Here is a 70,220-nt window from a genome sequence, read left to right as displayed (position 1 = left end):
GCCCCTTCCTTCGTTTTTGTTTTGTTTGTTTGTTTAGGTTTGTTTTTTGTGTTTTGGGACAAGCTTCCTCTAATAACCCTGGCTCACTCAATAGACCAGACTGTTCTTGAACTCAGATGAAGGTGTGTGCCACCACTGCCTGACTACCCATCCCCCACCTTCATCATTTTAAAAACAAATACGTGCTACGTCCGAAAGAAACCCAAGAACTACTGCGAACCGAGGTACTATTAACATATCAAAGCAGATGCTAGCCAGTACATACCTGTGGCTCCTCCCAGCGCTCCTTGCCCCTCCCCTCCCCTAAACCTCTGCCGCCCAGATACCCGGCTTCCCTTCCCCCAGCTTACATTGCTATAAAATCCAGCCATTTTGGCTTCTAGCCCTCTTAGCTTATTAGTCTATAGCCACCTCCGCCTTTTCACTTTCTCTTTCACTCCCTCCACCTCCCTTGACCCGGTGTATTCTGCTGACCACGTTTAGTCTGAACTCTTCCAGATGCCTCTGGCTGTTCTTTCCCTCATAGCTACAATTAAACCTTCCTAATTACACCTAGGAGTGGCCATGTCTTCATTTTTATTCAGTAAAGTAATTTAAAAGTTGAAGGAAGAAAATTTTTTTAATTAATAGCTGCATCCCCGACCCCCACGCCCCGCAACTCTCCATCACCATTATCATTCATGAAAGCAAAGTACAGGGAGGAGAACTTGGAAGAGGAAAATCTGGAACGGGAAGTCACTGAAAACCATATTCAAGGTTATCTATTGTTGACTTCTGGATGCAATAACTTACAGATTTTTAAATATACAGGTAAATATTTTTGATATATAAATAGTCTTTGTGGTAGTTTGAATTGGTCAAATGTGTTAGCTGGTGCTGCTATGTATTCAAATGCTAAATACTCCCACCCCCAAGATCTGGTAGCTGCCACCCCCACTTGTAGATCTTCACATACACCAAGTGATGCTATGTAAACCTTGCTCCCCAGTTTTAAACTATTGGCTAAATAAAGGTGGCTACAGCCAATTACTGGGGACAACAGAGGTAGGCTGATTTTCAGTTACCTGGCTGTGGGTCGCAGGTAGAGACCATGAAAAAGAAAGAGAGGAATAGGGGAAGGAAGACAGAGAAGACAGAAGGTCTCCGTTAGACATGATGGCCCAGGAGCATGTGCCGGAGTGAAATGCCCCCCACTCCACCCCCCAGCGCAGTTTGCTGCAACAGAAGTAACCCAGGCAAGGTTCAAACAGCAAATATGTGGGGAGCACAGCTGGGAATTAACAGTCTAGTTAATAGAAATAGAGATTAGGGGTAATCCCCCAGTAATTGTGCAAGAGCTGGTTTAAAAATCCAAAGGATTCTGCCTTGGTTATTGGGGGAGAGGGGTTTGACTGAGTCATATCACTAACTCATAGAGTTTAATAAAAATCCATTTACAGATATAGCCACCATAGACTCATGTGTTTGAATGCTTGGCCCATAGGGAGTGCCACTATTAGGAAGTATGGCCTTGTTGGAGTAGGTATGGCCTTGTTGGGAAAGTGTGTCACTGTGGAGGTAGGCTTTGAGGTCTCCTATGCTCAAGCCATGCCCAGTGTAGTGGTACCTGCTACCTGCAGATCAAGAAGGAGTTCTCAGCTCCTTCTCCAGTACCCTGTCTGTCTGTACACCACCATGTATGTGTCTTGCTTTGATGATAATGGTCTAAACTCCTGAATCTGTAAGCCAGCCCCAATTAAATGTTTTCCTTGTAAGAGTGAAATGAAACATTAACGAAGACAGTATCTTGTTTTACTTTAGTAATTAACATCTTTCCGCATCAATAACAACCACCTGCTTCCTCTTTTTTTGTTTTGTTTTGTTTTGTTTTTCGAGACAGGGTTTCTCTGTATAGCCCTGGCTGTCCTGGAGCTCACTTTGTAGACCAGGCTGGCCTCGAACTCAGAAATCTGCCTGCCTCTGACTCCCGAGTGCTGGGATTAAAGGCGTGCGCCACCATGCCCGGCCCACCTGCTTCCTCTTAAAGGTTGCATAATATTCTATTTGTTTTATCACACTAACAACTGACAATAGTTGAACATTAAGGCACTTTATAAGTATTCACATGATAACTATTGATTTTGTGAAGCTAAATCTCTGTGCTTATCTTCCAGATAAAAGTTTCAGGAAACTATTTCCTAAAAATTGGGTGCCAGCCAGCAGCTGAGGAGGCTATTGAACTCATGATCTTCCTGCCTCCACTTCCTCAGAGCTGGGATTATAAGCATACACCAACCTTGTGCTGACGACTGAACCCACCTGTGTGTACACAATCAGGTGAGTTAAGCTCCCCAGTAGCAACTTCTTTTTTGGTTTTGTTGTTTTGAAGCCTAGGTTTCCTGTCAACCAGACTACAGTCCTAGCCATCCTGGGCCTTGAACCCAGAGATCTGCCTGCCTCTGCCTACTGACTAGGAACAAGTTCTTAAGAAAGTCTTTGCCCTCATGGGGTCTTGTAGGACTAGACACCCATAGCTTAGTCAGCAAGAGTTTGAGTTTGGTAAAGCAATAAAAACAGTGAGGGGCTGGTGAGATGGTTCAGATGTCTGCTCTCCAGGCTGATGGTTTTCGCCAGGAGCCACATGATAGAATGGTAGGAGAGAACTGACTCCCACAAGTTGTAAACACACACACACAGACATACACACACGGGTGGGGGGGGACACAATATAATTTAAAATAATTTAAAATAGTGAGTTAGGCCCTGTTTTGGGGACTCTGAAGGGAGTATCCCACTGGCACCTGCGATCCTGGAAAGGTGAGGGAGCAGAGGTTTTTAGAAGCTGTGTGGCTTGCTCAGGGGCGTTCACCTCTCCACTTCATCATACTGGAGGGGCAGAGCCAGGAGCCAGGAAAACCGAGAGAGCACATCCTTCCACATCCAGGGCCCCGATGGCCTTTCCTGGGTATCTAGAAGCCAGAGAAGTGATGGTGGGTAACAGCTTCGGTGAAACAGAGGCTCCTGGGAATCCCCCACCAGGATCTGGGCCTCCTGATGCCTCCCCAACACTCAACCTCAAGGCTGCTGACAGAGGAATTTCTCCAAACCCAAGTCTGAGCATGTCTTGAAAGTGCAGTTTCCTATCCCAGACAATGGGCATTCCACACGGGTGCTGTGCCTACCTTCGGAGGCACCAAGACAGCAAGGATTTAGGAAGCTGTCAAAGTTTCAGAATGGCTGGGAAGAGGAGACTGTGCCTACAGGACCTTTTTCTTCTCTCTCTCTCTCTCTCTCTCTCTCTCTCTCTCTCTCTCTCTCGACAGGGTTTCTCTGTGTAGCCCTGGCTGTCCTGGAACTCACTCTGTAGACCAGGCTGGCCACAAACTCAGAAATCCGCCTGCCTCTGCCTCCCGAGTGCTGGGATTAAAGGCGTGCGCCATCACTGCCTGGCTTTTTTTTTTTTTTTTTTTTCACACACACTTGTATGTGTGTGTATGGTGCATGTCTATTTTTACATAGGTGTGTGCATATGCACAGAAGAGTATGTATGTATGATGAGAATGTTCCTACACGTGGAGGCCAGAGGTGGTTGGTGTCCTGTCTTTTCCTTGAACGTTCTCTACTGTATTTCCTTTGGTGCATGTGTGTGTGTATGTATGTGTGTGTACCAGACAGACACTGTACACAGATGGAGCTCAGAAGACAATTTGTTGGAGACAATTCTGCCTCCTTGCCCCATGTGGGTACCATAGTGTGACTCTGAAAGTCAGGGTTGGCAGTGAACGCCTTTACCACTGAGCTCCCACATCAGTCTTAATTCTTTTGTGTTTTTGAGTCAGGGTCTCACTATGAAAGCCTGGCTGGCCTGAAACTCACAAAGCTCTGCCTGCCTCTGCTTCTCAAATGCTAGGGTTAAAGGCCTGCACCATGGCTAGGCCCACATTTTTCTCAAACAACTTTAAAAATTTCCATTATTCCTGTAGTCATTTCTGTGTGGGTATGTGCACATCACAGCGAGCAGGTAGAGGTCAGAGGGCAACCTCATGGAGCCAATTATCTCCTTCTGCCTTTACATGGGTGGGCTCTGGGGTCAAACTCAGGTTGTCACTGCAAGCACTCTAAACTCGAGGGTCTCAACATATGGGTCATGACCCTTTCAGGGGGGTGGTGGTGTCAAAGGACCCTTCCAGAGAAGCCACCTAAGACCACTGGAAAATAAGGTATCTATATTATAATTTATAACAGTAGTAAAGTTACATTTATGAAGTAACAGTGAAGATAATTTTACGGTTGGGGGTCACCACAGCATGAGGAACTGTATTAGAGGGTTGCAGTGTTAGGAAGGTTGAGAAACACTGCTCTAAGCCATCTCCTCAGCCCTCTACTGTACATTCTAAGACAGGCTCTTTCCCTGAACCTGATTGACCTGTCAGGATTGGCTGGTGACTAAGCTCCGAGGTTCGGCTTGGCTCTGCCTCCCAGGGCTACAGTTACAGACACGTGCTGCCACACCTGGTTTATGTGGGCACTAGAAATGTGAACTCAGCAAGCCCATTAGCCATTAGCCATCCTCTCAGGCTCTGTGCAACCTCACTTTACCCCCTGTACAGCTGGGGTAGCTGAGGTTTCAGGCAATGACAAACCTCAGGCTACCTGGCTGGGGAGGGACTGAGGCCGCCCGGACTGACACGCAAGTGCACCTTCTCTTTTTGATGTTTCTAGCACTCTGTTCTGTGCTATCCCATCATGTCTTGTCCTAGTCCTCAGACGACTGCCAGATTTTACCACTTCCTATCTGCAGGGAGCCAGCCTTGGTCCCTCCTCCAGGCCAGTTTGCAGCGGTCTTGACCCAGGCTTTCTCAGCCTTTTGGCTACAGATGTAGGGAAGTCCTGTGTCCTCTGCCAGATGCCAAGTGCTACTCAGTCCCTCCTCAAGTCGTGACTACAGAAACATGTCTTCAGACATTGCCCACCTCCCCGAGGAGGTGAAACCACGCGGAGAGCACATCCTAAGCAGCCTGCTCATCTCACAGACACCCCAAGTCAGATGCCAGTGGCCAGGCAGGTAGGCAACCTTGGCATAGAGGTGACAGACTAACCTTCAGATGATGACCTGCGCCAGTCCCACTCAGCCAACAGAGGGGTCCGTGTAGCCGTGTGTCTTTCTGCATGTGTGTGTCCGTGTGTCACCTTGGGTTTTTTGTTGTTTTGTTTTGGACAAGTTCTCTCTCATTGGCCAGGTGCTCTCCAAGCAGGCCCTGCTGGCTGGGTTGTGTGTTGGCAGGTGCCTGCCTAGGCCAGAGGCATCAGGTCCCCCTGGAGATCCAAGCACTAGGATCTGATCTCAGGTCTACAGTAAATGCCAGCAAATGCCCTTACCTGCCGAGGCATCTCACCAACAGGAGGCAACATTAAGCAGTGCCATGATCTAAAGAGATTACTGGGGCCGGGCGTGGTGGCGCACGCCTTTAATCCCAGCACTCGGGAGGTAGAGGCAGGCAGATTTCTGAGTTCGAGGCCAGCCTAGTCTACAAAGTGAGTTCCAGGACAGCCAGGGCTACACAGAGAAACCCTGTCTCAGGACAAAAAAAAAAAGTGCCCCAGGTTCAGTGTCGCTGTCCAGCATTGCTAGCCTGAGCCTGAGAAGAGATTAAAAATAATGAAAATAAAACTTAAAAAAACTAAACTGTTGGCAATGGTTTTAAACCAAGTTTAAGTGTAAAGCCAGGGTTCCTGAAGGTCTGCTGCTCACTTGAGCCTGTGAGCTTTTCTGGTTGTAAGGTTTATATGTTAATGGATGGCCCCAGGGCCTCTGTGTGAAATGCTTTTCCAACCTCAGAGTCACTCAGAAGATGCATGGAGGGTGTGTCTCTCCTCCGCTGGGCACTGTTGCCTGGCAATCCACACCTCCTGGCACAAAGCCCTTTGGAAGGGGGCTTTCAGGGAGGTCAAAGATGATCAGGAAGGAATGATGGCCTTGGCCTCATCGCGCCCATTTACCTGCTCCTAGGCATAGCAGGCTGTGTGTGTGTGTGTGTGTGTGTGTGTGTGTGTGCGTGCACATGCGTGTGTGCATGTACGTGATTGCTCATGACTGAAGGAACTGCCAGAAGAAAGAGATTTATTCTAGAAGGTTCTCCGCACCGTCCATTCAAAGCACCACACTAAGTTCACTGTGCGCTCAGGTCCTCAAGACAACCATGGGAAGTAGGTCCATTTCAGAAAGGAGGAAAGTGAGGCTGAAACAGGTGAGGTAGCCTGCCTGAGACTTGCAGCTAGCCAGAGGCTGGCACTATGCTCACCTGATGTCTTTCAGCCTGTAGGTCAAGGGTGAGATGGCTAACAGAAGGCCACCCAACTGACACCAACTCTAACACAGGGCCTCCCATCCTCAACAGGGAAGGGTTTCCTGGGAAGGGTTTTGTTTTATATAGTTATTTTAATGAATAAAACATGTCTTGGCTGTTAGTTTACATAAGGCCTCAGGTATGTGTGGGGGCTGTGCGTGCACAGATGTTTGCCACCTATTCTGAGATGCTGCATGGAATGCTATGGGTCAGGAAGTGGAATGAGGAAGGACTGGCAAAGCTGATGGGAGACGGGGGTGTCGGCTGGCTGTCCTTTATGTAAGGTGGGTATAGGGCTGCTCCCAGCTCAATTCTTTGAATAATACAGTCTTAGTCAGTCAGGGTGATCTGCCCTGTAATCCTAGTTCTAGGCGCAAATAGAAAGATCATTGCTTCAAGCCAACCTGGGCCATATGAGACTTGCCTAACCAATAACAGACTCCATGGAAGCTGTGGGTGCTGGCTCACTCCCGTGATCCATATGAGGCTAAACAGGAAGATTGCTTCCAGTTTGAGATCAACCTGGACTATTTAAAGAATTCCAGGCTAGCCTGAACTGCAGAGTAAGACCCTGTGTCAAAGAATGAAGGAGAAAACAAAAACAAAACAAAACCGGAACAATAGCAGGAAAATTGTACAGACACAGTAGTCCACGGCACAGCTGGAGACACCCACAAGTTCTTCCAGAGTCAAAGAAATAACTCATTCATCCACAGCACTAGAAGGGAACACTGGGGGTTGGGGTTGGGGAAGGCACAGAGACCTGGACAAACTCAGGTACTCACCGGGCTCAAAGGTTGTAGGCTACGGGATTCCACTTATTTGATATCTGGGAAGAATGAAAACTGTAAGAAAAAGAAAGGTAGAGAGGGCAGGACTACTAAGGGGCGGGGAGGGAAGGGAAGGGAAGGTGCTGGAATTACTCAGTAAACTGGCTGCAGCGGTGGCCACACGAGTCTCAGCTGTGTAGTAATGCCTAGTACTGGTCTATTGAGATGCTCTGCAGTGCTGGTCTATTGAGATGCTCTGCAGATGAAGGTGCTCTGCTGGGAAAGCCTATCAGCCTGAGTTCCCTCCCCAGAGCATGTGTAAAGTGAAGAAAAGAGAAGGAGTAGAAAGAAAATTAACTGCATATAGTTATCCTCTGACCTCCAGGCATATGCTGTGACCTCTATGCATATGCTCTGACCTCCATGCATATGCTGTGACATAAGCATCACAGCCCCACATAGACAGTGATAAATAAATAAAAAGTTTTTGGTTTTATGTTTTTAAATTCACAGAACTCAACCAGAGGTAATGCCTCATACCTGATCCCAGCACTTGAGACATGAAAGTAGTACGGTTAGCTCAAGGCTGGTCTGGGCTACACAGTGAGTTGGAGACCAGCCTGGACTGCATGAGTCAGACCTAGCCTCAAAACAAAAATAAGTAGAACTACACACACACACACACGCACACACACACACACACACACACACACACACACACATACACACACACAGAGGCATGCTAGTACACACTCAGACTGCTCAGCTGTTAAAGGCAATGGGAGTTCAATTCCCAGCACCCAGATCAGGCAGCTCCCAACCATCTGTAACTGCAGCTCCAAGAAGCCAGTGCTTCTGGCCTCCTCAGGTACCCACACTGTAAATACCCATAGCAACACATGATTAAATATAACAAGGATAAATATTTTTAAAAATAAGGAAAATAAGGTGGAGAGTGGTAGAGAAAACACAGATATTGGACTCCGACACTCATATATGTGTATGTGCACACACATGCAAAGAGGTGCATCCACATCCACACATAAATAACAATAGCAATAAAATTTCAAGCTAAAAAAAAAAAAATATCACGCCGGGCGTGGTGGCGCATGCCTTTAATCCCAGCACTTGGGAGGCAGAGGCAGGCGGATTTCTGAGTTCGAGGCCAGCCTGGTCTACAAAGTGAGTTCCAGGACAGCCAGGACTATACAGAGAAACCCTGTCTCGAAAAACCAAAAAAAAAAAAAAAAAAAAAAATATCATGCATGGATAACTTAGTGCTAAGTCCACCTTACCGAGAGAACCCAGGCCTCACAGATTAAGAAACTGCCGAGGGCCATAGGGTCACCTGGGGTCACCCATCTCCAATACTTAGGGTCACCTGGGGTCACCCACCTCCAATACTTAGGGTCACCTGGGGTCACCCACCTCCGATACTTAGGGTCACCTGGGGTCACCCACCTCCGATACTTAGGGTCACCTGGGGTCACCCACCTCCGATACTTAGGGTCACCTGGGGTCACCACCTCCGATACTTAGGGTTACCTGGGGTCACCCACCTCCGATACTTAGGGTCACCTGGGTCACCTACCTCCGATACTTAGGTTCTTGCTCCCAGAATGTCTATAAACATAATCCCAAACTGGCCAGGTCTTAGACCATCTGCAGCAGGTTCTCTGTCACATGTCAGGACAGTGTAGGCTTGACTTCCAACAACACACTGTCCACCCCAAAAAGGAGTCTGGTATGGGACTCCTTGTCCCCTGGGCCGCTGATATGATCTTTGCGTGTGAAAATTCCCTTGAGGAATAAACAAGAACCTGGGGCCAATGTATTAAAACTGTAATACCTTTTCTGGTAATAACTCCGATTCTGGGAAAGTGAAACTGTCCCAAATAAATGAGAGTGATGTCATCTGTCCATGTTCAAAGAAAGAAGACACCCTGTGTGACCAGACTTTTGCCTATTTACTGGATTCTTTTCCTAAACCCCCAACACCAGGTAGGAGAGAAAAAAGGTTAGAGGGGAAAGGTGGCAGAGATGCCTTTAGACTACTTCCTGCTGATAAGGAATGTCAGGTTCCTTGGGGCAAGTCCAACCTTCACTGTCAGGATATCTCCAACCAGCAATCTAGCAAACAGCAAGCCAGCAGTTCAGCAAAAGCAGCCAAACAGCACACGCAGGGCCAGCACGGCCATCAGGGGCAGCAGCAGCAGTGGGAATAGCAGCCACTGCCTCTCTTGCAGCTTTTATCTTTTTATATCTCTCGAGAGTCCCCAGAACTCCAATGTAAACCAGCCTCAGCTGGCAGAATCACACCTCTGCCAGAGCATGAGGCAAATTGTAGTAGTTAGCTGCTGTGGACAATCTGAAGCAGCCCCATATTGCACACTTGGGATTAAAACAAAAATATATTCACATAACATAATTGGGCTTTAAAAAAAAAAAAAGAAGGAGAAGGAGGAAGAGGAGGAAGAGGAGGAGGAGGAGGAGGAGGAGAAGAAGAAGAAGAAGAAGAAGAAGAAGAAGAAGAAGAAGAAGAAGAAGAAGAGAAGAAGAGAAGAAAAGAAGAAGAAGAAAAGAAGAAAAGAAGAAGAAGAAAAGAAGAAAAAAAGAAGAAAAGAAGAAAAAAAGAAAAGAAGAAGAAAAGAAGAAGAAGAAAAGAAGGAGAAGAAGAAAAGAAGAAGAAGAAGAAAAGAAGAAGAAGAAGAAGCGGCCGCCGCCAGCCCTTGTGTGCTGTTCTAAAGCCCGCCTGTAGTCCCAGCACTCGGGAGGCAGGGGCAGAGGCAGGTGGATCTCTGAGTTTGAGGCCAGCTTGGTCTACAGAACAAGTTTCAGGACAGCCAGGGTTACATAGAGAAACCCTGTCTCAAAAACAAAACAAAACAAAACAAAAAGATGCCTCGAGAAGGCCAGATCAGGCTAGTCTCCTGTCCCATGGAAGAAAGAAGGGGGGATGGGAAAGGACTGCGTTGGGCGAGGACCTGAGTTTGAATCTCTGTACTCATGTAGAAGAGCCATTTGCAGTTGTATGTCTGTCATCCCAGTGCTAGGAAGACTCGAGCCAAATAATCTCCAGGCTCTGAGAAACCTGCCTCAAAAACGAATGGGCCATTGGTCAAGAGAGCTGGCTCAGCAGTTAAGAGCACTGGCTACTCCTCCAGAGGTCTTGAGTTCAATTCCTGGCAACCACATGGTGGTTTACAACCATGTGTAATGGGATCCAATGCCCTCTTCTGTCTGATGCTCTCTTCTGTCATGCAGGCATACAGACAAATACAGTATTCATATACATAAATAAATAAATCTTTAAAAAAATAAGGCAGCAAGCAATTGAGAAATATAACCAGTTTTGACCTCTGATGTCTGCATGCAGGTGCACAAATCCCAAAACACACATAATACACATAAACCAACAAAATAAAAGAGCTTCCTATGGCAGCAGGGGATTTTTGTGACCGGTGTTAGGGTGGAGTAAGCCAGAGTCAGAGTAAACAAATAACCGTTTGAGGCTGGAAGTCCCAAAGTGGTTTCTCCAGACCAATTGAGTAGTTTTCTTCTCCTGATCTGAGGCTTTCATGGGAGAGGGAAAAGGACCGCCCAGCACAGGATTAGAGAGGGATTTGCTATCTCAGCCTGGGAACTTGTAGAAGGGGCTCGGCCATAATCTTTAGACCCAGCTGGGAATAAGGCAAGTGTGAGTTGCTGGAGACATTCTTTTTAAAAGGCCGAACCCTAAGGCTGCAGTTGTGTGTGTGTGTGTGTGGGGGGGGGTGAGAATTTGCATGAACCTGAGGCTTGGCTAACAGGCCAGCCTTCCCCAGGGACCTGTGAGCAGAGACCTAGCTGCAATGGGGCCCAGCGTCCAGGATATCAGCTACCAAGACAGGGAGCCAGAGAGGGCTGGGGCTCAATGGGGTCCAGTTGAGATCTGGAGAAGGAACTGGCGACCTGGTGAGGGGAGCAGCTCCAGGAGGAAACAGCCAATACAAGGGCCTGAGGCAGAGGCTCCAGGAGCAGAAAGAAAGGAGCCAGTTCTGGAGGTGGGCTGCTCCAGCTTGGGTGAACTTAAGGGCCACGGAAGGAAACTGGATTTTGTGCCTCATACAACCTGAACTGGGGGTGGGGTGAGGTATGTTGGGTTTTTCCTTCTTGGCACATGACCCTGGCTGTTGTGTGAAGAAGAGATGTAGATGGAAAGGCAGAATAGCGGGGCCTGGGATGGGTGTGAAGCAGGCTTAGAGCAGTGTGGTACAGGGCCTGAAAAGAGGCCCACCTCCTGGTCCAGTGGGGGTGGAGGGTGGGGCGCTAGAAATGAATGCAAGATAATGCCAAGGTAGGATACTTGGTGCATTCAGATGCTCTTGACTGAATGGAGGACAGCTCAGAGAGGGTACCCTACCAGGATTCTCCATCCTCTCCCTAGTTCCCCGCTCAGTTTCCCTCCCGACCTGGCATCATGCTGTTCCCCGGACCCCAGCACCACTCCCACTCTCCCCAACCTGTGGAGACCTTGGTGCCTTTGAGTGTGTGGTCCCTCAGGATCTATGCTCCTCCAACAAGCAGGGGGGCCTCAGAAGGGTTGTGCCTAGCTTCAGAGCTGCTCTAAAGCCAGTGCAGATGTGTTGGGCTCCCAGCTAGGACCCTGAATGTCTGTATGGGAATCAGTCTCTCCCTCTACAGAACGGCTTGCTATAGGAGTGGCTATATGCATGCAACTGGCCCTGCTCCCTTTAGAGATCTGCAATACCTCTGTCACTGAGGAAGACCTGAGGCCCAGGCCCACACATAGCCTTGGAGCAGGTTCCTACTTGAACCCTCCTGGCCAGCTGGCCTTGGAATTTTGGAGGGTTTGGGGAGAGGCTAGGGTCTTATTCAAAATACAACAGAAGCCAGGTGTGGTGGCAGATACTTGAAGCCTGGAAGCAACTTGAGAGGCCGAGGTGGGAAGATATTAAATTCCAAGCCAGTCTGGGCTACACAGCAAGGCCTTATCTTAAAATGATATTGAAAGGGCTAGGAACACAGCTCTGTTAGAGTGCTTGCCTAGAGTTCCCAAAGCTAGAGGTTCCAGCCCCAGCACTGGAAATTAAAATAAGCAAGACCTTCTCCTCCCAGGAGCCCCACATTCTTCAGGCATCCCTGCCTTTGCAGGCTCCGATAGTGTGTGACCTCCCTTGGGTTCCTGAGGCCAGCTTCATGCCACAGGTGCTAAGGCCAGTTGTCCTGTCATCACGTGCATCCCTCTGCATGCTGTGGTCACAGTCAGAGCAGCCTGACTGTGTCAAGGGGCCCTGACCACCGTGGTGCAGGCTCTGCTGGGAACAAGGGCAGGGTGACTTATAGGAATTGGAACCTCGGCACCATACCGAAATGAAAGGGATGCCTTCAGTTGCATGTGCACACTTGTATGTATACAATATACACTCGCACCGACACAGCAATTCTGCATGCATATATACATATATTGTGCAATGTAAAGGCACACACTGACACACAGGCCTACCTATGCATGAGCATGCACCAACACACAGACATACACAGGTAGACCTGCACATATCAGCATGTACACACTTGCATATATATACATGTACACACTGACATACTGGCACATACTGTGAGCATGCATGGGCATGAACATGCACCAACACATGGACACATACACAGGTCAACCGATATGTGATTATGATTACACGTGCATGCATTGTACATATCAACATGCATACATACATGCATGCAGCTACACAGGGGCACACCAACACGTAGGCACATACCCAGTCCCAAAGGCTCTTCTATGTGGCTTGCTGTCCCTGACCTCAGGCCTGCAGACTCCCAGCTTCTGCTATGCAAGTTGTATCTCTATGCAGCCAGTGTGAACACACACTAGCAAGCATGTAAGAGCTAGCCAGACCAGTGGCCCCCATGCACGTCACCAGGCTCCCTGAGCCTCATGATCACACATACACTTGGAGATCTGTCTACATGAGAGTTACTTGCTCTACTGAGTACTAGCTGCCTCCCAGGATGGCATTCTGGTCCTTCAGTACCTATGCCCTCACCAGCTCAGGCCCACACAGCTAGACTTACACAGATGTGCCCCTAGCCTAGAAAGCCCTCTGCCTGTGTCCCATCCCACCCTAAACCACCTGCCTCTAGACAGCCACTTGCACCCACCCGACCCATCAAAAAACTTGTAGCAAAACAGATATTCTGAAGAGGGCTTGGCAGGGGCAAGGGAATTATAGGTTAGCCTGGTGTCCAGCCATAGAGGTCTTAACCTCTGTGGATCTCAGTTTCATGTCACTAAAATCACCCATCATGTTACTCACAATACCCCTCTTCCCCTAAGAGGCTGGGCAACCAGCCAGGCACATAGTAGATGCTCAGGAAAAAAGATAAAGGAGTTTTAAAAAAGAAAAGGACTTAATATAAAACCTCAGGCAGGAGCTGCCTAGAGTCTAGAAAATGATCAGTAACTGTTCCATAAACGCATATCAGGCTTGGTTCAGTTATGGCGGCTTACATCGGCAATCCCAAGCCAAGGCAAGAGTTGCTGGTGTTCAAGGCCTGAGCTATGTAGCAGGTTAAAGGGCAGGCTGGGCTGCAGAATGAGAACCTGTCTCACTCCTCACCGACAGAAAAAAAAAATGTAGCTTGCACAACTTAAACACTGTGAATGCTATTATAAAGGAAGTGAGTAATACCCCAAGAATCCCTCTGCGGTGGCCCCCTGGACACTCTCTCTTTGGTGTTCCAGAGATAGGGGAGGTCAGAGATGGGACACATTCAAACCCTGGTCCCTCATCAATATCCCATGTGGGGCTCCTACACTGCCTCTTGACAACAGCTTTAGAGGAGAAAGCACTCAACCAAAGGCCAGGGCAGGAGCCAAGAACAGTCTCTAGAAGTCTTTCCTGGAACCTGCCAGGAACACACTGAGAGCTCTAGGTAGTGTCCACATGACACTGATGGAGGCCTGGGAACCATGGGCCTCAGATACAAAACATAGGTGAGGGAGCCATCCCTGGCTTCAGTTTTGCATCTGCCATGGAAGTTCCATGACCTTTGGCACCCATTTCGGTGCATTTGCAGTGTAGAAAGCCTGACTGTTGGAATTATTATTATTCCATTATACTCTTCTCTTTATGTGACAGGGTATCTCTGTGTAGCCTGGGCTGGCTTGGAACTCAACATGTAACTGACAGAGACCTTGAATTGTTGATCCTCTTGCCTTGCCCAGTTTGTGCAATAGGATGGCTCTTAAGGACCTCCTAACCGAGCCACACCCAGCTCTCTATTGGCTTTTTACAGACTCAAGAAGGAGCCAATCAGACCTCACACACGAGGGGCACACTGTGTGTTGAGAGGCTGAAGTGGGAGGATGGCTAGGTTGAGAGCCAGACCAGGCTAAGCTACCCAGAGTTGCTGACCTGCAGCTACAGGGTCTTTTAGGACCAGGGTCAGAGAGTAAGTGGGGGAAAAACCCAATCAATGGCTACTAGCAAGGCAGAGAAGAGCAGGAGACAGGCAGGACAGTGGGACTTTCTGAACTTCACCAGATCAAGGAGCAGATGGGCTATGTCAGGGCAAAGGCTACCCTGGAGGTGCCAGGGTCATTCACAGCACAGGAAGAAGAGAGGGGCAGAGGGGCTGTGCTGTGTGAGCCAGAGGTGTCCCCTTTGTTGTGATACAACTGTGGAGATCTACCCTACTCTGTCCCCTTGGAAGCCTAATCTCCCATCTGGGGACCTCTCTGCAGTAGTTCTATCCCCTCCCCCAAAGCACTAAGCAACAAAGCAGGTGGCTTTGTTTCCAGGCTACTGTGGGGACCTAGTTGTCTGGGAGGCAGGTCTGCAGGGGTGCAGGGACTTCCAGTCCCATCATCTCAGCTGGATGCTAGAGGAGACAGAAGGGAAGAGGAGCGCTGTGGTGAGCATGCCTGAATGCTGGGTAAAAGGTTGACTTCATCTCCAGGCGGTCTGGAACTTGGTTTTCACGTCTGTTTTATGCTGTTCAGTTGACTGTTCCAATAACTGGCGATTTGGCCAGTGAGCCTGCTTCTGCCTCCCCAGTGCTGGGTTTTGGCAGTAAGTTATTGTGCTGGGCTTTTCCCATGGGTACTAGGAGTCCAAACTCAGAGCCTCGTGTTTGTACAACAAACACTTACCAAATGAGCCATCTCCCAGCCTCTTGTTTTGTTTTGAGGCACAGTTTTTGTTAGGTTTCTTTTTTGAGACAGGGTTTCTCTGTGTAGCCCTGGCTGTCCTGGAACTCACTCTGTAGACCAGGCTGACCTCACACTCAGAGATATGCCAGCCTCTGCCTCCAGAGTGTTGGGATTAAAGGTGTGTGCCACCACCACTCGGCAAGGCAAGTTTTTTTGTTTGTTTGTTTGTTTGGTTGGTTGGTTGGTTGGTTGTTTGGTTGTTTTTTTCAAAACAGGGTTTCTCTGTATAGCCCTGGCTGTCCTGGAACTCACTCTGTAGACCAGGCTGGCCTCGAACTCAGAAATCCACCTGCCTCTGCCTCCCGAGTGCTGGGATTAAAGGCATTCACCACCACCACCCGGCAAGGCAAGGTTTTATAACCCAGGCTGGCCTCAGATTGGCTACACAGCTACGTCACCTGACTGATTCTTCCAGCCCATAGGCACCACAGGCCACAAGTCAAGCAAACTAACCAAAGATCAAAGCCACTGTTTTCCTTAGTTTTCTGGAACCAATAATGGGGACTGGTGTTGTGGCTCAGTTGATAAAGTACTTGCTAGCACAAAGCCCTGGGTTTAGTCCCAGCACCATGTAAGCCTGGTGTGATAATAATGCATGCTTGTGGGCCTATGCTCTGGGAGGTGGAGGCAGGAGGACTAGAAACTCAAGGTCATCCTTGATTTCGTGATGACTTTCAGACCATCATTACAGACAACAAACAAAAACCATTCAACCATAGGCAACTCCTTCCACCTGCCTCAGGTTGCAGGGCTCCTGAAGTCAGCCCTGCTCAGTGTCAGAGGCTGTTCCGACAGAGTGCAGTGTACCTGCTGGTACAGGATGGCATGTCCCACTGAAGGGAAGAATGGGAGAATCGGCGATACCAGACTGGAGCTTGCTGTCTTCAGTGAAGCCTGCCTGCACTACACGCAGACTTGTGGGTTGTGGGCTGTGGTGTGGCTGCACTGATGTTCAGTTTTACCCTACCACACCAGGACACAGATGTTGTCAATTGTGTACCACCACACTGGGCATATAGATGTTTCCAGCTGTTCACTGCCACAGCACAGCTATGCTGTGTCATTTGAGACTTGGCTGCCTCCCACCAGTCTGTGTGTCTGCAATTTTGACCTTGACACCTACAAGGGACCTTTCTTATCTGATTGCCTGGGATGGGGCGCCAGACGCTGTAGGTGCTGGTGTGGCGGGGACCCTGGGCGGGGCCTGATATAGGGAAGAGTAGGCCTTTCCAGGAAACAGAAAGTGAAATTCAAGAAAGGACTGGCAGCATTGCAGTCCTGGGAAGAGACCTAGTGCCACTGGCTGATTTCCTTGCAAATCTAGTCCCAGGATTAACTCTTGTCCAGCCAGACTTGAGCTTTTACATCAGACCAGGACCCACAGGCCACATGAGAGTAAAGGGAACAACTTGAAAGTAGCCAATTTGTGGCCACCATATGGGTTCGGCATCCCCTGGGGACCCGGTGGAAATACTCTGTACTAGGCCCTGTTCTGGAAGGGCAAGTTGCCCCTCCCCCCAAGTAGGTACAAAGTAGCATTGGAGTTTCCAGATTTCTTCCAAGTTCCAGGCTGTCATGTAAGGTAAGAGTCTGTATTTGAAGAACTGCCACTACATGGTGTCTAGAACATTCTAAAGAAGCTGACCGGGAAGGGCTCGCTTCACTCTGTGAGGATCCTTATGGCTAATTTGTGACTTGTGAGCAGGGATCTAGCATGGCACCATTGGCAGACCCACTCCCTGGCCTGTGGCCAGAGCTTCATTGTTGACCCTGCCCTTGGCTGCCACTGTGCTATGGGGAGAGAACTGGAGGGTAATATGAAGCAGACCTGGGTGACTTGCAGTCTCAGCTGCTGGGGAGGCTGAGGCCAAGTGCTTGAGTCCACACATCCGAGACCAGAATGGACAACATGGTGAGACTCTAGTTCAAAACACAAAGACTGAATAAACATGCGCTGGGGCTATCCTTCAGTAGGGAGAGTGCTTATCTAGTATGGAAAAAGCCCTCGTTTCGATCCCCAGCACCACTCCCCAGAAGCTGAAGGCAGAAAGATCATAAGGATCAGAAGTTTAATGCCACCCGTTGCTGCACAGTGAGTTCTTGGTCACCTTGGGCTACAAGAGACCCCTTTCAACAAACATTTACATGGTGACGGAGGGGGCAGGCAGCATTTCCTGCTGGGGTGGGGCACTTGAGAGAATATGGGGAAGTCACAGTGATAGATAGACGAGTGGGCCCCAGCCCTTAGTCCCCTTTCTAAGGTATCTAAGAAAGCTGATCTTGGTTGCCAACCTGACACACTTGAAAGAAGAAACCACCGTTGAAGAATTACCTCCATCTGATTGGCCTGTGGGTGTGTCTGTGAGGGCATTTTCTTGATTGCTAATTGATAGGGGGGGGCAACCCACTGTGGGCAGTGCCATCTCTTTTTTTTTTTTTTTTTTTTGGTTTTTCGAGACAGGGTTTCTCTGTATAGCCCTGGCTGTCCTGGAACTCACTTTGTAGACCAGGCTGGCCTCGAACTCAGAAATCCACCTGCCTCTGCCTCCCAAGTGCTGGGATTAAAGGCGTGCGCCACCACCGCCCGGCAGCAGTGCCATCTCTAAGCAGGTGGCTGATCATGAGCCAATAAACATGGCTTCATGGTCCTGCTTCAGTTCCTATCTTGGCTTCCCTTCAACCTGTAAATTGAGGTGAACTCTTTCCTTCCCACGTTGCTTTTGGTCATGGTGTATACCATACCAACAGAAACGTATACTGTAGATGTACTGGATAGTGGCATTACCCAGTGTACTGGTGCTGGGATCAAACCCAGGGTTGGTTGGTTTGTTTGATCTAGGGTCTCACCATGTTGTCCAGTCTGGTCTCAATCCACTTGCCTCAGCTTCCCAGTAGCTGGGACGGCCATCCACCTGGACCTGCACTTGATACAGTCCTTCCGTTTTGCTTCTGGTAGCACAGTGGTGAGTAGAAATACACAAGTTAACCTTGTAGGTGCTATTCCCAAAAGCTCCAATCTGGGAGCAGCCCCCAGTAGGAAGGACAAACCAACAGTGACCTTACATCACACAGGGATCTGCAGTGGTGGGAAGGTAGGGATGTAACCGCTGCCATAACAGGAAGAAGCCCTCAGCTTCAGAGGAACCAGGCACGGAACCACTCACCACACAGCTCTATCTCTATCGTGTGTGAGAAGCAGGCAAGGACTCTCTCTGGTAGGGAGTCTGACCTAGAAGGTCACAAGAGTGTGCACATGTGTGAGTCCTTGCAAGGGCTGGAACTTACTACTGTATTATGTCACAGTTGAGTTTATTGAGAGCCTCTTTCCTTTCTGTCTCTCTTTCTCCTCCTTCTCCTTCTTCCTTCTTTCTCCCCCCCCTCCTTCTTCTTCTCTTTCCTCCCCCCTCCACCTCTTTTGGATTTTCAAGACAGTTTCTCTCTATAGTTCTGGTTTTCCTGCAACTCGCTCTGTAGACCAAGCTGGCCTACTCAGAGGTCTGCCTACCTTTGCCTCCCAAGTGCTGGGATGAAAGGAGTGCTCTACCACCACCTGGCTTTTGAGAGACTCTCCCCCCTCCCCCAATTTCAATCAGGCATTTTTAGACCTTTATTGAAGTAGTAAAAACAATAACCATAAAAGAAAATTGGCAATTAAAGGAAACGACATTATCTTTTGCAGTTTGGAAGTAATCAGATGGCAAATACTGAACAAGAAGAGCATTCTCCCACACAAACAACTTAATAGCTGTAGTACGGGGGAAAGATTTTTAAATTATTACATATGTATCTCCTGATTGAGAGACACTCAAATGCAGTGGGACGTGTCTGAAGATCAGAGGTCTATGGTGGAAGTTGGTTATTTGAGAGACTCGTAATGACAGTGAAATACACGACATTTCTCAGGAGCCATTCTCAGCAGACTAAGGGTGCTTGTGTTGCTTGAAGACAGAATGCTCCGTCTGTTGAAAAGGAAACACTAAGTCCACCCTGCTCCCTGCCCTCACCTCAGGCAAACCCAGTTCACTTTCTCTTTCTGCAGTTGGTTTTTACAAAGTACACAGAACATTTAAGTTGAGTAATACAGCAATCATCCTTTTATCTATGGCTTATTTCACTTAGCACAATGTCCTCAAGGGTCTCACCCATGAAGCCTGTATCACATTCCTTTTTCTTTTTTCCCCAGGGCTGAATTATATTTTGTTATATGCTTTGTTCAGCCACTATAACAGAATGCCACAGCAAGGTTGTTTCTAGACAATAGAGGCTCGGATCCTCCTGCTTCTGCCTCCACGTGCTGGGATCCCATGTATACACCACAGCTCTGACCTTTGGAGCCTTGTTCTTAGGGGCACTAGTCACATTGGGACCACTGAGTATTTATGTAGCACCGTGTTTGTGCATGCACTGCTGTTATGCACTGCCAACACAACTACCTCTTCTTTTATTTTAGCTGTTCTCCATAGCACAGTTACAAACACCACCTTTCTAATCCATTATGTCACCTATGAATGTGACAAGGAACAGAGCAAGCAGAACAATGGCCTGAGGCTGAGTTCTAGGGCCAAACAGGATTAGCTGTGTAACCTTGGGCTGGGTAGGCACCTCCTTCTGTGAGTGCAGGGCCCTCTAAGGGGCCGGTGAGAGAATATCTGGGCACACTGGGCACACAGCAGGGACTTGACACACAGAAATCCAGTGGCTATTGTCACTATCACAGCCTCCCTCAAAAGCACTCAATGCCTGAGTTCCCAGGCAGAGGATGGCAGTAGGTCCCCGGGCTCTCCCCAGACAGTCCCAGAAAACATGAAGTTGTATAAGCTTCCTGTTTCCCCTCTGCCATATGGCATGGGTTCCGGGGTCCAAGCAGGGCAAGGGTCTCTCACCAAGAGGACGAGGACATCCTGAGAGCCAGGCACTTCACCTGAGTCTTTCCCTCTGCTTTGCTCCCCCAACACATTACATGGAGCTGGTTTCCAACAGGATGTCATGGCATTATAAGCAGCTCACTAGGTTTAACCCACGTCGTGTTGTGTATGTGTCTGATTGCCTCCTCAATCCCACATCTCAACTTCCCATTCCAGGGGTCTGTGACTCCAAGGGCCCAGGGTAAGGTGGAGGATTTGCAGAGCTCCATAGCTCAGAAGGAACAGTGGGGAGCCCCCAAGGCATCACCAGGCCAGCTGCTCTAGCAGGGGACCTTACAATTCAGTACTCTGCAGTCCCTCGGGCTTTTGGCCCCAAAGAGCTGTGTTTCACCAAGGGCATGGAAGGGGCCAGTGGCCATCTATGAAGTTTACTAGCCTGAACCATCATATAGTCAACTCTAGAGCATTCTATAATCTCTAAAATCTCTAGAATCTAAAATCTCTAAATCGCTTCCTTTCCCAGATGCTTCCCTGGAGACTGGCCTCTTCCTACAAACAGGAGCATGCGCCCTACAGGCTTTGGTGGAATGGTCTTCAGATTAACTAGCATGACATCCACACAGAGCTGGGCTCCATGCCTTATTGTTGAATGACATGCCATCATGTGTCTTGGGAGCCAGGGAAGGGTGCCAGCTCCATGCCAACTTACAGGTGACACTCCTTGCCTGAGATTTCCCAATGCTGTCCCTCCTCCAGAGTCCAGGGTGACAAACACTATACCTCTTTCCTCCCTCCCTTCTTTCTTCTTCCTTCCTTCCTTCCTTCCTCTCCCTCCCTCCCTCCTTCCTTCCTTCTTTCCTCCTTTCTTTCTTTTTGTTTTGTTTTATTTTTCAAGACAGAGTTTCTCTGCATAGCCTTGGCTGTCATGGAACTTACTCTGTAGACCAGGCTGGCCTCGAGCTCAGAGCCCGAGTGATGGGACTAAAGTCCTACACCCACACTCCCAGCTGACACTGTACCTCTTAAATCTAGAGACTCAGGGCAGACAGACAGACAGCTGAGGTGGGATCTGACTTTCTAGAGGCATTAATGGAATCTCAGCTGGATACTTGGCACCATGGGAGCAACTTCATGCCCTTGTGTTTTGCTTAGTGTCCCTAGATATTCAATGACTAGGGGATGTGGGGGGAAGAGAAGGGCCATTTTCATTGCAAAGTTTCATAAAGCCCAGGCTAGCCTTCGACTTCTGTGTGTACCACTATACTTGGCTCCTGTTGCGTTTTTAAACACAGAGATGTCTCTAGATCCTACAGCAATGTCAGCATCACTGAGACTTTGCAAACCACACGGGACCCTGGTCATAGGAAAATGCTTCTGCAGGGACTGAGGTCGCTTCCAACTCTGGATTCTCTGAAAGCTGCCACTGAGGGGTGAACCTGGGGATAGGGAAGGATAGCAGACAATGAGAATCATATGGCTGGCATACTCCTCTCATCCCTGCACTGGGCTTAAGTGAGCTATGTCAAGATGGCATGCAGAAGTGGCAGCAGAGACACAGTTGAGGGGGGAGGGCCAGGAACCAATCAGTCCCTGACCTACTGGTAAGGCAATGTCTAACCTTGTCCCCTTTCTTTTTCCACACTTTCCCTTTCTCCCTCTTGCTCCGGCCCCTTAGCTCCAGCCCATAGGTTCTTTGTTTCTCATTAAGGATGGTTGTGAGCCACCATGTGGTTGCTGGAATTTGAATTCATGACCTCTGGAAGAGCAGTCGATGCTCTTACACACTGAGCCATCTCACCAGCCCCAACCTTGTCCCCTTCCACTAAGATCTCAGTGGGTAGCAAGAGACCTTCACTAAGGCAAGGAAGAACATTCCAGAAAGAAGGACAAGCCTGAGGCAGCAACAGGATTTTGACTCCAGGGACTGAAAGGGTGCACACAGCATCCTTTATTTACAAAATACTGTCTAGAGGTGCAAGGGTAGAGTGGAGGAGACACTGCAGGCCAAAGAAGGCAGGAAAGAGGCCCGAAGTCACCTGATCACAGCTTTGGTTACTTGTCGAACACAGGAAACTCCAGGAGCCACAGCAGAGTCCTCAGAGATAGGACCCACGGTTCTAGCCTTGCTGGGGTTTACTGAGATACTCCAGTATCTCCCCAAACCTGAGGATTTTATAGATGGAATACTTGTGGATCTGTGGTCACATGCTACAGTTGTGGTACTGTTAATACCCGCTGCCTTGCTGGAAGCTTCCTCTGAATCCTTTGAGAATTTATCTGCATCCCACATGTAGTAACTCCAAAGATTCATCAGTACTCTCATGGTAATCTTAATTGGAGGGAGACAGGATGTGCTCAGATTTTTTTTTTCCAAGACAGGGTCTCACTTTGTATCTCTGGCTGTCCTGAAAATCACTACAAAGACCAGGTTACTCTCAAACTCTTAGAGATCTGTCTGCCTCTGCCTCTTGAGCAAAAGCTGGCCAAAACTTTGAGAGCTGGCAGACACCTTAATCTTTAACCATAGATGACACTTCTGCCACTGGAACCACCCAGTTTGGTGTCATTTGTTGCCATTGTCCCAGGACTTGAGTGTGATACAGCTATGGCTTTGTGCCTTTTGGGGACCTCGCTGGTATGTTACATTAATTTGGGGGGACTATTAAGCACCCTGTGATTTTGAATCTTGAACAAATCGTTCGGCTTCTCTGGGCTGCAGGTATGGTGATCCATGGTTTGGAAACTTTAGATGCGAGGGAGACTAACTTACTGTGGCCACGTTGTTCTGCTTGCAGACGACTCCCAGTCGTGTGCACCTGTGGAACCTATGGGGCCTGCACTCCTTACCTTGGAAGACAGTGGAAGATGCATGCTTCAGAGACATTGTGGCCAAGGTGACTGAGAAGGGAAGGTTTGTCTTTAGAGGGCCTCTGTTTGCTGGCGATCACTAGTTTCTAGAGCTTTCCTTCCAAGAGGAGGCTTATGACCTAGCAAAACCCAGTAATGTCTGACCTTCCAGTGGGCTTGGCAGGCACAGTGCCCAGGACTGCGACCCTGCTGGGGACAAGTTATTTTCAGTTATGGAGGAAAAAGTGCAGAGTAGTCACGTGCATCCTGGACATGCCACTACAGAGGAAGAGAAGCTGAGAACTGAGTAGGCTTGGCCCGTCTGAGAAAAATGTTTGGAAACCTACCTGACAGGGACTTGCTCCTTGCCTCTGTGACCAGCAAGCCACCATCTGCTAACTGGAAAGGTATTACGCTCTCCCATGCGCCTGTGTAAGGCAAGCAACAGTACCATGGCCTCTTGACTGATGAGGAGACTGAGGCAGGGAGCTCCCAACACACCCCCAGCACGCAGTAACTATCTATGGAATGTGAATTAGTCTGTATGGTATGTGTACACACGGGTGTGTAGGCCAGACATTTGAGGTCTTCCCTAGTTACGTCTCACCTTAGTTTTTGAAACAGGCTTCTCTGAACCTGGAGCTCACAGATTAGGCCGGGAAACCCCATCCCCCTTCTCTCTACTTTCCCCATACTGGTAGCACTACTCCTGGCTTTTTATGTAGGTTCTGGGATTAAACTTGGGTCCTCATACTAGGACTAAGTTTTATTGCCACAGCCCCATAGTGTGAATTAGATGAATCAGAGAGAGGCCAAGACCTGTACCCAGCAGACACTACAGAGCCTGGACAGGAAGGAAGCACCCCGCACAGTCACAGTCCTCTACCTCCTGTTCATATGTGCTGGCCCACTTTGTTGGCCCACTTTGTTGCTTTTGGTCCTTACATGAAGCTTGCAAAGTTCCTGCTGCTGATCCTGGTGGATGTGGAGATGGAGGCTCAGACAAGCTTGGCTGTCTGCTTCTACCTGATAGCTTCCTTTCCTTCTCTGTGAGCTCTGGCCCAGCTTGGGGTCTGCAGCTGAGGACCTAGTCGGTCCTTGCCTTGGAGAGACTTGTGTTCATCTGTCAAAACGCCTATCACGAGGCTCATTTGCATCTCTAGGTCCTTGTAACTGTAGCCCATCTTCTCAAAGTCCATAGCAGGTTTATCTCTGCCAGCCTCAACTGGTTCAGCTAACATCAGCATCTCCAGGGCTCGGAGCTGAGGCTGTCAGTCAGACACCTCTTTGAACCAGAAAGGATTAGGTTTGGAGTCCTCTCTTTGGACTGGAGATGGTGACACCAACCCTAAACATTTTTCTGAAAGGCAGAGGTGTGGAACACAAGCCTGCACTGCTTCTCTTCACAGTGAATGCCCGTGTCTGGGCCTGGAGACCTGTGCCCACACGTGTTCCAGAAGGGTCTCCTCACAAGTGCTTGGAAAGTGCCAGCTCTAAATGGGTCCCAGAGAGATTTCAGCTCTCATCACAACACTGTTTTAACTGCAAGCGAGTACCCACACACATTGTGGCCTGCAGGACAAAGGCAGTCTTGTGTTTCCCTTCCTGTAACCCAACCTGGATGGCAATAGGAGACGCAGAGTACATTCACCCAGCTTTCTTCTCTTTTCAGATGAGACTGTTAGGCAGGGCTCGGCTTGCTTTCTTCTACTTTTTTTTTTTTTTTAAAGATTTATTTATTTATTTATTATATGTAAGTACACTGTAGCTGTCTTCAGGCATACCAGAAGAGGGAGTCAGATCTCATTACAGATGGTTGTGAGCCACCATGTGGTTGCTGGGATTTGAACTCTGGACCTTCGGAAGAGCAGTCGGGTGCTCTTACCCACTGAGCCATCTCTCCAGCCCGCTTTCTTCTACTTTAATTCAGAACAATCGTTCCATTTGTATTTCTGTATTTTTGTTCTGACATTCCGTATACCAGTACCATAACACGGGCACTCTTCTGCTAGACTTCAAGACAAGGGCTTCACTGCCCCTTTGGAGATGGAGAAACTGAGGCCCTGGCTAAGACCGAGTCCCCACTGTAGGTTGTTGTTTCGGGCAGGGGGCAGGGAGGGGTTGTGGATACTGCCTGGTGGTTCCCCCAGCTCTGCCACTGACCTGGCTTCCCCCAGGCGCTGCAGCTGTCCTAGGGTGCAGAACACTGTGCATGTGTGCTGAGAGCTTACTGGGAACTGCTGCCTTCTTCACTTAGAGCAGCCAGCTGTGGCAACCAACCACAGAGCAGCTCAGGGCAGGCGGGGAAAGTGCAAATGAGCCACAGTTGGCCACTTAGTTTCTCTTTCCTGTCAGATGGGTGTCTTATGGGACCTGTAGGTGTGCAGGGTCACAGAAGGGACCTAGCTGGCTTGTCCTTGAGAAACACACACAAGAATACCTACCAGCTATTTGACTATTTCACCAGTCACAGAAAGATCCCTGGTAATGAGTTCCAGAAGGTTCCTTCATGGCCATTCTAAATCTCCCCAGCACACTATTTAGCCAACGACTCTGCCTTCTTAAAATGTCACCTTTTCCTGGTTTGTTTGTTTGTTTTTGGAACAGTCTCATTATGTTGCCAAGGCTAGCCTGAAACGATCAAACTTCGTGTTTCCAGTTACAATGAACTTCCTTTGTCTTAACTTTATCGCACTAATATTTTTTGTGTGCTTATGTGCATGCGCATCCGTGGACGGCAGTGGGAGTGAGAAGATCAGAGAACAACTTTGAGAGTCAGTCTTCTTCCATTCGTGGGTCCTGGAGATTACACTCAGTCATCGGGCTTGGTGGCACGAGCCATCTCTCCAGACTCTGTTATTTATCCTTTTATTTACTGTTAGCTTTGTATGTATATGTACATGACATACATGTCTGTGAGCATGTATGTGTCCACATGCATGTGTGTGATACATGATATGTGTGAACATGTGAAGGGCTGAGGTTGTTCAGTAACACTCCACTTTACTGATGCATGGTCTCTCCTTTAATTCAGTTTGGCAATTCCATCTAGTCTAACTCACCAGATTGCCCCAGGTATTCCCCCCATCCCTGCCTCCTGAGTGCCCACACCTGCCTAGTTTTACCTGGGTTCTGAAGGTCCACGTTCTGGTCCTCATACTTACAAAGCAAGCACCTTATTTGCTGAGCCATTCCCCTGGCCCTTTGCTTTGTTTGGATCTCATTGTATAGCCTAGGTTGCCCTTGAATTTGTGGCAATTCTCCTGTCTCATTCTTCTGGCTGTTCTGGAACTCACTCTGTAGACCAGGCTGGCCTCGAACTCAGAAATCCACCTGCCTCTGCCTCCCAAATGCTGGGATTAAAGGCGTACGCCACCACTGCCCGGCCTTGCCTCAGTCTTCAGTGTTGGGATTATAGGCAATAGCAACTATGCCTGATTTGTTTTTTGTTTTATTTGGGGGGTGGGGTGGGGTGGCAGGGTCTCACTATATAGCCCCAGCTGGCCTTGAACTTGAACTCACAAAGACCTTCCTGTCTCTGCCTTCTGAGTTCTGGGACTGAAAGTATATGTGCCACCCACACTTCCGGCTTGATCTTTTCTTGCTCTCAAATTGTGTGTCCTCAAACACCCACAGAAAGAGCAAATGTTTCTACCATAAAGAAATAAGGGCTGGGGAGATGGCTCAGTCAGTAGAGCTCTTGCCTTGTGAGCATGAGGCCCCAAGTGTGACCTAGGCACACAGGGGTGGTGACATGTATTTGCAATGGAGGCAGAAGCAGGAAGAGCCCTGGGACCCACTGGCTAGTCAGCCTAGCCTACACTGGGAGTTCTAGGATAGCAAGAGATTCCCCTCAAAGCAAGGGAGATGGTGCCCAAGGAACAATACTCAATGTTGGTATCTGACTTTGCAGGGACATATGAATGCAAACACACACACACACACACACACACACACACACACACACACACACACACGATGCATGTGTGAGGGAAGTAGATACTCTTACTGTGACTTATGCATTATAGTGTGAACACGTACGGGAACATCACATACTCTTTCTTAATATGTACTGGCTTTAGGTGCTAAAAGGCAAATTTAAAAGTCTGGTGTAATGGTGTATGCTTGCAATCCCAGCAATGGGGAAGTGGAGGCAGGAAAATTGGGAGTTCAAGGTCATCTTCAGCTACTTAGCCACACAGCCAATTCAAAGCCCTCTTCCTCACACTGGATGGTTGGGTGCTGTGCACAGGCTGCAGATCCTGGATAGGTGGCTCCTGACCTGACCTCTGAGTAATTACATTACTCATAAAAGGAATGCAAAGCGACAGTGGAAGGGGACTCCTGTGCCTCGAAAACCATGGAGGCCATCTCCTCTTCTTCCTCCTCCTCTTCCTCCTCCTCCTCCTCCTCTTCTACAGGGCTTCATATAAGCCACTTCTCTCTTTCCTCTCTCCCTTTCCCTCTCCCTCTCCCTCTGTCCCCCCTCTCTCAGGAAACAGAGCCAGCGTGTGTGACACATAGGACATAGCGCCAGGCTAAGACACCAACACTCCAAGTACTTCTCACTTGGAGACAGTGTTCAAGATCCCAGATGGCGATAGTGCTGCTGAGAACACACAAGTCATTCTGGGAAGGCGAAAGTGAAAGAGTGGGGATTCGTCAATACTCATGGTGGAAAAGGAGAGGGAAGAATGAGACAAGAGCCGGAGAAAGGAGGCTCTGTGGAGAGCCACTGCCAGCAGTCTAAGCCCTGGGCTCCTGCCCCAGGCTGGAGAAAAAGTTTTCCTGAAGTGTCTCAGCTCCAAGGAAGAAAGTAGGGGTGGATGCCTGCCAAGAGTCTTTATTTAAATCACAGTGGGTAGGTGGCTAGGTGTGTAGCTTGGTGGTCTGCCCCTGTCACTCAGCATTTGGAGGCCCACAAAGTCTCAGTACTATGGTCACTGGTCTCCTGGGCTTGGGCAGAAGAACATCATGATAGGGTATGTGAAATTCTATACCCACGGTCAGACAGAAAGCTGAGTGGGTGAGTGTTTCAGTTAGGGTTTTACTGCTGTGAACAGACACCATGACCAAGGCAACTCTTTATTATTTTTAAAGATTTATTTATTTTATGTATGTGAGTATACTGTCACTGTCACTCTCATCAGAGAGACACACCAGATAGCATTTGAAATGTAAATGAAGAAAATATCTAATTTAAAAAAAAAAAAAAAGAAGAAGAAGAGACACACCAGAAGAGGGCATCATATCCCATTACAGATGGCTGTGAGCCACCATGTGGTTGCTGGGAATTGAACTCAGGACCACTGAGCCACCTCTCCAGTCCCCCAAGGCAACTCTTTTTTTTTTTTTTTTTTTTTTTTTTTTTTTTTTTCAAGACAGGGTTTCTTTGTATAGCCCTGGCTGTCCTGGAACTCACTTTGTAGACCAGGCTGGCTTTGAACTCAGAAATCCACCTGCCTCTGCCTTCCGAGTGCTGGGATTAAAGGTGTGCGCCACCATGCCTGGCCTCAAGGCAACTCTTAATTGGGCAACATTTAATTGGGGCTGGCTTACAGGTTCAGAGGTTCAGTCCACTATCATCAAGGTGGGAGCATGGCAGCATCTGGACAGACATGGTACAGGAAAAGCTGAGAGTTCTACAACTTCATCTGAAGGCTGCTAGGAGAAGACTGGCTTTCAGGCAGCTAGGACAAGGCTATTAAAGGCCACGCCCACAGCGACACACCTACTCCAACAAGGCCACACCCCCTAATAGTGCCACTCCCTGGGCCAAGAGTAATCATCACATTCCACTCCCTGTGGGCTTGTTCAAACACATGAGTCTATGGGGCCACACCTATACATAGCATAATAAAAAATACATTTAATCTAACTTCCAATGCCCAAATTATCTATAAGAGTCTCGACAATGTTAAAGGTCCAAAGTTCATCCAATCACTTAACTGTAATCCCCAAAGCAAGACAGGAAACCAGCTGGGCAAACTTCAAACTCTGCATCTCCATGGCTGATGTCAATGTGGTCTTCATATCTCCACTCCTTTTTTAGATTTGTCGACTGCAACAGACTTCTTTCTCCTGGGCTGGTTCCACTCCCTGTTAGCAGCTTTCCTCAGCAGATAGCCCATGGCTCAGGCATCTCAAATATCGTGGGGTCTCCAAGGCAACTTCAGCTTCATAGCTTCTTGTTCCAATGTCTGGAATTTGCACATAATCTTCTGGGCCCCTCCAAAGGGCTTGGGTCATTTCTCCAGCTCTGCCCTCTATGTAGCACTCTAAGCTCAGGTTGATCCACCCCATTGTTGCTGTTGTTCTTGTTGATCATCCCATGGTGCTGGTATCTCCAACATGCTAGGGTTTTCCACCTCACCTAGGCTTCACCAATAGCCTCTCATAGGCTCTCTTCATGGTGCCAAGCCTCAGCTCCTTTGCATGAACCCTTCCATCCTGGTCATCAACTACAACTGAGGCTGCACCTTCACCAATGGCCTTCCCTGGCCTCTTACAGTACCAAGCCTCATGCTCTCCATGACCCCTTCATGCCTTCAAAACCAGTACCACCTGGGTGACTCTTACACATTACCAAGTTCAGCTGCAGCATGAGGTACAACCTTGGCTATCTCTGGAACACAGTTTCTTTGTGCTCTCAGAAAACACTTCCCAGATTTCACCTCAGTGATGCTGGTCTGTTTTTTTTTTTTTTTTCCTTCTGTCTAATTGGAAGTGATTTTATTTATTTTTTTAATATTTTTTATTAGGTATTTTCCTCATTTACATTTCCAATGCTATCCCAAAAATCCCCCGCTTGTCTGTTTTTAATCACCACTAATTTTGTAGCTCCAACTAGTCAGCACCTGGTAGTTGTCCTGGCAGTCCCTTCTATTCTTGCCTCTAAGGCCAGAGCCACGTGGCCTAAGCTGCTGAGTCCTGCTGCTTGCTGGGGCTGGAACGTAGCCCCCCTATTCTAATACTAGCTTTCTGTTTTTTCAACTCCCTCTCTACATACACTTGGCTGTCCTGGAACTTGCTCTGTAGATTGACCTTGAACTCAGAGGTCTGCAGGGCTCTGTCTCCTGAACACTAGATTAAAGGTGTGTACCACCATGCCTGAATTTAAGCTTTTCTTCACCTAGAATCGGCTCTGTCCCGGGTTGGCCTTGAACTCAGAGACCTGCTTGCCTCTGCCTCCTGGGTTTAAAGACTTGTAGTAACATGCCTGGACCTAAATTTAGCTGGGTAGGATCTTGCCCCAAGGTCACCACACCCTTAATTCAATTTAATATCCTTGAATACAGTATTCAGCTCCACTTCACTTCCTGGTGCCCCTTTAATACTCAAACAATATATTTTATATTTTTCCTTTCTAAGCTTGCTTCACTTGTTCAAAACGCTCTTCATGAGACAAGTAGGGAACAAGTCACTGCTGGGCTTTTCTGAGACTTCCTCTGTCAATGCAATTAATATAAATCTCTTTACCTGAGCCTCAGGTAGACTCTTCAGACAAGAGCAAAAAGCAGCCACATTCACCAAAATATCACAAGAACAGTCCCTTTGCCACACGCTAAAATTCTCTGAAACCTCTAGAGCCAGGATCCCCCAGTTCAAATGACCCTCAGGAACAAAGTCTTGCATATTTCTACTAGGATGGCCTATTAAGCCCCACTTAAACATTCCACTGCTTTCCAAATCCAAAGTCCCAAAATCCACATTCTTCCAAACAAAAGCCTGGTCAGGCCTATCATAACAATACTCTACTCCTGGCACCAACTTCTGTCTCAGGGTTTTACTGCTGTGAGCAGACACCATGACCAAGGCAACTCTTATAAGGATATTTAATTGGGGCTGGCTTACAGGTTCAGAGGTTCAGTCCATTATCATCAAGGTAGGAACATGGCAGCATCCAGGCAGGCATGGTACAGACAGAGCTGAGAGTTCTACATCTTCATCTGAAGGCTACTAGAAGACTGGCTTCCAGGTAGCTAGGACAAGGATATTAAACCCCACACCCACAGTGACACACCTACTCCAACAAGGCTATACCTAATAGTGCCACTCACCGGGCCAAGCATATACAAACCCTCACAGTGGGACTACAGGAAGGGACAAGGGATTGGTGTAGTTGCAAGGACCCACCCCCAGTGAATCACTTCCTCTAACCAAGTTCCATCTTCTACAGACCCATCAAATTGGGACTCTATTGAGGGGTTGAACTCTTCACTAGGTTAGAGCCCTCTGGTTCTAATCTGCTCTGAACTTCCTGATGCTTACATTTTGTGGCTTTCAATACAGTCAGGGTTCCAGTCACAGGAAACATCAGTTACATATGGAAATACACACTTTGATGTATCCAGAAAACTCAGTCTTGGAGCACACACACACAGAGGCCTCAATGTTAGTCAAGAGGACGTGTAAGCAGCAGTGCCCCACAGTTGGGCACCTCATGCCCATATCTTAGTTTCTATGCCACTCAAAGGGAACTGCTTGGAGATGTGATTCTAGGGCCAGACCGAGTAACACAAGACAAAGCTAGAGCAGCCAGGAGGGCTCTGAAGGTAGGCTATAACTGCTAAAATTTGAACGTGAAGTGAATGGTTGGCCCCTGCGTGGTAGCTCTCTCTTGGAAAGTTATGGAACCTTTGGGATCTGCACCTTAGCCACTAGACACAGGTCAGGGACCTTTGGACAGTATGGCCACCTCCAGTTCTGGTCGCTGCTTCCTGATCCACAATGATGATGACATGTAGAAAAAGGCCACATGTGTTCAGTTACATGTGGCAACATTGTGACAAAATATCCTCAAGGGACAGGACACTTGGCTCATAGTGAGGAGGGGACAGCTCATCTTGGTGGGGAGGCCAAGCTAGCAGGAAGCCAAGGCAGCAGGTCACATTGCAGTCACATCCAGAAAGCAGAGATTAGCGCTGGTGCCCTACCTACTTTCTCCTTTTCCTGAGTCTGGGACCCCAGCCAGAGGGATGGTGCTGCTCACATATAGAACGGGCCTCCCTGTGTCAATTACCCTAATCTAGAAATGCTCTCACAGAAATGCTCATGTATCTGTCTCCTGAGTGAGTCTAGATGACGTCATTGTAATATCACCCACCACACCACACAAGCCCCCAACCACTGCAGATGGGAGCCCAGAGACTGTGAGTCAAACACCCTTCTTCCCTGAGGTTGCTTCTGTTGGGCATTCTACTACAGCAACAAGAAAAGCAAATAAAAATAACACAAAAGTATGACGTACTCACAAATCCAGGCTGACAAAAAAAAATGATTACGTCGACTGCAGGGCCAGGGTTGGGGAGCAGGGAGCACACTGGAGGTTTCAATGGCTGAAGATGTGGTATTCTGAGGCAGGCACACACAATGTCCACTCTTTTAAGTATGGGCCCTGTGTAGGTCCTTGAGCTGATAGAGGACTCATCCAGTGAACATCAGAGCTGGCTCACTCAATCCCACCCACTGCAGCCTGAGTGGCCTGAAGCTGGATCGTTGGACATCTCACTGTAGGCTGTAGGTTGGGAGGCTGAACCCTCCCAATTTCCCTCATTTTGTCCTGGCTTAAAGTGCTCTGAAGCCATGTGGGTGATCAGGGACAGCGTTTAGGTGTAAGATAGCTCTTTAACTAGACAGGAACATCTTTATCCCACCCACTTTTCCCTCATGCTTGGACAGTAAGTGAGACTGGGTTTTGAGAAGGCCAGCACTAGCCTTTAGTCCACCTTTGTTCAAACTTGAAAATTCAAGCTCAACCCTGAGCTATGGACAAAAACAAACACAGGTCTTGTGTGAAAAACACCTACAACATGGGGCCTGGCTTACCACTTCTACCGTCTACTCAGTCCCTTGCCTAGAGGCTTTTGAGTAGTCCACGGATGGCACAACTGCCCGGCAGAGTGAAAGAAGCCCAAGCCATTGATGGGAAAGGCGCTGTTTGTTTGAGGCCTTCTCCATACTGGGCACTTTTCACATTCCCACACATCTGCTCACTCCTGCTTCATGGTCCCCTCGGCATCTTTAGACACTTCAGAGACACCGAGAAGCAGCTGTCAAGAAGGTGCCTATCCAATAAAATAAAATAAAATAAAATAAAATAAAATAAAATAAAATAAAATAAAATAAAACCAGGCAGTGGTAAAATAAAACCCAGCACTTGGGAGGCAGAGGCAGGCGGATTTCTGAGTTCGAGGCCAGCCTGGTCTACAGAGTGAGTTCCAGGATAACCAGGGCTACCCAGAGAAACCCTGTCTCGAAACAACCCCCCCCCCAAAAGGTGCCTATCACCCTTCTGCCTACCTGTGCATCCCCAGGACATGGTGGGCCTCTGGTTGGCAGAAAGCACAACAAAGCCTCTTTCATCCCATACTACTTCTCTTGACCAGATGCCAAGTCTAATACGAACTGCAATCCTCTATACACCAAAAGTTCATGGGGGCACAGTGAGGTCCCACTCCATCTCAGCCAATTCCTTGTTGCTGCCCCACTCACCTCCTGAGCCTCCCTCTGTTTCCTGTCCACCTTTCAGCTTGGGAGCAGTGGCCAGTAGCAGCACCCACGTTCACCTTCTGTCTAGTAATGTCCAACACCTCCCTCAGTCCAAACACTGGTCTGCATCCATGTGGCTCCCATTTATACCTGAAGCACCTGATGGGACCCCAGTGTTTTACTAGAGCCCACCCCCCCTGGCAATTCTGAGACCCTCTGGATTTGTCTGTCAGTGCCCCACTGGGGCGTTGGATAATTTCTTAAAAGGTCAAGTTCCCTCAGCAGCATCCTCTGAGCAGTCTGAAGATGTGTGCTTTTCACAGTTCAAATCCATGTGGCTGTTTCACCCACCTGCCTGGCCTTGGGTTATCTGTCGGGACCTAGCCCAGAAGCAGGTGTGTGGCACTTAGCACCTAAGCTGAGTGACTGACTGAATACTCAGGTGTATGCCATCTTTGTCAATTCTTGACTGTGACACAAGCAACTCCTGATGCCAAAGCCCTGACCACCCCTCTCATGCCCATATTTGGACATGGTACAGGTCCTCACTAGCCATGGTCTGTGAGGTCCTGGTCCTCTTTGACTTCATAATTCCTAGGGGCCACTAGTATCTATAAGAGGAAGAGGGTGCTGGCTCCCCAGCCACAGCCCACAAAATTCCACCTGCTCACAGGTTGGCTGGCTCGACCCAGGTGGTGTCCCCTGCTCTGAGCCAGCTCCCGGCCAAGCTAGCACCATGGCCAGATACCGATGCTGCCGCAGCAAAAGCAGGAGCAGATGCCGCCGTCGCAGGCGAAGATGTCGCAGACGGAGGAGGCGATGCTGCCGGCGGAGGAGGCGAAGTGAGTAGAGGGCTGGGCTGGGCTGTGGGGGGTGCAGGATTGGGGGCAGTCTGGGAGTCTCTCTCACCACTTTTCTTACCTTTCCAGGATGCTGCCGTCGCCGCCGCTCATACACCATAAGGTGTAAAAAATACTAGATGCACAGAATAGCAAGTCCATCAAAACTCCTGCCTGAGAATTTTACCAGACTTCAAGAGCATCTCGCCACATCTTGAAAAATGCCACCGTCCGATGAAAAACAGGAGCCTGCTAAGGAACAATGCCACCTGTCAATAAATGTTGAAAACTCATCCCATTCTTGCCTCTTGGTCCTTGGGCTTGGGGAGGGGTGCGCGAATGTGGTTAGGGAACATGACTGGTCAAATGGGAAGGGCTTCAAAAAGAATTCTCAATATTGACTACCCAGACACCTGTACAGATCTTGCCCCAGAAAGGCATAGGGGAGACGTGTCTGAGGGTCTGTGTACAAGGTTTTTACCAATGTCAAAGATGAGGGCTACCTACCCTGAGGGGTCTTGAGCTCCAAGGCCACACCTAAGTTTCTTGGGACAGGTCACCTAATCAGAAGCTGGGTATGGTGGGTTCAATGCTTGGCCAGGGAGTGGCCTTGTTGGAGTAGGTGTGGTCTTGTTGGAACTGTGGGGAGCATCCTCCAAGCTGCCTGAGGATGCCAGTCTGCTGTCTGCCTTCAGAACAAGATGTAGAACTTTCAGCTCCTTCTCCAGTACCAATTCAGCTTGGATGATGCCATGTTTCCCACCATAATGGACTGAACCTTTGAAACTGTAAGCCAGCCCCAGTGAAGTGTTACCTAAGAAGTTGGTACCAGGAGTGGGGTATTGTTGTGATAGGACTGACCATGTTTTTGTTTGGAGGAATATGGATTTTGGGAATTTGGATTATAAAAGCAGTGGAATGCTTTAAGTGAGGAATAGGCCATCCTAGTAGGAATATGGAAGACATTGGTGCCGAGAGTGATTTGAACTCTGGATACTCATATTTTGGTAAAGAATGTGGCTGCTTTTTGCCTTGTCTGAAGAATCTGCCTAAGGTTAATGTAGAGATATTAGTTGAATTGAGAAAGGAAGCCTCAGAAAAGCCCATCATTAGCCTTTGTTCTCTGGTTTACTCTCATGAAGAACATTTTGATCGAGCATAGCAAAAGGGGCACTAGGAAGTAAAAGCTGAATCCTTCATTTAAGGAGATAAACACAACACCAACTTTTGAAGTTGGAGTAATATAATGGGTAGGTATTGCCCCCAAAGATTCATGTGTTTGATATAGGGTCCAGGGAGTGGCACTATTAGGTGTGACCTTGTTGGAGGAAGTGTGTCACTGTGGGGATGGGTTTAGAGACTCCTAGCTGCCTGAGGATGCCAGGACAAGATCCCACCCAGCTATGGTTGTGTTTACAGTTGAACATGGCTAGATGTTTTCATCTGGATTTTTTTTTTTTTTTTTTTTTGAGACAGGGTTTCTCTGTGTAGCCTTGGCTGTCCTGGAACTCACTCTGTAGACCAGGCTGGCCTCGAACTCAGAAATCCGCCTGCCTCTGCCTCCCGAGTGCTGGGATTAAAGGCGTGCGCCACCACGCCCGGCTCATCTGGATTTTTAATCTGGAATACTTTACAATCCAGAAAGGGAGGGCACATTTATGATCCAGATCTTGAGGAATAGGGGCCATGAAGAGTTTAGGTCTACGCATGGTAGTACACATTTTTAATCCCAGGAGACAGGCAAGCAGATCACTAAGTTTAAAGTCAGCTTGGGACAGAGCAAGTTCATAGTGAAGAAAAGCATGGTGGTATAGGCCATGCAGATCTCTTGAGTTCAAGGTCAGTGTCCAGAGCAAGTTCTAGCACAGCCAAGCCTAGGCAATGAGGGATGCAATAGTACAAGGGGCCATGCCCCAGCCCCAGCAAGCAGCAGAACTGGGCAGCTTCAGCCATGGGGCGCTGGCTTTAGAGTCAAGAATAGGAGACTACTGGGACAATCAAGCTGGTTAGCAGGAGCTAAGAAATTAACAGTGACCAGCACAAAAAATTGTGTTCCAGAGATAGCCAAAGTTGTACCTTGTGCTACAGCTGGACTTGGTAATGTGTAAGATATGTGTGTGGTGCTGGTTTTGAAGTCATGAAGGGGTCATGGAGAACAGCTGAGGCTTGGCACTGTGAAAGAGCCAAGGCCATTGAGAAAGTGCAGCCTCAGTTGCAGTTGATGATCCAGGACTGAAGGGGGCATGCTTGGCAAGGTGAGGCCTGGCACCATGAAGGGATCCTATGAGAGGCTATTGGTGAAGCCTAGTTGCAGTGGAAAATGTTGGAGATGCCATCACCATGGGATGATCACCAAGAACAGCAGCAGCAGTGGAGTGGTGTCAACCAGAGCCTACGGTGTTACAGAGGAGCTGGAGAAATGACCCAACCCCTTTTGAGGAGTCCAGAAGATTATGCGTGGATCCCAGACACTAAAACAAGTAAAGTTGAAGTTGCCTTGGAGACCTCAACACGTTAGAGATGTCAGAGTTCTGAGGTACCTGCTGAGGAAAGCTGCTAACATGGAGTGCCAGATCAGTTTGGAGTTTGTCTAGCTGGTTTTGGTTTTGCTTTGGTTCAGTATTTTTTTTGTGACATTTTGGAATGGTAATGTATATCCTGTGGGTTTTGTCTTTATAGAAGAGACTTTGGACATTTAACTTTGTTGAGACTATTATAGACTATAGAACTTTTGATGTTAGACTAATATAATGGGTAGGTATTGCTCCCAAAGATTCATGTGTTTGAACAAGCATATGGGGTGGTCACTGTGGGGATGGGTTTAGAGACTCCTAGTTGCCTGAGGATGCCAGGACAAGATCCCACCCAGCTACAGTTGTTTGTGTTTACAGTTGAACAAGGTTAGATGTTTTCATTTGGATTTTTAACCTGGAATACTTTAGGACACAGACCTTTTTGATCTAGATCTTGAATAGTGGCCATGAAGAGTTTAGGCCAACACATGGTGGTACACACTTTTAATCCTGGAAGACAAAGGCAAGCAGATCTCTAAATTCAAAGTGAAGAAAAGCTTGAGTTCAAGCATGGTTGTATAGGCCTTAAATTCAAGGTCAATGGGGCCATGCCCCAGCCCCAGCAAGCAGCAGAACTGGGCAGCTTCAGCCATGGGGCTCTGGCTTTAGAGTCAAGAATAGGAGACTACTGGGACAATCAATGCTGGTTAGCAGGAGCTAAGAAATTAACAGTGATTAAGAAGAGACCAGCACAAAAAAACTGTGTTTCAGAAATAGCCAAAATTGTACCTTGTGCTACAGCTGGACTTGGTAATGTGTAAGATATGTGTGTGGTGCTGGTTTTGAAGGCATGAGGGAGTCATAGAGAGCAGCTGAAGCTTGACACTGTGAGAGATCAGGGAAGGCCATTGATGAAGGGCAGCCTCAGTTGCAGTTGATGATCCAGGACTGAAGGGGCCATGCTTGGCAAGGTGAGGCCTGGCACCATGAAGGGACCCTATGAGAGGCTATTGGTGAAGCCTAGTTGCAGTGGAAAACCCCAGCATGTTGGAGATGCCATCACCATGGGATGATTACCAAGAACAGCAGCAGCAGTGGAGTGGTGACCCAAGCCCTTTTGAGGAGCCCAGAAGATTATGCATGGATCGCAGACACTAGAACAAGTAAAGTTGAAGTTGCCTTGGAGATGACCTATTAGAGATGTCAGAGTTCTGAGATACCTGCTGAGGAGTTTGTTGCTGCTGAATGCCAGCTCTACCAACAGTAATCAACAAGGATGAAAGGTGTTGGGGATCAGTTTGGAGTTTGTCTAGCTGGTTTTGGTTTTGCTTTGGTTCAGTATTTTCTTACTATGATAATGTATATCCTGTGCTGAGGGAGGTATGTGATCTGCTTTTTGGTTTTGTCGTTTTAGGGGATCACAGCTAACAGAGACTTTGGACATTTAACATTGTTGAGACTATTATAGACTATTGCCCCCAAAGATTCATGTGTTTGAACAAGCATATGGGGTCCAGGGAGTGGCACTATTAGGAGGTGTGGCCTTGTTGGAGGAAGTGTGTCACTGTGTGGATGGGTTTAGAGACTCCTAGCTGCCTGAGGATGCCAGTCTTCTCTTGTTTGCCTTTGGAATAAGATGAACTCTCAGCTCCAGCACCAAGTCAGTCTGGATGATGCCATGCTTCCCACCATAATGGACTAAACTCTGAAACTGTAAGCCAGCCCCAATTAAATGTTTGCCCTTATAAAAGTTGCCTTGGTCACGTGTATCTTCAATGGGGTGTCCAAGACAGTGGGGTGTCCAATACTTGGAGTGCCTGGCATGTGCCCAAGAACTGGATAAGTTGTGTTTCCCACTATAGTTACCAGTGGCCACATCTACTGTGTACTCTGCACTCTACCATAGACTGAAATTACTAGGCTGTGCACCTTTTGCAACTAGTTTAGACCTTATGTAAGCTAGCACTACTAACTGCTCATTGTCCTGTCATGGTGACAGGCTCAGATTCAAGAATTATGAGGGACTGTGTCCCTCTGCCCCACTCCCACACCCTTCTGATTCTGGACTTCAAAACCACCATGTTGGGTCAAAATTCATCAGCGAAGTAGAGTTGAGAATCAAGAAATGTCTCAGATATGCCTCAGGATAGGTGGTGACTCACACCTCAGGAAACTGCAGGTAGGCAGATCTGGTTAGCCTGGTCTACTGAGCAAGATCCAAGATAGCAAGTTAAGAAGTGCTTATCTGTGCCTCAGTTTCCCCCATGGGAAGATATGTTACACTGGCCATTTCAGTGGTAACGTGTGTATCCTTAATGCACATGGAGTGGGTGGGAAGCTTTTGCCAGTGCCTGGCAGTGTGAGCTAGGAGTTGGTAGAGTGCTTCCTTGAATGTCCAACACTGCATGTCCAGGGCATGGAAGCACACACATGTGATTTCAACCCCTGGGAGGTGAAGGGACCAGGGTTAGAAGTTCAAGGCCATCTCACATTCAATAAATCAGCATGCTTCAAAGCAAGATGAGTAACTTGGCCCCTGCTCCCAACCTGCCAGCCAGTGCTGCAAACCCTGTGCCGCCCTCACAGAGGGGACTGGGCAGGGTGGGAACAATCAATCAGGGGTGGGCCGACAGGTCACAGTGGGGTTTACCTTTATATATGAGCCCTCTGAGAGCCCCAAACACCAGACCATCATCACCACCAAGAGCAGGTGGGCAGGCTTCCGTCCCTCCTCCTCCAATCCAAGTCAGCTGCAGCCTCAGTCCAGAACCTCCTGATCTCCTGGCACCATGGTTCGCTACCGAATGAGGAGCCCCAGTGAGGGTCCGCACCAGGGGCCTGGGCAAGACCATGAACGCGAGGAGCAGGGGCAGGGGCAAGGGCTGAGCCCAGAGCGCGTAGAGGACTATGGGAGGACACACAGGGGCCACCACCACCACAGACACAGGCGCTGCTCTCGTAAGAGGTTGCATAGGATCCACAAGAGGCGTCGGTCATGCAGAAGGCGGAGGAGACACTCCTGCCGCTACAGGAGGCGGCATCGCAGAGGTAAGCACCCCACAGCCGAGCCCCTGGCCACCTGTGCTGCTGCTGCCCATCTAAACCCTGCTGCCTTCCAGGCAGCCTAGCAAACCTCGACTTTCCTTTCTACAGGCTGCAGAAGATCCCGAAGGAGGAGGAGATGCAGGTGCAGGAAATGTAGGAGGCACCGTCACTAAGCCTCCCCAGGCCTGTCCATTCTGCCTGGAGCCAAGGAAGTCACCTGCCCAAGGAATAGTCACCTGCCCAAGCAACGTCACGTGAGGCCACACCACCATTCCATGTCCATGTCTGAGCCCTGAGCTGCCAAGGAGCCACGAGATCTGAGTACTGAGCAAAGCCACCTGCCAAATAAAGCTTGACACGAGATTCAGTGACTGCTGTCTCCTTTTCATCAACACCGTGGGCCTGAGGGAAGGGACCTGAAGGAAGGGACTAGGGAAAACAAGGTCCACTCCTACAGCTACTGTCAGGAAGTGACCTGAACCATGGATAGGTGGCCAAATTGGCCAAATCCAAGCATCCTTACGGTGAAGTGTGAACTAAAAATGAAGAGCTGGAATGGGGTGGGAGGGGAGGGGCGGGATGGCATGGTGGAGCTGGACTTAAACCTGGCCCAGCACATGAGTTAACATGTTCAGCTCCTCTAGTTTGTGCCCTCTCCAGCGTCTACTTTACCCCAATCATTCTAGCTCAGCCAGGGTTCCTGGAAAATGTAAGCATAGCTCCAAATTCTGGGGTGGGGGAGGGTGGTGCCTTGGAGCCTTTGTGAGGTCAGTGCCACACCCACCAGCCTCACACTCTCTTGCTACCCACGCTGCCTCCCTCCTAGTCCAGAGAGACAGGAGTGGGCGATGGGTTCCCGCTGTGCCAAGCTCAGCACTGGCCATGGCCCAGCCCAGAACACTGGTCACAGCCGTGGCCACGAGTCCTCCATGAAGAAGCTCGTGGCCTGTGTGAGTCAAGACAACTTTTCCCTGTCATCAGAGGGCGAGGAAGAGGAGGAGGACGAGGAAGAGGAGGACGAGGAAGAGGAGGAGGAGGAAGAGGAGCAAATCCCGGTGAAGGGCAAGCTGCTGCTGCTGGAGCCCGAAAAGCAAGAGAGCGCTGAGGATGGGGAGGCCCAGCCAAGCCCCGAGCCCAAGCAGACACACTCCTGAGCCATCACAAGGCCTGCCCGGCAATGGGTGCCCATTGCCACGCCAGAGGACATTCAGAAAAGAATAAAGAGTCTCCATGGAACTCTCTTGGTCTCCCTCTTTCTCTTTCTGGTGTGTGTGTGTGTGTGTGAGAGAGAGAGAGAGAAAGAATGCCTCTCTGGGGGTGCTGTCAAGGTTGGATATGTTTTGATTCAGGCTCTATGTAGCATCCTCTATGGAGGATGTGGCTATCAGCAGGGAAGCACAGAGGAAAGTTCCATCTCCTGTTAACTCCTATTCAAAAGAAACAGCAGTATGTGGGAGGAAGGAGGCCCTCTCAGCCCTCCACTTTCACCCACCCTGCCACTGAGGGCTCTTGGGATCTGGGAAGTGAAACCCAGTGAAACCTTAGGAGGGGCAAGGAACACAAAGGTCTCCAAGTAGGTTTGGGGAAGGTTGGTAGGGTTCAAATTCATTCCAGAGACCCAAATATGTCCTTCACGTGTGGCCAGTTCTCCCGTAGGAGCTGCAGAGGCCTCAGGGCTGGCTGTGTCTTAGGTGTACTGCTCTAACCACCTGTGTGTGGGTACAGCCCTGGGTGTAGATGCTACCAGCCACTGCTCCTGAAACTTTGGACTTATGGCCACAGCAGCCCAACCTGCACATCAAACCCAGGGCCTTGTACATGCCAGGCAGACTGTTGTGACAGTGCCTCTATCCTCTGTGAGAATACTTGCCAGTGGAGAATACTGTGTGAATTATAGCCCAGCTCAGTACCATAATTCTTCAAAGGCTCTATGCTATTAGAATGTGGACACAGATCTTGGGGAGGGGAAGCTATCATTCAGCCTGCTAATGCGGGACCGTCCCAGACAAAGCTGGCTGCAAAAGATGAACAGAGTAGGCGGGGCTCATTAAATCAGGTAGTTTCACAACGGGCCAACTGGCATGTTTATTTAAAAGTGAACTTAGAACTGGAATTCCAGAACTCTGGAGAAGATTCGTTGAGCTGAGACCATCTCAGCAGGTAAAGGAACACGTCGTCAAGCTGAGCTCAAGGAGAGAAACCGCCCCTATGAGTTGTCTTCTGAACGCACACTGAATGTAAAGGCCCATGGGTGGTGGGAGGCCATTCTTCAGGAGTACTGAAGTTTGGCCAGGGCCATGTGGGCAGCATTGCCTCCTACAAGAGTGTCAGAGTGATCACAGGTGGTTCTAGTAAAATACAACTTGACCTTGTCTTTTCCAGGCTGAGTACTAAAGCAAAGACCACCAGGACTCAAAGCATCCCAGGCTGAGAATGGGACTCAAAGCATCCCAGGCTGAGAATGGGACTCAAAGCATCCCAGGCTGAGAATGGGACTCAAAGCATCCCAGGCTGAGAATGGGACTCAAAGCATCCCAGGCTGAGAATGGGATTCAAAGCATCCCAGGCTGAGAATGGCGGGGGGGTGTCATGTAAGACTGAGGGAGCCCATGGGATACCCAAGATCAGACCAGTTCTGTGAACCTGACCCTTAACCTCCCAGCTGCTGGGCTCCTAATCACCCTGCAAGCCTTTGGTCTAAGATGCTATCCAATCAGGGCACAGTGCCTCGCTGCCCACACACTGGCTATACTTCCTATGATAGGCCAGGCACTAGGTGGCCGGGTGGAAAATGGAACTCTGCAGCTGTCTTGAGGCCTTCAAGCACGGGCTACAGGCTGATCTTTAGCTAACCTCATGATATAAATCCTCTGTTACTTCTCCTGGCGTTGATGCCACCGTGAGAAGGGTACAATTACTTAGTTGGGAGGACTGGAGTAGAAAGAAGGGACACACAGAGGTGAAACAAGAAAGCTGCAGATCTGAGATGTGGGCTCAGCACAATCTGACCTGACCAACAGGACCCTAAAAGCTGCCCCGCCCTGGGTTAAGGTGAGAGGCAGGGCTTTGTCATACCTGTCACCCTCTGTAGCCTATGCCATCATAATCGGCCCAGCTATATAACTAGGGGCTGTGGGGACTCCCCAAAGCCGGGCCTGCTGGGAGGAGGAGGAGGAAGTCTCTGCCCTGCGAGTGTGGCCTCCCATGGACACCAAGATGCAGAGCCTTCCCACCACTCATCCCCACCCCCACAGCTCCTCGCGGCCTCAAAGTCACACCAGTAACCAGTGCAATCAGTGCACCTGCAGCCACCACTGCCGGAGCTGCAGCCAGGCAGGCCACACGGGCTCCAGCTCCAGCCCCAGCCCTGGCCCGCCCATGAAGCACCCCAAGCCATCCGTGCACTCTCGACACTCACCTGCAAGACCCAGCCACCGCGGGAGCTGCCCCAAGAACAGGAAGACCTTTGAAGGGAAAGTGAGCAAGAGAAAGGCGGTCAGGAGGCGGAAACGGACTCACAGAGCTAAGAGGCGTAGCTCAGGTACCTGCAGGGGGAGCAGGGACAAGGGAACACTGCAAGGCTGCCCAGGCGGTCATGGCTTACCTGAGCATCACGCACTCAATCGGTTTCCAGATGGAGAGTGGAATGGACTGGGGGAAGTGGAGGGGGAGCAGACAGGTATTAAAGGTCCTTTTTCCATTCCTGTCTTTTAGGGCGAAGATACAAGTGACGCACTCCAGGATGTTCCTGTGTCCATTTGATCCCAAAATGAGATAGCCATCACTAGGGGACTGTTGGGATGATGATGTTACAGGAACATGTCACTGCAGCAATTTCTATGCAACATGGATTAAAGCTTGTACCCTGGAAGACTAGTCTTGAGTCAGCAGCTTTTTAAAAAACAAAAAACAAAATTTATGAGTACACTGTCGCTGTCTTCAGACACACCAGGAGAGGGCATCAGATCCCATTACAGATGGTTGTGAGCCACCATGTGGTTGCTGGGAATTGAACTCAGGACCTCTGGTAGAGCCGTCAGTGCTTTTAACCGCTGGGCCATCTCTCCAGCCTGAGTCAGCCTTTTTAAATAAAGCATTCCTATCCACAAGGGATGCTTGCACGCAAGTGTACACAGCAGACATGACAGCAAGGCAGCATTGCTTGGCTTAACAGACCAAGTTCAGGGAACTGAACAAGGACTTTCCCGGAGCTTTCCCAGAAGTGGGACAGGCTATCTACCTCACCGCACAGTCTCCCAGTCCCTCCCTCTCTCCCATCTGCGTTGGCACTTTCAAAATCACACAGGGGCAGTGGACAGTACTTCCCAGCAGGACACTGAATGCTGGAAAAAGGTGGCTTGCAGGCTAGGCTATGGAACCACGTCTTGCATCCAAGCCTGCAGGACCCTCTAATGGCAGCCACTGTACAGTGGGCACCGGGCTCTCTGGACCCCTGGGGTGGGTCAGGAAGCAGCTATACAGCTCAGCATGTTTCTTTTTCGCAACTTTTAGAAACTGAAACCAAGTTGTCCAAAGACAGCTTGACTCACCCTGTACCTTAGATGGAAGGGAAGGCAAGGAGACCTTATACCATCCGTGGGTAGGGGCAACGAGCCGGCATATATACAAAGACTGCATCACTGGAATGTGATGGATGGGAGAGGGCTAGCCAGGGGTGGGGCGAGAGGACACACCCTCTGACTGAGGAGGGTAGATTTCCTGAGAGCTTCCTGAGAGCAGGCAGAGGTGGAGGCCTGGAACCCTCTATTTATAGGGTTCTTCTGAAAAGGTCTGCCAAGAGCTGGCAGGGAGGCAGGCCTGCAGGAGCCAGCCCAGCCTTACCACCCACCTCAGCACCAATAAGCCTGCCAAGTCCCAAGGGGATACTGTACCCCAAGAGGTTTCCCTCACACTTTGCCTGGGCTGGAAGCACAGTCTGGGGATGGAGTTCACCAACCCAAGTACTACTAAAATAGGCTGGTACAAGGCCCTGTGTTCAGTCCCCAGCACTGCAAAAAACAAGCATCCGTGATGCTTGCCAGACCAGAAAGACCTGAAGGCCAGTCTAGGCTGAGACACGCTACAGGGAGGCAGTGCTACAAGCTCAGCCTTTATCCATCCCCATCGCCAACCAAGGGTTAGACTGACCACAGCTGCACCACTCCTGGCCAGCACTGCTCAGCATCTTTGATGGGAACATCAAAGGCCTCACTAGTGACCCACTACCAGCCACAGCCACACAAATTCAAGCACCACAAGATAAGTTTGGTTGTGCTTAGGATGAAATATGGCGCTCTGTACTCAGCCTGGGTGAGACCAGGACTTGGTCTCAGAGCTTCAGAGGAGCCGCCTGACAGCTAACAGAGAAACCTGTAGAGGGCAGTGTGCGTCACTGTGAGCACAGGGAAGCCTGCACGCGAACCTCATCCTCCTTCATTCATAAACATCGCCAGCCAGGCACCCACTCCTGGCCTTTCAGGACAAACTGAATCACGAAACCACAGTGTCCTAATGATAGGTCTGACTGCCTGGATCCCAAGCCAAGGTGTGCACGGGGCATGGGAACCCTTGTGCAGGCAGATGCTTGCTGGAGTCTTGACCAGGTCTGTAAGATTGAGAGGCTAGGAAGGCAAAGTTTGGGGATTACAGCTTTTTTTGGAATCACAGCCCCGCCCGGGGCCTCAGTTTCTCCGGCTGCCCACGTAGTAAGAGTGCAGAGAGTGAGTCCAAGCCCCTGGGAACCCAGCCCAACCCCGCCCGGTTTCCGAGGAACTCAGCCGGGAGCGGGGGCGCCCCTCCCGCACCGCCTTAGGCTTCCTTTGAAGCCTCTGAGGTCAGGCCACCGCTTCCTGGGAAGCCCAAGCCAAGGCCAGGCCGAATGGCCAACGGGAGGGGCCCGCACGCGGCTCTGGAGGAGGGCGGCGGCCCCACAGGTCTCTAGGACTAGCTAGCCGAGTTCCAAGAAGGGTCGAGATTGCCAAGGCCTTCGGGTCCTGGGCAGGAAGGACCCTGGCAGGGAGGAGCTGCTTGGGGAACATAGGGTCCAGGCGAGGCGGAGCCCTAACCAGAAGAATGCAGACACCCGGAGGGGAGGAGGCGTGTCAGCCCCGCGCTAGCATCCCACACGGCGGGCTGCGATTTGGGGCGAAGGTAGAGCAAAAGAGCGGGCACCAAGTCCTAAGCACCCCAGGCACGGAACAGAAGATTCCGGTTGGAGCCGGAACCCCTGAGGTCCCAATGTGGGAAGGTGCGAGGCGAAACCAAGTTAGGGGAACCGTCTCCAGGGAGAGCCTCAGGAGTCTAGAGAGAACCCGAAAGACTTGCCGGAAAGAGAAACCGAAAGCGGGGGTGGGCTGGACCTGTGGGCGGGGCCTGCCTGGTTTAAGAGCCTGATGCAGGGGCGGGCAGCAGCAGAGAGAACTGCGGCCGTGGCAGCGGCACGGCTCCTAGCCCCGGAGCATGCGCGACAGCCGCCCCGGAGCCCCCAGCCGCGGCTCCCCGCGTCCTGCCGCCAGGTGAGCCAAGGCAGCTGCGAGGGAGCAGGCGGGAGGGGATGGGAGGACGGGGAGCAGAGCCCGGCAGGACTAACCTCGCAGACTGTATGGCAGGGTCGAGGATGCCACGCCTCTGGCGCCCCCCCACCCCCCAGCTCGCCCAGGCGGCCCCTCGCGCGCGCGGGGCGCCGACAGCCCCTCCTCTCCGGCCCTGAGCCCTGATCCTCCGCCCGGGTTCCAGTCCCCGGCGTGGCCAGTAGGCGGCAGCCGCGAGGCGACTAGCCACCAGCGGGGACGGCCGGGAGTCGGGCCCCTCTCCACGCCCCCTTCTCCACGCGCGCGGGGAGGCAGGGCTCCACCGCCAGTCTGGAAGGGTTCCGCATACAGGAACGGCCTACTTCGCAGATGAGCCCACCGAGGCTCAAGCTCCAGGCGGATTCTGCGTGCCGCTCTCGCTCCTTGGGGTCTGTTGGCCGGCCTGTGCCACCCGGACGCCCGGCTCACTGCCTCTGTCTCCCCCATCAGCGCAGCCCCGGACGCTATGGCCCACCCCTCCAGCTGGCCCCTCGAGTAGGATGGTAGCACGCAACCAGGTGGCAGCCGACAATGCGATCTCCCCGGCAGCAGAGCCCAGACGGCGGCCAGAGCCCTCCTCGTCCTCGTCTTCGTCCTCGCCAGCGGCCCCCGTGCGTCCCCGGCCCTGCCCCGCGGTCCCGGCCCCGGCCCCGGGCGACACTCACTTCCGCACCTTCCGCTCCCACTCCGATTACCGGCGCATCACGCGGACCAGCGCGCTCCTGGACGCCTGCGGCTTCTATTGGGGACCCCTGAGCGTGCACGGGGCGCACGAGCGGCTGCGTGCCGAGCCCGTGGGCACCTTCTTGGTGCGCGACAGTCGCCAACGAAACTGCTTCTTCGCGCTCAGCGTGAAGATGGCTTCGGGCCCCACGAGCATCCGCGTGCACTTCCAGGCCGGCCGCTTCCACTTGGACGGCAGCCGCGAGACCTTCGACTGCCTTTTCGAGCTGCTGGAGCACTACGTGGCGGCGCCGCGCCGCATGTTGGGGGCCCCGCTGCGCCAGCGCCGCGTGCGGCCGCTGCAGGAGCTGTGTCGCCAGCGCATCGTGGCCGCCGTGGGTCGCGAGAACCTGGCGCGCATCCCTCTTAACCCGGTACTCCGTGACTACCTGAGTTCCTTCCCCTTCCAGATCTGACCGGCTGCCGCTGTGCCGCAGCATTAAGTGGGGACGCCTTATTATTTCTTATTATTAATTATTATTATTTTTCTGGAACCACGTGGGAGCCCTCCCCGCCTGGGTCGGAGGGAGTGGTTGTGGAGGGTGAGATGCCTCCCACTTCTGGCTGGAGACCTCATCCCACCTCTCGGGGGGGGTGGGGGTGCTCCCCTCCTGGTGCTCCCTCCGGGTCCCCCCTGGTTGTAGCAGCTTGTGTCTGGGGCCAGGACCTGAACTCCACTCCTACCTCTCCATGTTTACATATTCCCAGTATCTTTGCACAAACCAGGGGTCGGGGAGGGTCTCTGGCTTCATTTTTCTGCTGTGCAGAATATCCTATTTTATATTTTTACAGCCAGTTTAGGTAATAAACTTTATTATGAAAGTTTTTTTTTAAAAGAAACAAAGATTCCTAGAGCGTATGCTTTGGCCAAACGTCCTGGGTTGGGAGCGGGGTATACAGATTGACTTTTCTTGAAGTCTTCGGGATGCTGGGGGGTCGGACATCGTGATGGAGACCAAACTTCCAGGCTAGTTGTGGTTTATGACTGGGAAGATGGTGCCTGGTCTCTGGCATCCCTGTGATGGAGTCCTACAGGGACAGCCCCTGACACTGAGTCCTGTGCTGCCCCCAGTATACAGAGGAGAAAACTGAGAGACAGGTAGGTAATTGATGCCAGACCATTCCTGGACTGGAGAGGTGGGCCTTTTAACTGTCCATCCTGCATCAATTTGAAATGGATGACAGAGAGGAAACTTCTTTGCTTCTCTGACCACAACTACTTCCAGGAAGAGGGTGGGGCCGAGAGGCCAGGGCTCTCCGAGTTTTTGGAAGGAGTGGTGGTTCTGCAAGCCATCAAGCATTTCAGAGGGATGATGGGCCATGCTGGCTTGACTTGTCCCTCCTCTCCCCACTCTGCCTTGTGTACTTTTTTGGAGCCAGAAAGCTGCTTTGTGGTCTGTGGTGGCAGGGGCCTGGGTGCTGCTGGTGGCTTGGGCAATTCCCTTCGCCTCTGGGCCTCTGAAGCAATGGTGCTTTTAGGAGCCCAGCTGGAAGGGCTGTTCCAGGACACATGCAGGGCACTAGAAAGGACCCAGCACTGGCTCTCAGACAGACGCCTAGAGCTTGCTGGTCATCAGAGGGCCACATCCCACATCATCTTCCTGAGTTCTGTGACTCCTGCAGCCTGGGACATGCTTCTAGTGGCTTTCCTAATGCTTAATGATCACGTTCAGAGGAAGTGGCTGCTCTGGGCACACTGACACTGTCTGGGCTTTCTCTGGAGCGTTAGTATGGCTGTGGTCCTCCAGCCCAGCGTGGCCAGTCCTTCAGGGAGGTGAGGAGATAGCATGGAGGACCAAACCTGCTGTGTGAATGAATGAGGTTCTCCCCATGCTGCTTTTCAGTCTAGCAGGGTGAAGGGCAGAGATCTGGTGAGTACTGTGGTACCATGCAGATCCCCCGCAGCAAGAGCTTGGGGGTGGGGGAAGGAGGCAGCTAGCTGGGAAACCCCTGCTTGACACCTGGACCTGCCAGGGAGTTAAGCCCCTGCCTTTGGGGAACAGGCTGGCCAGAAGGCAAAGAAAAGCTCTCGGAGTGAGGCCTCACCGTTGCCTGCCTTGTACTGGTACTCACCTTTAAAACAGTTGCCCTTTACCTGGGCTTCTGGTTGGCCCCGTGGCACTGCTGGCATCCCTATTTCACAGGCCGGAACCAGGCCCTCCTTCAGACATGGTGACTAGAGAAGCTGTTCCCCAGCATGCCAGGGGGATTTCCTATCTGAACAAAGTTGACAGGTCCTGTTACTCACACATCCAAATCACAGACCCGCTGTTCTGTAAAAGCCTGAGGTAGAACAGCTAGAATAAAGGCTCCTGTCACACTCCCTGGAGCTGGCCCCTTCTTCCCTTTGTGAGTCATTAAAAAAAAAAAAAAATCCATCCTGACATATGGAAGGTGACCTAAAAGCCCCTGGGAGCTGCACTTCAGTGTCTGTGTGTCTGTGGCCCTGTGGCTTCCCGGGGGCACAGATTCTCTATCTGGCCTCAAACCTCAGCCTCATGATTCAGCAGAGTTTACTGACGTCAGCGCACAAGAATGAAAAGTGAGAGGAGGGCTCAAGTAGGGGGCCAGGTGGGGTGTGGAGCTGGCCAACTGGGAAAGGAACAGGGCTGCTTGCACACACACTAGCTTAGAAGCCGCCGCAGCTGGCAACTGTGGTCCTTGTTTTACTGAGGAGGAAGAGGCTCAGGCCTTGAAGGAGGCCTGACCTGTTTTCAGCAAGATGAATTTTTTTTTTTCTTTTGGTTTTTCGACACAGGGTTCCTCTGTGTATCCCCAGCTATCCTGGAACTCACTCTGTAGACCAGGCTGCCTCTGCCTGGTTCACCTCTGGAGTGCACTACCACTCCTGTGAAAGTACATTGCTAGGCTCCCCTCACCCCGTAAACTCTCAGCCTAGGGAGTTTAGTTAGGTGTGGAATGGGCAGGCGAGCCTCTTCTATGGGGTGTCCAGCACAAAGCATTTAGCACAGAGACTTGGGGATGCAGTAGAGGCAACAGGTACACAATGAAGGACGTGCAGAGTTCAAGGTCTGCCTGGGCTACATAGTGAGAAATAAGAAACACTGCCTGTTTCAGATGTTCTTCTAAGCCCCAAGAACACAGAAACAAATGGACAGGGGGTTCTGGGCTCTGTTCTCTTGGAGGATAACAGACAAATATAAAGGAACAATCCTCTTTAAGAAGAGGCAGTGCTCAGAGGAAGAATAATGGTGGTTGGACGGTGGGCAGCACTGGAAGAAGTCAGCTGAGGTTATCCTTAGAGTAACAGATATGAGTCAAAGAGGAAGGCTGAGGAGAAGGCATAGTGTGTGGAAGCAGAGGCAGCATCCCAGGAACTGGTTCCACTCATCACAGTTCTCCAGAGGATGGGGAAGGCTGGACAGAGCTGTACATGGCCTCAGAGGTGAGGGCTGTATAGGAAACCTGGACAACCCCTGTGTTGGGACCAGGTTCTCCAGGCTTTGGGTAGAGAGGGGCTGAGGTTTGGGCTTCCTGCCTGTGTGGGCCATTCCCAGCCAGACTTCTGTTCCAGTAGGCTAACGGCAAGGAGAAGCAGAAGGCCAAGCCCCATCGCAGGCCAGTCGTGGGCAGGCCTCTCTCTTATGTGTGTGGCTTCTCCATATCCCCTACATCTGGGCAGCAGCTGGCTAAGCCTCCCACAGACATCACCCAGAAAAGTACACAGAATATCAAGTGGGCTGGGCCTGATTCTGGGGCCCTGCAAGGTTCCTCAGAGGAGCATTATTTGCACCAAAACAAAATCACACAGGGACATCAGAACCCAGTCTGGCACCTTGAACTGGGAACTGAGACCTTAAGCCACACACACACACACACACACACACACACATATATATATATATATATATATATATATATATGCCACCGACCCAGGAGTTGGCACCGCCCACAGTGGGCTGGGCCCTTCCACATCAATTAATCAAGAAAATACCCTGACGGATACACCCACAGGCTAATCGTCAATTAATGTCCCCTCTTCCCAGGTAACTAGTTTGTGTCAAGCTGACCAGTATATGTGTCCTCTGGAAGAACAGCACTGGCTTTTAACCACCAAGCACCTAACCCTCTTTTTTAAAAATTTTTAGGTTTTTGGTTTTTCAAGACTGTATTAGTCAGGGTTCTCTAGAGTTGCAGAACTTGTGGGTAGTCTCTATAGAGTAAGGGAATTTGTTGATGTCTTACAGTCTGTAGTCTGACTCCCAACAATGGTCAGCAGCAGCTGTGAATGGAAGTCCAAGGATCTAGCAGTTACTCAGTCCCACAGGGCAAGCAGGTAAAGAAGAGAGAGTGAATGTTCCTTTTTCCAGCATCCTTATGTAGGTCTTCATCAGAAGGTGTGGGCCCAGATTAAAGATGTGTGCCAACAGGCCTGGATCTATGACTTGCTTTGTCCTAGATGACCTTGAACTCAGAGATCTCCCTGTCTTCTGGGATTCATAGCCACTATGCCTCAAGATCTCCATGCCAAGATCCAGGTCAGAAACTCCAGATTAGGATCACAGGTGAGCCTTCTAATTCTGGATTGTAGTTTATTCCAGATTATTTGACAACCAGGAATTGCCACTACAGAGATAGAGTTTCTCTCTGTACACCTGGCTGTCCTGCAACCCACTCTGTAGACCAGGCTGGCCACAGACTTAGAAGATCCACCTGCCTCTGCCTCCCAAGTGCTGGGATTAAAGCATTTGCCTCTAGCCCTCCTTTTAAAGGCAGGGTCTCCTAGGTCTCCACTGTAATTCTAAATTGGCCAGGAACTAGCTATATAGCCCAGGCTATATAAACTCATCCCTCCCATCTCAGCCTTCAAGTGCTAAAATTACAGGTTTGGACCACCATGCCCTGCTCACCCCCTTGTTCAGTCCTCAGAGATTTAACAGTGTTTCCACCACTCTCTAGGCCCCACTGATTCTTGCCTTGCCAACCATGCAGCCCCTTCCCCTCACCTGCAAATGAGGCAAGCTACTAGCCTCCCAGACGTTAAATAAAAAGACACCCACAAAGTGTTTGACCAAGTCTTGCTTTGGAGCCAAGGAAGTTCTTGAACACAATCCTTCTTAGCCCCTTGGGTTCTGAGATTACCAGCATGTGCCACCACACTTGGCCTTGTGTGCTTTAGATCAACAGCATTTATCGGCTACCTACCAGGTATGAGGCTTGACCCAGCTTCCATTGTGAAGAAACAGGTTCAGAAAGGCTGAGAAATGGCCCTGTCAGGGTGGGTGGACCCATGGCCTGGGCCTAGATGCCTCTGATATTATCCTACTCACTACAGATAATACAGGGTTGAGGATGTATACTGAGGGTGTCCACAGACCAGCCAAAGCTCAGAGACTCTACCTCTCAAGCCTGCCCTTTTCCTGCAATGCAGGGTCAGGAAGCCAACACAGGCTGGTATGAAGGGAATAGGGATATTACCTGCCAGGCTGTGTAGGATCAAGCCTGGGAGAGCTTCCAGATCAGAATGGGCCACTGGGGGTGGGTGGACTGGAGAGGCCCCACAGGTGCAGATGAGGATGAGCTAGGACCCAGGAAACATGAGGCAGGCAGTTTAGTCCCTATGAGGGTGGAGCCTGAAAGAGTGACAGAAAAGGTTGGACAAACCTGGGAACCTGAAGGAACCTGTGGGTAAACCTTATACACTCCCTTCCACAGTTGGGCGCAGCCAGGAGGGACAAGAAGAGGGGGTGGGGCTTGGCTGACTCAGTCTGCAAGGCCCCTGCCCAATGACATTCCACTCTAGGAGACAGCATAGAGGGACAGAGAGAGCCAGGACCTGGGCCTTGGACTTGGCTTTGAGTTCTGGCTCTGTCATCTGAAGGACTGTGGTGGCCTCATTCATATATTACCTCAATTACCATATTGCCTCTGCCCTGTCTTACAGAGGTCACGGGCATTGAGCAAGTGAAAAGCAAACTCCCCGAAGCCCCACATCCAGGGGCTCTAATAATAACAAATACAGTGCCTTGTGCCAGCTGCCCTGACGTCAGTTGACCCAGCAAACCCAAGACCAGTCCGGTCCTGGCCTCCTCACTTGCTGATTGGGGCAGTGACAGCCAGCTCAGTCTTGTCAACTGCTTGTCAATTGTTAGGCATTGTTCTAAGCTCTATGCTCATAGGAGCTCAGAGTCCCACACCATTCTCACAGGAGCAGTATGGAGCAAATCTAACAGAGTGCTAACCTCAAAGAGCTAGATAAGGGCCCAATGTCACACCCCAGGCTGTTGGGTCTAGCTCCTGCTTTTCTCCCAATTCTTCATGTTAACTTCTAAGCATCCATGGGCTCCACTTGTACTATTTGACCAAGTTCCAGCCATTTGATTACTCGTGTGTGTGTGTGTGTGTGTGTGTGTGTGTGTGTGTGTGTGTGCTTGCCTGCCTGCTTGCATATGTTCACCAGGTGACCTAATGTTGACCTCTGCCCTCGACATAAGTGGAGAGAGAGAGAGAGAGAGAGAGAGAGAGAGAGAGAGAGAGAGAAGAGGAGAGGGAGAGAGAGAGAGGAGAGAGGAAGGAGGAGGGGAGAGAGAAAGAAAGGGAGAGGGAGAGGGAGAGAGAAATAGGTTTGAGGATTCCTGGAGCAGGGTAAGGGTCCATGGAAATACTGCCTGCTTACTGGGAGATGGGAGGAGATCACACCAAGCTCACTACTATGTAGATTTGCTATACAGGACATGGAGAGGCTTAGCCTCCCCAGCCCCATTGTCCTCATCTGTAAAATGGACAATAACTGCACCCATACAGGGGAACAGAAGCAACCAGAAATGTGTGTCACAGAATACATGCTCAATTCGCAGCTTTGTGTGGGGCTAGCTAGGGCCTTCCTTCCTCACCTCTTGCACGGACCACTGAAAATGAAATGCAACCCGGGCTTCATCTGTCTGTCTCACCTTGGCCAAGTCCCCTCCCTACCAGTCTGGTGACAGGAAAGACCACAGTTTTCAGAAGGTGGTTTGAAATAAAAGTCTTCAGGTCTGGGGGCGGGGTGTGTGTGTGTGTGTGGTGGTGAGAGAGGCCCTAGCCAGACCGGTAGTGTGTGGATAAGAGAGTGACAGTGACCTTAAGGCAGGCCCCTGCGATGTAGGGAAGACAGGGATGGAGTGGAAGAGGGGAGGACTGAAACTTGAGCTTGGAGACCCGACCTTCGATGAGTCACCTCTTTCCACACACACATTCCACATGAATGCTGGCAGCTGTTGTTGACCCAGTCCTGCCTGGTGGGTGCAGTTATTGTCCAGTGTACAGATGAGGACAATGGGGCCAGGGAGCCTAAGCCCTCTCCATGTCCTATATAGCAAATCTACATAGTAGCCAAAGCATTTCAGCCTAGTGAAGTGACCCAGAGCCCGATAGAGTCCCATTGCATGGGATCTGAGATCTCCCCAAACTGGCCCTGTGTCCATTCCAGCTCTGCCCCCACCATCCCTGTCCTTGCTTGTCACTGCCAGGCTCTCCTGGGGCGCTCGAAGCAGCTCTGAGCACCGAGGAAAGCCTTTGAGGGTTCTTCCTGCTTTACTTGGAAAACATGCTTATTCAACCTCTGTGCCTCTGTGCCTCAGTTTCCCTAGCAAAGTGTGAGATAATTAGGGAGACACCCACACTAATACCTGTAAAGGTCTTAAAAGTAAGCCAGGTACAAAGAAAGCCCTCCAGAGATGAGATAAAAACTCCACACTGGATTTGGAAAAAAGGTTAAACTGAAGACAGAAGTGGACATGGAAGAGAGAGGGAGGGATGATGGGGGAGGGGGGACATGAGGATGAAGAAGACACTGACACCCTCAAGGTCAGGTGTTAGGTTAGGCACAGGATGCCCAAAGGTCTCCTTGCTGATTAAATGCTTATTTTAATGTGAATTCCAGGAGAACATCACCCTGACACTGAGATGCAACCTGTTATTGCCTGGGAGTTTCCCCAGCACCTCGTGAACTGGAACACCTGGAATCCCAGCATTTGTGAGGGAGAGGCAGGGGCATCAGAGGTTTGTTTGTTTCTTTGTTTTTGAAACAGAGTTTCTCTGTTGGAACTCTAGACCAGGTTGGCCTTGAATTCAGAGAGATCTACCTGCCCCTGCCTCCAGAGAGCTGAGATTAAAGTCCTGGGCCACCAAAGTTATCCTCAATTACCTAGTAAATTTGATGTCAGCCTGGGCTACATGAGACCCTATCTCAAATCTGGGACAGAGAAGAAGGGTGGGGGAGACAGAGATGTGTGGGGGTGGGATATCCAGAGAAGCAGAAGGGAAGGGTTCAGAGAAGGAAGAAGGATGGAGAATTCAGGAAAGGAAGCAAGGGAAAGAAGGAGAAATGGGCCGGGCGGTGGTGGCACACACCTTTAATCCCAGCACTTGGGAGGCAGAGGCAGGCGGATTTCTGAGTTCGAGGCCAGCCTGGTCTACAAAGTGAGTTCCAGGACAGCCAGGGCTACACAGAGAAACCTTGTCTTGGGGGAAAAAAAAAAAAAAAAGGAGAAACGGGGGAGGGGGAAGAGGGGACCAGGGAGGAGAGGGAGGTGAGAGCTGAAGAAGGAAAAACTGAAGATAAAGTGTGGGGCACACGAGGCAGAGGAGATGAGGGCCTGAATAAATGAAGGATGAGGCGACTGACTGACTGATTGGGGTGTAGATAAGACAAAGGACAAATAGATAAGGGACCTAACGGTGTCAGCCAGTCCACAGTCCCAGCCCCCAGTGCCTAGCTCTGGGCTGTGTGGCGACCATTACAGAAATCTAGGCTCTGGCCTGGCCCAGGTCCAGAAGAGTCTGTTGGCTGCAGCCTTGATCCTACAAAGCAGAGCTCACTGCACTGCTCAGTCAGGCAGTCTGGGCACCTGCTCCGTTTTGACCCCTAAAACTGAAAGCAAAAGCCATCCTGGGAGCCTTGCCTAGACCTTCCTGTCCCTTGGCTGGTTTCTTAGAAATCAGCTGCCCATACTTGCAATGGTAGCCTGGACTTCCTCCCGAGCCCGGTCCCTTCTTTCTGGCGGGCATCTCAGTCCCAACAATGAGGGGCAAAGGTTACTGTTGGTGTGGGATGGTCTTCGACAAACTTAATTTATCTCGATACTTCTACTCTGAGCCTCCTGCATGCCAGTCACAGGGTTGGAGGGAAGACAACCTAGGGATGGATTTGGGGCCACCAATCCAGCCCCCCACCCCCACGGTACCTAGGAAGTATGGGAAGCTTGGACAGCAGAAACTTAGGCTCCAGTACTGTGTCATCATCACCTGGCATTTAGCACTGTAGAACACTTGCTACCTGTGCTGTCATGGTCCTGAATGACCGATGCCAACCGGAGTTCTCATGCCCCGGGTCAGAGTGGACCCAGGTTGGACGAATGGGATGTTCTTCATGTGTTTGCTTCATTTTGTTTCACCTGTCTGGTGGGCTGGATGGAATGGGTGGGAGATGGGCCCATTTCTTTGTCAGTAACACTGAGGCTAAACTGAATACCTTGAACACTTTTCCAGAGAGGTGTCTAGATACTTAGATTTGGCCCAACCAGGCTTAAGCATCCTGTGGGTAGAGGGAAAAGGTCCTGGACTGGTAAAAGGTCTAGTTTTACATAGCTCAGACTGGCCTTGAACTCTCTATGTAGCAGTGGGTGACCTTGAACTCCTGATCCTCCTGTTCCACCATGCTGTGTTTATGTGGTGATGGGACTAAGACCCAGATTTCATGCATGCTGAGAGGGTGCTGAGAGGGCCATACCCTCTGTCCTCCTGCTGATGATCCCAACAGCCATCTACTGGGCAGCAAGGAGCATGCGTCCATCCATGCCTCTCTGCCCCGTGATATCTGTGTCCTGTGTGTCATTTTTTCTGTTGTGTATGTTAGCCTTGGTTATGTTTCTGTCCCTCACAAGCCTGTGGAATCCATTCACAGAGCAGTAGGGGCAGCCATTAGGCCTAGTGGGAATGCGGGCCAAGGCAGGAGCCGGAGTGTCTGTGGTCTGCTCAGCTGTCTGCTGCAGAGAGCAGCTAGAACACATGCTCTAATTTTTCCACCTAACAGGGTTTTCCTGGACTCTTCATTGTCTCTGGTGTTGGGGATGGGACGGGTAGGTGCTCACAACACAGATGCTCTATCACCAAGTAACAATAGGTTTCAAGGTCTCACTAAGTTTCCCAGGCTAGCATTGAACTCACGGTGTAGTTCAGACTTGGATTTGCTGGGCTCTGGGTAGCTGAGGTTACAAACCTGTTCCACCAAGCTCAGCTGGCTTGTTTCACTTTATTGCTGTTTGTAGATTTGGTTTTTTATTTTTTGTTTTGTTTTGTTTTTTGAACTGGGGTCTTAGGGAGCACAATCTGGCCTGGAATTCTTGGTTCTCCTGCTTCATGATTGTTTACATAATGTATTTGTTTACAGTGTTTACATAATGTATTATACAAATGGAAAAATTGGGGGAAATGTCCACATTATTATTATAATACACCCCTCCATTCAAAAAAAAGAGGTTGTTACTTTAAAGCACTCTATACTCACCCTGACCAGGTCCCGGTCAGTGGAAGTTGGAAGGGTCAGCTGGGACGCACAGTCCTCAGCTGCTCAGTGCTGTGACTGCAGGTGTGAGCCACCCACCCACCACACCAGATCAACACTCATCTGAGGTAGTGCCAAGCGCTTCTCAGTCTCTTACTCGGTTCTTCAAAAATCCTCTGGGAAAGCCACTGCAGGGCCTGGAGCTTCTTGCCTTGGAGGATAGTTCAGTTTTGTCCTTGAAGCCCCCATCTGTGCCCCCCAACACTTTGTACTGAGACCACCCAGGGCACCTAGACTACCAACCCAGGTATCTGTGAACTGGGAAAGCAGGAAGTAACTTATTCCAGAGCTACCATAGCCATCCGGGGATGATGAGACCCTGGACCTAGACTTTTGAGTTGTCATTCCTCTGCCAGACAGAACTTGAAAGCATGGACCAGTCTAGGGTGCCACTTGTAGGGGGGTGCCACCTATCTTGTGGGCCAGATGAAATAAATGGGTTGGAGATGGGTCCATTTCTCTTGTCAGTAATACAGAGGCCAATCCGTGCACATCTAGTTGCTGAATACCCTGAGCACTTGTCCAGAGGCAGGGAGGTAAAGGGGCAACTGTCTAGACACCTATGAATGCCAACTTGGCCCAGACAGGCCTAAGTATGCCATGGGTAGGGGGAAAGATCCTGGACTGGTACCTGCCCTAGCCTCTGGAGCAGTTGCTGGCATCTCACGGGGTACAGAGGAGGAGGGTGGTGCATTTCCAGGTATTGAGATGAGATTGGGGGCAGCAGAGGAGGAAGGGGACAGCATGGTCCCTGAGGCGCTCAGCCTGCCCACCCGCCAGGCACAACCGGTCTTCTTCGGGGAAGTCTCTTGAGTCTGAGTTCCAGGAAGCGATAACGCTTGTTGAAACCTCTTTCTTGTGGCCTGGTCTCGTCACACGGCTTGGTAGGGACCCACGTCAGGCAGGGCTGAAGCCTAGGCAACTGCTGCCACCTCTGCTCTCTCCGAGAGGCTGAAGAGGGGGCAGTGCCTTCTCTCATCACACCTGCATGGCCTGCTCAGCTTCAACCTGCTAAACAGGAGTGCCATCGATACCTGGCTTCAGGGATCTTCCTGTCACCCCTGGTACACTGGGGACTCTATTTCCCAGAAGTTGTTCTAGAGTATAGACTCTAAACCTCGGCCATTGGCCCTCGGGGCTTTTGCTGAGAGGGGCGTGACCTGTCCTTTTTGGAGCCCTGTTTAACATCCCCTTTACTGATTTGCTGCAAGACCCACCATCATGCCCCACTGTGACAAGGATGACAAATGACTCCTGGTGTGGCCTTGTGTTCCCTGGGGGCAGAACGATGTCTGGTACATCAAAGGTGCTTTGATGTCGAAGTAGGCCTGGGTCACTTGTGCTGTGCCTCTTGGCATCACAGGGACATCCAGAGACAACTCGGGAGGGTATTAGCACTCCAATCTCCACCAGAACCCTTAATAAATACACTTTTTGAGACAAGGTCTCATGTAGCCCAGGCTGGTCTCAAACGTACTAGCTTAGGGTGGCCTTGAACTCTCCATCCTCTTGCTCCCCTCCCTTCATTTACCAGTCCTGAGATCACTGGCATGCACCACCATGCCTGGTTTATGTAGTCCTGGGATGGGGTCCAGGTTGTTGTTCACAATAGGCACACATTATCAACTTCAGTTCCCAAGTATCTTCAGTTCCCAAGTATGCCATCTACATAAACACTGCCTGAGGCCTGGGCCAAGCAGGTGGCAGGCTGGACAGAAGGTACACCAGTTCTGAGTCTGATGCCCAGAATCCACGTGTGGAAGGAAAGAAATGTCCCTGCAAGTTGGGACCTGCACACATGTCCCCTGACTACTGAACACACTTCTGTTAGTAGGTGAATAATGGAAAAAAATAAAAACAGAAAGCAGGGCTCCACAGACAGACTAAGCAAAGCCTTTAGGGAAACAAAAAGAGATACTGTATCCAAAAACAACACCAGAGGTCCTGAAAAGGGAAACTTCAGGCTAGACAGAAGATGGCTGCAGTAAGTCTAAGCCCTGGGATTCCAGACTGGAGAAATCTCGTGGGAGGGAAAGAGGAAGTGAGAAAAGATAAGAAAATGTCAGGTGTGGTGGCGCACTACTGTAGTTCCTCCTCCCAGGAGGCTGAAGCAGAAGGAGCAGACTTTTGAAAAGTATCAGACTGTCCCTAAAGTAGAAGATGCGTAGGGAGTGGGGCTGAAGTTGTTTTTGAATCTGTGTCCTATCCCTGAATGTTGGTATCCTGGCCAAATGGTTAAGAGACCAGCTACTCCTGCCTAATCTTTAAGGGGTCTATGGTTCCTACCTGTGCTCTTAGAGCTACAAGCATAAGCATTATGGAAAGACGCCTGAGGCAGCTCTGTAAACAAAGACACATGCAGCTGGATGAAGCCTATCAGCTGAGGCCACCCTACAGGAGGGTCAGGGTACATACCTGCTCAGCCAGCATTCACTGGGCACTGGGTCTCTCTCTCTCTCTCTCTCTCTCTCTCTCTCTCTCTCTCCTCCCTCCCTCCCTCCCTGTCTCCCTCTCCTTTCCTCTCTCTCTCTCCCCCCCCCTCTTTTTCACTTTTTCAGCATTTCACTGAATAGCCCTGATTGTTCTGGAACTCACTCTGTAGACCAGAGATCAGTCTGCCTCTGCCTCCAAAGGGCTGGGATTAAAGGCGTGTGCCACCACTGCTTGGCAGGGATAACTGATCTTTATTGCAGGTGCTTCACAAGGAAACTAGGGCTTAGGGAAGGAAGGGACTTGGCCAAGGTCACCCTTCCTAGAGCGGTGCTCAGTGAAGTCCTCAGGGATTTTGTTGTTCTTTTTTTCTTAGTGCCCCATCCCATTACACATGAGCGTGTGCATGCATGCATACACATACATGCATGTGCACACACACACATGCACACACACAAGAACTTGTGCATGATCTCTGTTTCTATTATGTGCTAAGACTTGAGCTAAGATGTAAATCCTGGAGTGTCTCAGGGAATCTGCAGAGGAGCTCCCAGCCCCCACAGCCCCACTAGGTGGTACATACAAGGATTTGAAGCTCCAAGGTGGGTCAAAGCCCCATGCCAGGAAGGCACAGAGAGGAATTCAAACCCAGGTCTCACTGCAAGCTGCCTTCCCGTGCAGTTTCTAATAGAAACGAGCCAGCAGCAAAAAAGGCACAGACAAAACCTGGGGCCAGCAGGGAGGGGGCTGGAGGAGCAGGGGAGGGTGAGGAACTGCTGAGCAGGAAGAGCTAAGCAGAAAGTGAAAGGGACCTGGGGCCCAGAATAGCTGTGGGTGGCAGTAGAGGGAGGTAGCAGGGAGAGAGAACTCTGCAGACCAGGAGGTGGGTGCTGCCTATTCCCCAGGGAAGGGAACCCATGGGGGAGTCCTCTGCCAGGGCAGCCTTGGTGGAGGCAATACTGCAGGGGGAGGGTTGCCTAAGGAACAGGCATCTCTAGAGATAAGATGGGTAGGCAAGCTGTCCATTCACAGAAGCTCATGAAACACCCTGGACCACAAGAAGCTGGCCTCCACAGCATCACAGTGGGACTCCTTACAGGAGCAGACATGGACGACCCTTCATAATATAAGCAGGGCCTTATATATACACATATTGCATGCTGTGTCTTCAGGGCTCAGAGACGCACCTGGCACACAGCTGGTGTTTAATAAATGTATGTAGAAGGCAGAAGGTGGGAAGGGAGACAAACGGGGAGGAAAAGAGAAGGGGGGGGGAGAAGGAAAGTAAAGGGGAGAAGGGAGAAAGAGAGGAAAAGGAAGCAGAGGGTGCGGGAGGAGAAGGAGGTGGAGGAGGTGGTGGCAGGGGTCCCTACCAGATGTGGGCGTCCTTCTGCTCTCTTGTGTCTTAACTTTTATTGGCCTGTGTTAATTAAAAAAAAAAAAGTTTCCAAGGAGAGGTTGATTTTGTAAACAGTGCCCATCTTTCCACTCAGGTGGCCTCACGACGCCCCCCCCCCCTCCTGCCCCATCCATGCTTTCGGGAACCTAAGACCAACTCATCCAGGGTAGAGTAACAGAAGCCACCGGAAGCTCACAGGACAGGCTGTACCAAACCTACTGAGGACTCAGCGTTCACGTCCCGCTCCTCCCCCAGGGGGGTGTTACCTCTGCCAGGGCGGAGACCTTGACCAGGGGATCTTGCCCAAGCTGCTCTGATCTCTAGGAGGAACTCCACCCGCTTGCTTTCCAGGAACTCTGCCTGCCACTGTGGGCTGTGGCTCTCAGCCCAGCCGCAGGCTGCACCAATTCGGACAGGTCACTGCTACTCTGGACCACTCTGGACCCTGGCTCTCTCACCTGTGCTACCCAGGAAATGGGGCCCCACACTTGAGTGCATTGAGGGCACTCTGAGTTTTGATTTTGCCATCAGTTTCTTCCTCACTTCTGCTCCCCACTCCTCCCCTCTTTTCCTCCTCTGTCTTCTTTTTCTTATGCTCCTCTTTCATTTTTGATGGTGCTGGGGCCTCACACATGCCTGCCACACTTCAAGCCTTTCGGCTATAAATCTAACAAACCCCACCACAGTTCAGTGGTATTTAGCAATTCAGCCTCTTACAGCCTAGCTTTCTGAGTTCATTTATGCTGAAATTTTTACCTAGCCTCATTTCTTCTACCCTGGGCATGACTCCTCTATTTCCTCACACTCTGGTTGGTACCAGGGTCCTCCTGCCTCCACCCTCTAAGTGCCTCACCCTCACACCTGGCTTATGCGGTGCTGAGAATTGAACCTAGGGCTTTGTGCATGCCAGGCAAAGACGGTACCACCGAGCTATGGCCCATTTCCCAGACCTATCTGCAGCTCAGGCTGGCCTTGAGCTATCACCTACTCAGCCTTCCTCATGTTTGGGTTACAGGTGAGTCTTCAGCCAGTTACTGAGACCAAACGAACAGAGAACTGCATCCTCTGGGGTGCAGCTCCTCACAGCCTAGTCCTTATATTGGAAGCTGCCATGGGTTCTTTGCATAGTGACAAATCACCTGTGCAAACCCAGGAGGGACAGGACAGGGGGGTGTTGTCACAAGTTTGAGGTGAAGGAAGCATGGTAAAACATTGGGGGTAGAAAAAGTGGGGTTTCTCTCCTTTTGTGTTTCAGGTGGCAACTTAGCAGCAACTGGGGACCTTTCTTTTTTCTTTTTTTTTTTCTGTTGTCCCTTTTTAAAAAATAATTTTCTTTTTTATTAAATTTCTTTATTGTTTAATCTTTTTTTTTACAATCCAGACCTTATATCCCTGTAGGTCCACCCACCAACTGTTCCACATCCCACATCTCTAACGCCAATCTCCAAGATTTTCCCATGCATACCCTCCATCCCATCAGAACTCCTCACTCTGAGGCCTCACATTTCTTGAGCATTAGGTGCATCTTTCTTAATACCAGATCTAGTGGCAAAACTTCCACTGCTCTTCCTGTACCTGTTGGGTAGCCCGGTCCTTGTGCTCCGGCTTTACTCTATCTTTGCTTGAGCTCAGGGTGGGGCTGGCTCCATCTGTTCATTCTCCAGTCTGATAACCTCCTCAATCCTATAATCTTGTCCTCTACTGAGATGCCCGCAGGGGTTTCTGTCATATTCAGTGGATCCTGACTGACCTGTGTCAGGACAGGAACTCAAACTCAGCTCACCTGTCTCCTAGGGTTAAACCTGGTACAACAAAACCTCTTGGTTGAACTTTCTCCAGCTCCAGCTGTGCAAGATCTCCGCTCTTGTCTACTAGAGTTGAGTTGCAATAGCATCTCTCACCAGCAGGGGAGACCAGCCAGTAGGAAGTGCTGTGACAGAACTCTGCTTAGAAATCGGTTCTCCCCAGTTGGTCTTCCTTCTTCTTGATTTTCTTGTGTTTTGGAAATTGTATCTTGGGTATTCTAGGTTTCTGGGCTAATATCCACTTATCAGTGAGTGCATATCATGTGTGTTCTTTTGTGATTGGGTTACCTCACTCAGGATGATATCCTCCAGATACATCCATTTGCCTAAGAATTTCATAAATTCATTGTTTTTAATAGCTGAGTAGTACTCCATTGTGTAAACATACCACATTTTCTGTATCCATTCCTCTGTTGAGGGACATCTGGGTTCTTTCCAGCTTCTGGTTATTATAAATAGGGCTGCTATGAACATAGTGGAGCATGTGTCCTTATTACCATTTGGAAAATCTTCTGGGTATATGCCCAGTAGAGGCATTGCTGGATCTGCTGGTAGTACTATGTCCAGTTTAAAAAAAAAAAAAAAGAAGAAAGAAATCGGTTCTCCGAATCTGTTGGTCGCCTTTTTGTCTTATTGAGACAGTGTCCTTTGTCTTCCAGAAGCTTTGCAATTTTATGAGGTCCCACTTGTCGATTCTCGATCTTACAGCACAAGCCATTGCTGTTCTGTTCAGGATTTTTTCCCCTGTGCCCATATCTTCGAGGCTTTTCCCCACTTTCTCCTCTATAAGTTTCAGTGTCTCTGGTTTTATATGGAGTTCCTTGATCCACTTAGACTTGAGCTTTGTACAAGGAGATAAGAATGGATCAATTCACATTCTTCTCCATGATAACCGCCAGTTGAGCCAGCACCATTTGTTGAAAATGCTATCTTCTTTCCACTGGATGGTCAAACATTTCAGAGAACCCAGGCTCTCAGAAATTCCTACAACTGAGGTACAACTGAGGCTGACATAGCCAGGCACTTCTCAGAAGCCAGAAGCCAAATTATCTGGGAAGTACTGGGCAAGTTTCTGAACCTCTCTGAGCTTTAATCTCCTTTGTGATTATAGTGTGTCCATCTATAATCCCAGCACTCGAGGGACTGAGGTAGGAGGATTTTGAGTTTGAGAACAGCCTGGACTACAGAGGAAGACCCGGCCTCAACAAACAAACAAACAAAGCACATGGCTGACAATATCTGTATTGAGGATCTTTGAAGGATGGAATGAACTAAGGTGCCTGATATCAATGAAAAATTACCCTGTCCTCTGCTGTAGCCTCCTATAATTTGATTCTGATCTGTGAGATCGCAGGTCTCAGTTAGAGGTGGCTCTGAAGGGTCTGGAGGGCCCTTCATTCTGTGGCTGATATCTTGGCTGGTATTATGAGAGGACGTCTCTGCTGACCTGAGGCCTCCTCCTACGTCTTGGACTTCCTCTGAGTGTGGAAACCTGAGGGAATCACCTCACACCTGGTAGATCAGTTTGGGCTATCTGTTCTAAAATACAAGGTAGAGGAGGGGTGAGATGCCTCAGAAGTAAAGGCGGTCTTTATCAAACACGATGCCCTGAATTGAGTCACCAGAGCCCATATAATAGAAAGAAAACCCATTCCCCCCTCCCAACACATATACAAACACACAATTTAAAACCAAGGCAGCCTCAGAGGTCACATGGGGTCACTGCTGCGATATTCTTGTGGTTGAATTGGTCGCCTTAACCACTAACCCAACTGGACTGAGGATCACTTTGGAAGCATACCTTTGGTGTGTCTGTAGGGATGTTTCAAGGGAGGTTTAACTGAGCAGGAAAGATAACCCTGGGCATGGGCAACACTCCCATGAACTGGAGTCCTGAACTATATCAATCTAAGAAAGTGAGGACCAGCATTCGCATCTCTCTGCTCCTTATGGATGCTATGTGACCAGTGCCTTCCTGACACAATGAACTGTGCCCCAAACTGTGCGCCCAAATGATCCTTGCCTTCTCTAAGTCACTCTTGTCAGGTATGGTGTCACGGTGGTGAAAAATAGCCCGTGAAAACCCACTCAATCTCGAGGGGGAGGGGCTGTGGACCCACCTGTAAGCCCAGGAAGTGTTAAGGAGTGCTTGGCTGTGCCTTCAAGGCAGTGTCTAGAATAGCCATGCTCCCTGCTAGAGATGGGAAAGGAAACAACATCTGCAGGGTGAGAACAAGGACATATCAAGAGCCACTTGATTCTTGATGCTTGCTGGTCACAGCAGACAGGGACAGGCAACCCAGGTCTGGGGACACAGCCTCCAGCTGACCAACCATCACTGTCTCTTCATTCTCTCCCACATGTCTGTGGAGGCAAAAGAATATGGCTAGCCAGACCTACTGCCTGTAATCGCAGGACCCAGAAAGCCAAGGGAGGAGGATTATGAGTTGAGGTGAGATCCTATTCAATCAATCAATCAATCAATCAATCAACCAATCAATCAAAGCACGTGGTGAGAGATGGGTCTTCCAAGGGTAGGTCATAATAATACCACACTGGCACGGTTTCTGGGGATCTGAATTCTGGTCCTTCTACTTTCGTGGCAAGTGCTTTATATACTGAGCTACCTCCTCTGCCTCTGCCTCCTCCTCCTCTTCCTCCTCCTCCTCTTCTTCCTCCTCCTCCTCCTCTCCCTTCCTCTTTTGGAGATAGGGTTCTCACCAGACTGTTCCCTGTATACTCAAGGGGGTGATTCTGGACACCTGGTCCCCTGCCTCTCCAAGTGCTGGGATTATTGGAGTGCTGCATGTTTGGCTAGAAACCATCTTTTAAAAAGATGAAATAAATGTCAAGTGAATAAATAAGCAAAGTTCTTGACACAGTTCAGCAGGGCTCCATACACAGCAGCTGGGATTGTTCATTGCGCAACCATTCCCAAGTGGCAAGAAGCTCCTCTCAGACAGGGCCATGTAGGGTTGACTCTGAAAACTAGAATAGATAGAATAGAATAGAATAGAATAGAAGAATAGAATAGAATAGAATAGAATAGAATAGAATAGAATAGAATAGAATAGAATAGAATAGGAAAGGCTGGACCAATAGGCACAGAGATACCACATCTCAAACAGCTGTATGCAGGGACATGTGTCCTAGAGAAAGGGAACACAGCCTCTTCCAGGCCCTGGAGTGCCCTGATCTAGTGCCACAGCTAGAAAGGGGGCCGGTGGCACCCACATCCCTGAGGGATCATCTGGGCGGGTCCTAGTGCCCTGGCACTCACTTGTTTCTCTCACCTCCTGTACATTTGAGTGACTGGTGCCCATCTACCAGGGTAACTGTGGGACGCTAGATGGTAGGTAGGCAGAATATTGAGGGCTTCCTCTGTGGGAAGCCCAGGAATTGACCTGGCAGGGCAGAAAGGGTGTCAAGGAAGCCAGGCTGGACCTGCCTCATGGGGTGGGGTTTGGTGAGTTCCTCCTAGGTACTGCCTCCAATTTATTCTGTAAGGCAGGTCCTTTCAGCCAAGATGGTTTGGTGCTGCCAGGAATCTCAGAAGAGACTGGAAGAAGGGTCACTGTACAGACTCCTGGGGAGGTAACCCCTATGTTACCAGAGAGGGGTCTTTGCTTCTGACTCTTACTCTCTAGAACCAACTTTATCCTCTGGAAGGCAGTTGACAGGAAGGCCCCACTTAGACCCTCTGTCCCATTCATATGTCTCAACCTCAGCCACACCCAGCAAAGTACAACCAGACCTGGCCCAGGCGAGAGGGTTTCTGGGAAGATGGTGTGAGGATGCTGGGGGTGGGGAGGAGGAATGCTGTGAGGATGTTGGGGGCAGGGGAGGGGAGGGATGGTATAAGGATGCTGGGAGAGGGGAGGGAGAGAGGGAAGGATGGTGTGAAGATGTTGGGGGAGAGGGTGAGGGATGGTGTGAGGATGCTGAGGGAGGGGGAGGGGGTGAGGGAGGGGGAAGGATGGTGTGAGGATGCTGAGGGGAGGGGGAGGGATGGTATAAGGATGCTGGGAGAGGGGAGGGAGAGAGGGAAGGATGGTATGAAGATGTTGGGGGAGAGGGGGAGGGATTATGTAAGGATGCTGGGGGAGGGGGAGGGGAGGGATGGTGTGAGGATGCTGGGGGATGATGGGATATGATAGAGGGACAGGGGGGGATGGTGGTGGATGTTGGAGAAGGGATGCCAAGGCGATGAGGGGGAGGGATGGTCTTGCTGGTCCCCCTTAGGGAACTGTGCCTGAGCTCAGCCTGGTCTCCACCCAGTATATCTCTGGCCATGTGAAGTCAAAATAGCAAGTTGTCAGTGAGAAAACTGCACCAGTGCCCATTCAGGGCCCCTGTGCACACAGCCTCAATTAGGGCCGGTTGCTCTTACACGACTTTGGCTATAGAGTACTCTTCATTTTCCCTCTGTCCTCAAGCCCACCAGTCACAGCCTGGCCTCATAATGGCTTCTGCAGATGCTGACTCCAGATGGGGGCTTTAGAACTGTGCCATGGGGTTCTAATCAGGGTCAGGTTGGCTGGACCTTTTATGTCTGTTTTGTAGGGGCACAATTGCCAGGACCATAGTCTCCCAGGGGTGCAGGCAAAGCTGGTTCCAGAAACCCATAGGAGATAGGAGAGCTCTGACAAAGCCTTGTATCTGCTGCTGCCCCAGAAAGTTCCCGTGTGTGTGTGTGTGTGTGTGTGTGTGTGTGTGTGTGTGACTGAAGAAGCTGGATCACCACTGAGCACTGACCACAGCTGGAAACACTCTCCATTTGCCACACTCCTCCCGACAGCTCCCCACTGCTCCCCACAGCTCCTCTCATCTCTTCCTAGAACAGCAGACATTTCTTCCCAACTTCCCCTGTGGCTACACAACCACTGTCCACAGTGCAGCTTCTGAGAACACTTTGGATGCGATGATTTTGGCTCCTCAAGCACCTAGGGTGATAAGTTACCACCCTTCGAGACAGGTGCTAAGAAACCATATGCCTGGACATCACCATCATGGCCGGGCACCTGTTTAATAGAGACAGACTGAAGGATGCAGGCCATGTTTAAGGGGTGGAGGGCAGAACCAGAGAGGGCAGGGGCCAAATCCCCAAGTTGGTAGGGGCCAGGCCTTGCTTGGCTCCAACTGACAGTTCCTCGAGGTGAAGGTGTGGCATGTGTCAAGGTCCTGGGGCCTGGGGCCAGCAGCACATCATCAAGGAGATGTGAGGAAGGAAGGCTGGGACACAGGGAAGAATACACGGAGGGGAAGCAATGTGGCCCCACACTGTCCAAGACAGGGCTGGGGTTGAAAAGACCAGGACCTGAAAGACCAGGTCAGAGGCTGCTCTAAGGATGGTCTGTGGACAGGAATGAAGTAATGTGACAGACTCAGGCCCCAAGAACTGAGCATGAAATGAGACACAGACATGTTCAAACTTCAGATGGACAATCAGACCACAGGTTTGTGTGTGGACTCTCCATCCCAGAGGGTCATTGACCAGTACTAGTGGGCATCCTGAGGACTTGCACACAGATGGCTCCTTGTGTGCTTTGGAAGTTCTGGAGGGTGCAGAAAGATCTGTCTGGAAACTCAGATAGGGTCTACCCAAGTGGGGTGGGGAGGAAGACTCGAAGGTCCTGAAAGAATCTCAAGTGTCAAGAAGGAACTGAGCTGAATCTACTCCTGCTCCCTGTCCAGGGATAGGATGCTCACATTCATGGAGGGTGCTGTCAGGGGAATGGCACTGAGGCTGGGACAGAGGATGTGGTGCCCTCCTTCACAGTCCTTCAAAGCCCACATGCCCATTGGGACCACCTGTTTGCCCCTTTAAGTACTAAGGGATCTGCTAAGGTCTTTCTGGGTCCTCATCTGGCATCTGGCAGGGCGTGACTTCACCGTCAAGGTCAGATGAGGTCACTTCCTCTGAGCAGATCTGCCATTTCCCTCAGGAGCCTGGTTCCCAGCAGGGCTGTCCCGGGCAGCAGCAGGATTACGAAGCCGAAGCCGGGATGTCCTGAGCAGCCTTCCCAGGCTCACAGAAGGAAGCTAAGGAACCAACACTAGGAGGTTAGGAGTTGATGTCTCACCCCTGGAGCCCAGGGCTGCAGTCGGCTTCCACAGTGGTGTTACAAGCTCTGGCCTCTGAAGGGGCCTCTAGGACACCCGAGTGTTCATCTCATCTGAGGGATGGGCTTAGGGGCCCCAGTGCTATCTGGGATGAAGGGGGCCAGTAAAGATTGGGCTTGGCCTCTATCAACATTTGTCTCCTGGCCAGGGTTTCCCTTTCATTCAACCAGCTTGCTATCTGGGGCCCTACTCAGAGGATGCCTGGGCTAGCAGGTCAACTGAGTGACCTGTGTCTCAGAATTTCAACCTTTCATTTCCCAGTCCCTGCCCCACAAGGTCTTGCATCTTCTCGCCCCAAAGTCTTTTCCTCCTGTCATGCTAGCCTTATCCCTTACTTTTCTCGTTTTTAAAAATAGTGTGTGTGTGTGTGTGTGTATGTGGGTGAGTGAGTGACACTGGGAAGAGGGACGTGTGGCGGTCACAGGACAACTTTGTGGGGTTGGCTCTGTCCTTCATCCTTACTCAGCCTCCAGGTGTGGACTCAGGTGGGCAGGCTGTGTGTCCAGCATCTTTACCTTCGGAGCCTCTGCCCAGGCCCCCTTTTGCCTTTTTTGAGACAGTCTCACTATGTAGGATAGTCTGGCTTTGGACTTGCTGTCCTCCTGCCTCAGCCTCCAGAACATGGACATTATTGGCATGAGCCGTCCTACCCAGTTGATGTCTTATCAAACAGATGTGGCCCTC

At 50.2% G+C, this 70,220-nt stretch overlaps 4 protein-coding genes and 1 non-coding gene across 5 annotated transcripts; all 5 read left to right on the top strand.

Moving 5' to 3' along the window:
- The first annotated feature begins 34,147 nt into the window (after nt 1–34,147).
- Nucleotides 34,148–34,658, top strand: LOC110311593 (uncharacterized). Its single transcript, XR_015045762.1, has 2 exons — nt 34,148–34,368; nt 34,456–34,658. It is a non-coding gene; the product is annotated as an uncharacterized LOC110311593 (transcript).
- Nucleotides 34,659–39,547: 4,889 nt separating this feature from the next.
- Nucleotides 39,548–40,286, top strand: Prm2 (protamine 2). Its single transcript, XM_021184984.2, has 2 exons — nt 39,548–39,926; nt 40,032–40,286. Exons 1-2 carry the CDS (start codon nt 39,668–39,670, stop codon nt 40,094–40,096), a joined length of 324 nt encoding a protein of 107 aa, XP_021040643.1. The 5' UTR covers nt 39,548–39,667; the 3' UTR covers nt 40,097–40,286.
- A 421-nt stretch (nt 40,287–40,707) lies between these two features.
- On the top strand, nt 40,708–41,153 carry Prm3 (protamine 3). Its single transcript, XM_021185558.2, has one exon. The coding sequence runs from the start codon at nt 40,772–40,774 to the stop codon at nt 41,075–41,077; it is 306 nt and encodes a 101-aa protein (XP_021041217.1). The 5' UTR covers nt 40,708–40,771; the 3' UTR covers nt 41,078–41,153.
- Nucleotides 41,154–43,055: 1,902 nt separating this feature from the next.
- Tnp2 (transition protein 2) lies at nt 43,056–43,799 on the top strand. The gene is made up of 2 exons (XM_021185460.2): nt 43,056–43,464; nt 43,638–43,799. Exons 1-2 carry the CDS (start codon nt 43,128–43,130, stop codon nt 43,652–43,654), a joined length of 354 nt encoding a protein of 117 aa, XP_021041119.1. The 5' UTR covers nt 43,056–43,127; the 3' UTR covers nt 43,655–43,799.
- A 2,466-nt stretch (nt 43,800–46,265) lies between these two features.
- On the top strand, nt 46,266–48,049 carry Socs1 (suppressor of cytokine signaling 1). Its single transcript, XM_021185365.2, has 2 exons — nt 46,266–46,438; nt 46,943–48,049. The coding sequence occupies exon 2, from the start codon at nt 46,993–46,995 to the stop codon at nt 47,629–47,631; it is 639 nt and encodes a 212-aa protein (XP_021041024.1). The 5' UTR covers nt 46,266–46,438; nt 46,943–46,992; the 3' UTR covers nt 47,632–48,049.
- Nucleotides 48,050–70,220: the final 22,171 nt, after the last annotated feature.

Source organism: Mus caroli, unplaced genomic scaffold (assembly GCF_978045245.1).
Source record: "Mus caroli unplaced genomic scaffold, Mus_caroli_1 scaffold_17, whole genome shotgun sequence".
Classification (NCBI taxonomy): Eukaryota; Metazoa; Chordata; class Mammalia; order Rodentia; family Muridae; genus Mus; species Mus caroli.
Note: the sequence above shows the minus strand (reverse complement) of the source record. Positions and strands in the feature narration are given on the sequence as shown.

Bases quoted from the DNA above. Each gene is read 5' to 3' on its own strand.
- Prm3 (XM_021185558.2), top strand. From the start codon at position 40,772: ATGGGTTCCCGCTGTGCCAAGCTCAGCACTGGCCATGGCCCAGCCCAG.
- Prm2 (XM_021184984.2), top strand. From the start codon at position 39,668: ATGGTTCGCTACCGAATGAGGAGCCCCAGTGAGGGTCCGCACCAGGGG. The intron at 39,927-40,031 runs GTAAGCACCCCA...TCCTTTCTACAG, and splicing joins CAGGAGGCGGCATCGCAGAG to GCTGCAGAAGATCCCGAAGG.
- Tnp2 (XM_021185460.2), top strand. From the start codon at position 43,128: ATGGACACCAAGATGCAGAGCCTTCCCACCACTCATCCCCACCCCCAC.
- Socs1 (XM_021185365.2), top strand. From the start codon at position 46,993: ATGGTAGCACGCAACCAGGTGGCAGCCGACAATGCGATCTCCCCGGCA.